A 71,941-nucleotide genomic window follows, 5' to 3' on the forward strand; every position below is an offset into this window, starting at 1 on the left:
GTAAGTGACATTTGGGCATACACACACAGACACACTGAATGCGTTGCAATATGCGACCTTGCCTCCTCCACTTGCCTCCTCAACTTGCTTCTCTCCTCGTACCAGGAAGTAATATGTCATGATGACATCACTGACAACAGCATTATATTTCAATATCTTGCAAAAGCTCAATTGTAGAGTATTTTTCTCATTTGCAATTGGGATGGTGAATGAAAAACAGTCCCTCAAAAATTGTTGTGGCTAGGCTGACAGCTGGGAAACTTCATCGTTTTCTCCACGGAGGAGGGGCCAGGAGGCGGGATGAGGAGACAAGCGCAAGTGGAGGAGGCAAGGTCGCATATTGCAACGCACTCACTCGTGCACACCAAACATGTGTACAGCCACATACAAAACACAGATAGATAAGTAGGGTAGGGTACAGTGAAACTGTTCCTTTATATTCAAACTTTATCAGATTGTTAAAGCAGCATGTTACACTTCAAGACTTACACTAAAAGAAGTAAAATACAATGGGCTGCTTTGACCAAGTCAGAGGCAGTTTAACTTTTTTTTCCCCTCTTGTACTTCTTGTACTGAAGAGACTGACCTCTCGTCTTGCTTGCCCACAGGGCCGGTGCTACTGGACGAGTTTGTGGAGTGGTACAAAGACAGGGACATGTCATAGTGGCAGCCCTCCTGCCTTGTCCTGCTCTTCAACCACTTACAGACCCCCACAGCAAAACAAACACGGAATGGCAAAAAAAAGACACCGGCGACAACGATCGACAACAACAGCTTGGATTTTTTTTTCACAACATCAAAAACAAACTCACTGACAAACCGAACTGAAGGGTTCAGGTGTGGGTGGTGATGGAAGCTCCCCCCCTCCCCAGCACAGAGCTGACGGGGGAGGGATGGGGGAGGGATGGGGTGGTGAGTGGGGTCCACTGGCACTCTCACTGCATGCTGCCCCCTCCTGGCAGAGTCAGGGATATATGGGGTGGGTAGAGGGAGGGGGAGGAGGAGGGGGAGGGAGGGGGGTTGATCTCACCCACTTGCTTCTTATGTACCGTTCCCCCCCACCTGCAGCTCTCACTGTGGGTAAGCACACAAGGCCTGCCACCTGCTCTAGCTGTAGCTGGTGGCGCCCCCTCACTGTGACACGTCGTATTGCTGTGAGTCTACCATGGGATGTGAACAAAAAGGCCTCGCTTGAGGGCAGAGGCTGCACAGCACCATTTTAGCCCTGGAAGAGGGCCTTTGTGCGTGTGTGTGTGTGTGTGTGTGTGTGTGTGTGTGTGTGTGTGTGTGTGTGTGTGTGTGTGTGTGTGTGTGTGTGTGTGTGTGTGTGTGTGTGTGTGTGTGTGTGAGAGAGAGAGAGAGAGAGAGGGTGTTTGTGCATGCATTGATGTGTGTGTGTGTGTATGTGTGTGTGGGTGTGTGTATGTTTATGTGTAAGGGTGAGAGTGAGAGTGAGTGCAATACTGTGAATGGGTGTGTGTGGATACACACACACTTTTCATCTTCATTCATGTGCATGACTGACAGAAGTAACAGAGAATGAATGTGTGATGTCATTGTCCTGTCTATCTGAGAGCAAATTCACCACAGCTGCTGGTTACGTTGGTAATCAACGGATGAAGCTGTGCGAATCAGTGTGTGTGTTTGAAGTCACACAGGCCCCTTCAGAACAGGTGTTGTTTGTTGCCCTGTGCCAGAGGGAGTTTCTTACTACCCCCCACCCCAGCACCACCCCACCCACAATCCCTTTCCTCCTTCCCTGGGAGAAATGCAAATACTGTCCACTCCCGCTGCGCTGTAAGTCTTTTAGATAAACAAAGACAAGGTCACTTTGACCCAGTAACATGGCCTGAAACGGGGGGAAAAAAGAAAAGAAATGTCTGGGATATTTGTGAATTGGATGTGCTTGGCTTTTTACCCTCTCAATCATGGTTTCCTTAAATTATATTTCTGAAAAGCTTCCCTGAATACAAGTGGAATTTTTGGGTGAAGGGTAAGGAAAATCTGTTCTGATAATTTTTTTTAAATCAGATAAATCTACAGTCTTCTTTCTGTATTTATGTGGAAATTTTAACTTGTAGGAGTGTAAATTCTGCAATTGTCTGAGGAGTGGCATTTTAGTTAATGTTTTAAGTGGACAAAAATGTGGCCATCGATGCGTAATCTCACTTAATCGTACAATTCGCACCTTTAACTCTCCACTTCTGTAGCATTTCATTACCATAGCAAACAAACTTAAAAAAAGAGAGAAAGTGTTTTCAGTTTTGTTGAGATGTTATAGATGCGTTTCTATAGCCATGCCCAAAATCACTGCACACCGCAAATAGACTCCAGACAGACCTCATCGTGCCATCAAGCCACCGGCATACACACAGCAATAATTCTGTTGGCTGCCAGCAACTGTCTATGTTGGTTAATGGGTAGCAGGGGAGGGTGTGTGTGTGTGTGTGTGTTTGTGAGTGCACGTGTGCGTGTGTTTGCTCGCGTGTGCGTGTGCTTGTTCGAGTGTGCGTGTGCGTGTGCTTGTTCGAGTGTGCGTGTACGTTGTCAAGATTGTTAGATGTTGGACAAGTTGACCACAAGGGTGCCTGAAGACGCGTTTCAAATATTTTGTTTTGTGTTGTGAGTGACGGCTACTGTGCACACCAAGAGCAGTTAAACCTGAGCATTACATGCACATGAGCGTTCATAGACCAGGCTAGGCCACTGATAATATGCACTTGCTTCCCCTTCATGAAAAGCTCTTGCCTCACAGGGCCACCCTCGTACTGCATCAGATACATACTTCTCCTGTCGAAGTTCTAGTGGCATAAAGCAAATGAAAGCTCTTTGTTCTTACACATGGATAGTTGTTTGACTCAAAGCAAATTACTGTTGACCACTGTGTTTTATTAGAGGTTTACAGGTTTTTGGGTGAAGCTACTAAAAAAGCCTGTCTAAAATAATATAGATTGATGAAGCATCCTACATCTGACATTCTACAGCTGTGCATGTGCTCATAGTTATCAGACATATGTTGACCTATTTAAAGTCCTCCATCAGATGCATAATGTTTTGTATGTGTTAAGGTTGTGCCACTAAAGTGACAAAGAGATGAATTGTGAGCAAGCCAAGCAAGGGAGACTCTCCCATTTCTAGACTGGTCATGGTTCTCCAAACAAAGTGGCACATCAGGTGTCCAAAGTAGTCCGGAGTCTGGAGTCTGTTCACATCCCCAACAGTATTGATTGCCTAGCAGATGCCTAATGTTGTAAAAAATTTGTACATGTTGAGTTTTTGTCTTTTGGCTGTGGCGTGTAGCACTCGTCACCTAAGTGAAAAACGTGCATGCTTGCTACAGCAGAGCTGTCTTATGAGTGGATGAAGTTTCATTATTTTTCTTTTTTTTGTTGTGTACATATACAGTATTTGTCGACATGTGTATTTTTATGTTGTTTTTGTTTTGTTTTGTTTTATTTTTGGTGGCCACACCGTCTTTAACACGTAATAACGGGACTGATGAAGTGGTGGTGGAACCTAGAGCTCAGACACACCAGTAACCTCATCTGCCGAAGAGGAGAGTTCGACCCTGCATTGCCGACGCCGACCCACACAAGACAAGAGCTGGACTGCTGCAGCACCGGTCCAGCTCCAGCATGAACCGCGTTTTGCCACATAACAGGGAACATTCTGGATCACCTGCACCGCCATTTGCCTCAGTGAAGTTGTCAAAGGATGTAGAAAACTATGTATTTTCACTGATAGCGAAGGATATCAAAACTCCACCTCTGCCATAAACAATGGACCGACTTTATCATCTCTTTCATTAGACAACATTGCATTAGCTTTCAGTTGACACAGTTTTATTTATCTTTTTTTCTATTTTGTTTTATTTTCTTTGGTGTTGGTAATGCAGGGTTTTGAACAATCTCACCTGACTGTATATATGTATGGATGTGTGTATATGTGTTTGTTATTATCATTGTAACCGACATTCACCATATAAAGGGGTTTATTAATGAATGCTGCTGTCGTGTCAGATTTCTGTGTCTTTAAAGTCTGTCAATATTACAAATGTGTGTACTTAACACATAGACCAATATGTTGCATCATCACATCTTTATTTTGAGTTTACATAGGATTGTTTGAATTTTATTCAATATGCATTTCACTGATGATCACATAACTGTAAATGGACAAATGTAGAAATTATGACAGAGTTGCATAATGTTAACAGTTGCAAAGTGGTACATAGTGTAAATGAAAGAATGAGAAGAAAATTGGCCCCACAAGGGCTCATAAATCAACAAATTGTACCTGCTAAAGTAAGATCAGCATAATTATTATGCATATTATACAAATGCATTGTTAAATTGGTCGAAGCAATTTTTTGATTCCATATGATAGATGTAGGCCTATGGGTTACTATAGTACAATTTTACATTGAAATATACTGGCAAATGAATATTTTTGTGACCAGTTTACAAAAAAAATGTAGGCCTAAACTATTAATTTTTCACAAAACCTTTGAAGAGTTTTATATGTCACCTTTCCTAATGCCAGGGAGACGTAGTGACAGGGCCAATGACAGCTTTGACTGGGCCCAGGACAAAAACATCTGAAAATGTTCCCTTCCCACGTAATGGGGTTCCCTATTCTGCCCCTCCAACTGACCCATTAGTCCCAACCACCCCCTTGTTGGCGTGTCTGCGTTTAGATCAGATGTCTAGTGTATCTCCTACTTCTGAGGTGTCTGAGGATTTGCGAGTAATGTTCGTAAAGGCAGTACTTCCTGCTGACACACTGCGGAAAGTATGGTCTGAGTGAAAGGGTATTGCCGAACCATAACTAGATAGGGAGGACCGACCCCCTGTATTGCCTCCTGAGGAGGTGCTAGATCTCTGGAAAGAGGTTGTGAACCCCTCCATTGCTCTTGGTTGATACACTGATGTGGGGTCCTCAGACCGGGCATGAAGATCTGTTTGCCTGGTTTTAGAGGGCAGGTATGTCTGTGTGGGTGGACCTACAGCATCAGGAATCATGGTGGAGAACTTCAGAGATCTTTTGGGTAGCGGCAGACTATCAAGGGTGTTGTTCCCTTCCTGAGTGTAAACACCAAGCTTGGAGTGGTCAGATCCAACAGATGAAATGCTTGAGACGGATTGGTTTCTGGCTATGACTGTGTCCACAGGTAGATCTCTTTTAGCAGTTGTTTCTGCCGAGTGAGAAAAGGCAAGCGACCGTTTTACTGCTGGTAGATGATCGAGGGAAAACTGATCACTGCTGTCTATGTCCTCAGTGCGTGTGGTAAATTTAGATGAGTAACTCCTTATCCCTGACAGTTTTTGATCTACCTCTGGTGTGTGTTCAGAATGGGGTTGGTACATTATGCTTTCCGAGGATGACCTTAGCCCTTGGTGATTCTCTAGTAACTGTCCTCTGTCTTGTACTGCTGTTTCTCTTGTGGTTGTGAACTGGAGGTATCTTTTGGATGTTGGTAATTTATCTAGATAGGGGTTATCCATATTCTCCGTGGAGTGATTTGCACTGAGGGAGGCTATAGAGGGAACCCTTAAGTTTGGTTCCGCTTCCACATTGTTTTCCCATCTTTCTTGAAGGCTTGCAGAGTCATTCGATGACCTGAATAACAGAGATGTTTTGGGCTTTGGCAAATTGTCAAGTGTTAGGCCCTTGTAATCATCAGCTGCAGGAGGGGAGTCACCAGAGACAGGTGGTCTATGGACTCTGTATGAGGCAGTTAAGTTAGGCATCTCACGTTGTACAGTTGTTGTATCTCTTAGAGACATGGGGTCATCTGTTGGAGAATTAAAGAGCAGTGATCTTTTTGGCTGTGGTAATCTGTCCATAGAGATCTTCATGTGGTTCTCGACATCATTCTCTTCTGAGCTCTGAGATGAAACTCTGTCTCTAGACAGACTGCTGTGGCTTGCATGATTCATGCGGACCGTTGTGGTGTTTTCGGCCCTCACAACAACTAAGGGTCTCTTTGTAAGTGGGTATTTGTTCAAATCCACCTCAGAACTGGATGGAGAATCAGAAAGGTCTGTCCCACTGTCTTTAACTCTGATGTCAAGAGCTCTTTTAGCTAGCGGTATTCTGTCCAAAGAAACTTCACTAATGATTCCTTCTGTCTGGTACTGTGAAGGAGGTGGGGGAGCTGGATGGCTTGGAGGAAAATAATCTGTTTCAGAAAATGAACTCACATGGGTCTTCCTTTCCTCTGGGACTTGTTTGTGATCCATACTGTCTTTAACTCTGATGTCAAGCGCTCTTCTAGCCAGTGGTATGCGGCCTAAAGAAACTCCTCCCATCATTCCCCCTATTTGGTCCTGAGAAGGTGGTGGTTCTGGGCGGCTAGGAGGTATACTAGTTGTCCCAGATAAGACTGGGGATAAGATGGACTGTTTAAGATCTGAGGTTGGTACATGCTGGTGGTCCACGCTGTCTTTAATTCTGATGTCAAGAGCTCTTTTAGCCAGTGGAATTCTGCCCAAGGAAACTCCTGCCATTATTCCTTCTGTTTGATACTGTGACGGGGGTGAGGGTGGTGGGTGGCTAGGAGCCACAGACAAGGAACCCAAATTGGATTGCTTCTGATTTGTGTCCAGCACTTGCTCTTGATATACACTATCTTTTATTCTAATGTCAAGAGCTTGTTTAGCTAGGGGTATTCTTTCCAAGGAAACTCCCGCCATCATTCCTTGTGTTTCATACTGTGAAGGGGGTGGGGGTGGGGGGTGACTAGGACCCTTTGATAAGCTTCCTGTTTTGCCAGTGCTACCGATGCGATCTGTGACAGTGGCATAATAGTCATCTTCATCTGAGCTTGCAGAGTGCGGTGATGAGACACCAAGTCCAGGTTGTCTAGATAGCTGCGAATCAGAAAGATCTGTAGCACTGTCTTGAACTCTGATGTCAAGAGATTTTCTCACTAATGGTATGCGGTCCAAGGACACTCCAGCCATTATTCCCTCTACTTGGTGCTGGGAGGGTGGTTGGGGTGCTGGACGTTTAGGAGGTAAATCCACTACTCCAGATAAGGAACTCAAATTAGACTGCCTCTGATTTATGTCCACCACTTCGTCTTTTACTCTGATATCAAGTGCTCTTTTAGCCAGTGGTATTCTGTCCAATGAAACCCCCGCCATCATTCCTTCTATTTGGTCTCCTGAGTGTGGTAGAGGAGCTGTACGTTTTGGAGACAAATTAACTACTCCAGATAAAGAACTCAGGTTTGATTGTTTCAGGTCTGAGGGTGATACTTGCTGTTCATCTACGCTGTCCTTAAGTCTAATGTCAAGAGCTCTTTTAGCCAGTGGTATTTGGTCCAAGGAAACTCCTGCCAGCATTCCTTCGATCTTGTCTGGTGAAGGTGGTTTGGGTGGTGGATGGCTTGGAGGTCTTACTACAGTACTTGTTTTGATAGTGCTATCATAATCATCATCTGAACTTGCAGAGTCCTGGAATGGCACACTAAGTCGAGGCGGACTGGTGACTTTGGCTTCAAAATGATCTGTCACACTGTCTTTAACTCGGATGTCAAGAGCCCTTTTAGCCAGTGGTATTCTGTCCACAGAAACACCTGCCATCATTCCCTCTATTTGGTTCTTGGAAGGGGGTAGTGGTGCTGGATATTTAGGAGACAAATCAACTGCACCATTTAAGGAACCCAAACTGGATTGCTTCTTATTTGTCCCCAACACTTGCTGGTGATCCTCACTGTCTTTTACTCTTATGTCAAGAGCTCTTTTAGCCAGTGGTATTTGGTCCAAGGAAACTCCCGCCAGCATTCCTTCTATTTTGTCTGCTGAAGGTGGCGGATGGCTAGGAGGTCTTACTACAGTACTTGTTTTGATAGTGCTATCATAATCATCATCTGAGCTTGCAGAGTCCTGGAATGACACACTGAGTCGTGGCGGACTGGTGACTTTGGACTCAAAATGATCTGTCACACTGTCCTTAACCCTAATGTCAAGAGCTCTTTTAGCCAGTGGTATTTGGTCCAAGGAAACTCCCGCCAGCATTCCTTCTATTTTGTCTGCTGAAGGTGGCGGATGGCTAGGAGGTCTTACTACAGTACTTGTTTTGATAGTGCTATCATAATCATCATCTGAGCTTGCAGAGTCCTGGAATGACACACCAAGTCGAGGCGGACTGGTGACCTTGGACTCACTGTCTTTATCTGTCACACTGTCCTTCACTCTAATGTCAAGAGCTCTTTTAGCCAGTGGTATTGTATCCAAGGAAACTCCTGCCAGCATTCCTTCGATCTTGTCTGGTGAAGGTGGTTTGGGTGGCGGATGGCTTGGAGGTGTTACTACAGTACTTGTTTTGATAGTGCTGTCATAATCATCATCTGAGCTTGCCGAGTCCTGGATTGGCACACTAAGTCGAGGCGGACTGGTGACTTTGGATTCAAAATTATCTGTCACACTGTCTTTAACTCGGATGTCAAGAGCCCTTTTAGCCAGTGGTATTCGGTCCACAGAAACACCTGCCATCATTCCCTCTATTTGGTTCCTGGAAGGGGGTAGTGGTGCTGGATATTTAGGAGACAAATCAACTGCACCATTTAAGGAACCCAAACTGGATTGCTTCTTATTTGTCCCCAACACTTGCTGGTGATCCTCACTGTCTTTTACTCTTATGTCAAGAGCTCTTTTAGCCAGTGGTATTTGGTCCAAGGAAACTCCCGCCAGCATTCCTTCTATTTTGTCTGCTGAAGGTGGTGGGTGGTTTGTAGGTCTTACTACAGTACTTGTTTTGATAGTGCTATCATAATCATCATCTGAGCTTGCAGAGTCCTGGAATGACACACTAAGTCGTGAGGGACTGGTGACCTTGGACTCAAAATGATCTGTCACACTGTCCTTAACCCTAATGTCAAGAGCTCTTTTAGCCAGTGGTATTTGGTCCAAGGAAACTCCCGCCAGCATTCCTTCTATTTTGTCTGGTGGTGGTGGTGGCGGATGGCTAGGAGGGCTTACTACAGTGCTTGTTTTGATAGTGCTATCATAATCATCATCTGAGCTTGCAGAGTCCTGGAATGACACACCGAGTCGAGGCGGACTGGTGACCTTGGACTCACTGTATTTATCTGTCACACTGTCCTTAAGTCTAATGTCAAGAGCTCTTTTAGCCAGTGGTATTTGGTCCAAGGAAACTCCCGCCAGCATTCCTTCTATTTTGTCTGGTGGTGGTGGTGGCGGATGGCTAGGAGGGTTTGGAGGTCTTACTACAGTACTTGTTTTGATAGTGCTGTCATAATCATCATCTGAGCTTGCAGAGTCCTGGAATGACACACCAAGTCGGGGTGGACTAGTGACCTTGTACTCACTGTCTTTATCTGTCACACTGTCCTTAACTCTAATGTCAAGAGCTCTTTTAGCCAGTGGTATTTGGTCCAAGGAAACTCCTGCCAGCATTCCTTCTATCTTGCCTGGTGAAGGTGGTGGAGGTGGTGGATGGCTTGGAGGTCTTACTACAGTACTTGTTTTGATAGTGCTGTCATAATCATCATCTGAGCTTGCCGAGTCCTGGAATGACACACTAAGTCGAGGTGGACTGGTGACCTTGGACTCAGAGAGATCTGTCACACTGTCCTTAACCCTAATGTCAAGAGCTCTTTTAGCCAGTGGTATTCTATCCAAGGAAACTCCCGCCATCATCCCTTCTATATGAAGCGGAGAAGGGGGTAGGTGATCTGTGCTGGTGGCATATTCATCATTCTCATCTGAGCTTGCAGCTGAGTCTTGGGATGAGGCACTTGGTCTTGGTTGGCTTGGGAGCTGATTTTGTTTACCAACCAAGCTGGATAGAGAACCCAAATTGGGTTGTCTCTGACCTGTTTCTCGTTTGTGGTCCAAGGTGTCTTTAACCTCAATTACTAGTGCTCTTTTAGGCCGTGGGACCTGGTCTAAGGAAAGACTCGCCACAGCATCCTCAATCTGAAATGTTGTCCCAAGGTCATCTGTACTGGTGGCAGAGTTCTCAAAGTCAATGTCAAGGACTCTGTTTGGAAGTTTGATGGATGGATCACCTGTGGGGCGGGGAGATGATGTGTTTATGATGATTGGTCGGCTCTCTAAGTCAGGCATCTTTACATCCTCTAGTGTGTTGGTGTGTGGGCGGAATTTAGCTATCTCTGCTTCATCAGCACTGGTGAGACTCATCCTTTCAGAATATGAGGATTCTGAGATTAGAACTGGTCTCCTCCTATAGACGGGGTGAACATTGTATTTCTTTGGCTCCTCTTCATCTTCGCTGCTGGAAAATCTGTCTGGTCGTGCTGGATAAGTTGGCAGCTGTGAGACCACTGACCTTGCTTGATCGTCTTCAGGGAACACTGAATCCTCATCGAATGGCCCCTGATCAGAACTGTCATTTATCATTGTGATAGTCATGTCACTTTGCTCTAGTATGATGGTGTCCACTCTAGGTCTATTACCTAAGGCGTTGTCTTCCCTTGGTGAGGCAACAGTTGTGTGGGACTGCAAAGGAATCTCATTTGGTGCGAGGACTTTTCCCAGGGTCTCTTCCTCCTCTTCATCTTTCTCCTCCTCCTCCTCCTCCTCTTCATCGTCTTCCTCTGGGTTCACTGTGTATTCTGTTGGCTCGTCCCCACTATCTTCACTAACAGTGGAGCTACTGCGCCTTGACATTTCATCATATCCCATGTCTCCATGCACCTCATCTGCATCCTCTTTTACCAAAGGTGACTTGAGCTGTGGTGGAGCCACATCACTGTCGCTGTCTGCAGGCAATGGCTCATCAGTGACCCCAGCTGGTTGGGAGTGTGGTTTCTCGCGTATGCTTGATCGCTCAGATCCATCTGTGAATGAAAAACTCTCCCCACTGTCGTTCCACAGCTCAGGATCCAGATCTTTTGTTGGGATCTTTTTGGACCAATCCTGGAAGGGCTCTGAATCAAACACAGGAACTGCCATGGGTCTGACCACTGCACTTTGTTGGTCTGTGTTCTGTTCAGGAGTGTCATCTGTTGCGGAATCGTCCGTCTCCATCTGTCGATTGTTGACTGGAATATTTTCATAGGTGTTATCCGCTGATACCTGATCTTGATCTCCAGTTGAATATGCCGATGATAAGCTACTAGTGTCCTTGGCTAGGTCCTCTGGATCAGGGATGGGTTCATACAGCGCCTCGGTGTCTCTCTCTGAAGCTTCACCTTCTTGCTGATCCGGAAGATCTGATTCCATTGGCTCTCTGGCAGCACTGCTGCTCTGCTGTTGTGTCTCGGCACTCTCTACCACCACCGAGCCATTGTGACGCAGGACTTCGCTCTCATCACTGCTTTCAGATGCGGCATCGTCATAGATCACCTCTGTGACATCTGAGATCCTGACTCGCTGACCCACACGGCCCTGTGCTGGCTCGTCAACCATTTGGAAAGCTTCGTTGTCATAAACTGGCGGTTGCTGGTAGGAGTTGTCATGTTCAGACTCAACATCATGTGAGCCGTTCTTTTTGGAGCGAATCTTCTTCCACAGCTTGTCAAAGCACGGCCTGACGAGGACCCCGATGATGAAGGCTATGATGAAGGTGATGATGACGGACAAGCTGACGGCCAGATCAAACTGCGCCTGTGTTTTTGCTCTGCCTGTGTTTCTGTTATTTCCGCCTTCTAAAACAGAGTATCTGTGTTCAACTGCGCGCCTTAGTCTACTGTGTGCTGACTCTTGAAGAACATTAAGGTCAAAGACAGACACTTGCTCTTGCTGTTGTCCAGTGACACACACATAAAGTCCTGCATCGCTTTCTGCTATGTCTGCTATCAAAAGGCCATGTTGTGTTCCAGTGACTTGACCATGGGGTGTCCACCAGAGAGCTTGGGAACAATCTACAAAAAAACATACATTGCAGCTTTCAATGGACAGGTATAAAATGATCACTCTAGCACCTCTTCTAGCATCTAGCACCTCAAAACATACATGGGACGCAACATAATATCAGATGCTGTGAACATTTTAAATCAGTGAATTTCTCACAGCTGTTGTGTTATAAGTATGCAAAATTACATTTAAATTCACAAAAAATAAGTATGCCATTCTGTAACATTACCTTCATCTTTAGGACCGCATGGTAGTAGAAGATCAGAACCCATCTCTGCTACTTCATCAAAGTGGTCAACGCTGCTAAATCCAAGAGATGGACACGTCAGGTCCTGATCACTCAGGTGCTGAAGATCTTTCCCAGCATGGCGGACAGGTGACGAGCAAACCAAGCTCCAGGACTGAGGGATTTGGTCTGGGTAATTTTGCAGGATCTTATTGTGCATAGCCTGCAGGTTGCAGTCACATCTCCACCTATTGCTGTGCAGGTGCACCTGGACCTCCAGGTTTAGCAGCGATAGGTACACTGGTGAAGGTATGGTGGTGAGCCAGTTGAAGCGCAGATCAAGAACCTAAAGAAAGCAAGCATGTAATCAACATATTTAGTAAGATACCTTCATGATGTAAAAAAAAATCGTCTTTCATGACTATAAGTCACTCAACACATCAGTATTAATTTATTCTCAACACTAAAAATAGTATACGGTTTTCTTCTGACCACTCGGCCTACTTATGATGCTCCAAGCTTTAGAGCTCTCAATTATCCCTTTTCACAATTAGCCTACATCAAACAAGTTCCGCTTTGAAGCGAAGCAAGCAGGATAGTACGACCACTGGTTTCCACAGAACATATTGGGGTATAAATGTATGACTATGCCACCAGATGTTACTTGTCCTGTTTGAATCCACTGTGTCTGGTGTCACATGATGAAAGAGGTCCAGTACCTGAAGCTGCTGCAGATCCCTGAAGGCCAAGGGGTGGAGGCTCCTGATGCGGTTGCTCTGCAAGTGGAGCTCTGTCAGGTTTCCACATCCCTGAAAGTCGGAGGGGCCGATAGCAGAGATCTTATTATGGGATAGCTGAAGAACTCGCAGGTGTGTGCTGCCACCTAGTCCTGAGGAGATGAACATAATATCATGAATAAAATAACAAAAATATGTCCTGTCTTGTTTTGCCAAGAGTGACTTTTTTTGCATACATCCCCTCTAGGTCATATGATGACACCCCTTTATGATGATTTCCTGTGCCAAGTGTGATATCTTGAAAGGAGAATTTAGGGGGGAAAACTATCTCTTAAAAAGAATCTTTAAGAAAGGTGACACTGCATACCTCGAGACACATTATTACCACAGTGAATAGATTAGATATTATAATAGGCTCATAGCACACTATCGGTCAGTCCTTAACAATGCCAATGTCTAGTCTGAGTAGAAGGCCTAATAATGTTTTCAGTTGAAAATATCTCTCATTTATACACTGCCATGTGTTGACTATGTAACCACAAGGTAAAGTGAGTACACAATATTTGTCCACAGTAATGAAATCAATTATTTATGTATTATTCATTTTACAACTTTAATTAATTAATTATTATTCCCAATTATCAGTAAGCTGTAATGTCAGGGTCCACCGTGTCTGTTTCAACCCGCCCTACACTGCCTTGCTTTCTCTTTGCTAGAAAACATACACAGAGGGTATCAGTGGCAAGATAACGCCTCAGACTAGAGATAATAACTATCTTGTGTCATACACGTTTCACTCAAACTCCTGGCAAAGCAAATATGCTGCAAATATGCTGTTGATTATGTACATATTTTTAAATATTACAAAGTATGAACAACTGAATTGGCAGAACAATTGATTAATGTCCATGTTCCAATCCCTGTGTGCATTATTATAAAATAACAACACTTTTACTTATACCCCTTAGTCCTGTATAAATATTGTCTTGAATGTGATAGAAATAAACGTAATTTCAATTTCTCTGTATGACCTGTGCATATGAAGAAACTGCCAATAAAGCCTCCTTGACTTGATAATAGAGGAAAATATTGCTGAGATGGTGTGCTAGAAGGACTTCTTGTCAACGCTAAGCGATCACAAAATCACGGCCTGCTTAGCATTTTAAAAGACAGTCCAGTTCTTGTGTCGGCTGGGCTGTGCTCCTTTGTAGCTGGTGAAGGGTGTGGAGTGTGAAGAGAGACATCGTGGATGCAAGACTAATGAGAGCGGGGCCTTGGCCGTGTGTGCACAGAATAACAAATGCAGAGGAGCCTGTGCCAGCTGATGTGATCACAGTGGAGCAGCCATCTTAAGACATTTGCATGAGTCTAATCAGCCTGATGTGTTCATGCCAATGCCAACAATTTGACTATTAACAAACATGGCAAATTGCAGAAACTCCTAACACATACAAATGGCTGTGTCGTTATTTATCTGATCTGACAAATAGCCATGCAACCCATTTATTTGATGAAATATGTTTCAGATTGTTGTTCAGAAAAAACCATGGGGTGTCCAGTGACTATCCACGTTCAAAAGAGTTGTTAAATTGTTATTAATAATGAAATATTATTTTAAAATTGACTGAGTTAAGCCATTAATCAGTCAACTTCATGTAACAACTGACAAAAACATTTGTCAAATTAGGCCTATTTGTTCAGCATTTTTGTATTTTTCATGACTAAATTACGAGAAGTGGTCTTTTTCAAAGTTGTATACTTTCCCTCCTTATCATAACACATTATGCAATGGATTGTTATGAGGTGTGGACGAGACTGTCAAGGATTGGCTGACTTGTTTCAGCCTCAGGACCAATAGCTGCTGCCGAGAGAGCTGACTGCACGCCGGGTGGCGATAGTGTTTAATGGTCCCTCCATAATTTCTGGGCAAAGTTCAAAATATGATGGATGGCAATCATTTATCCTTTGGAATGTGCATGTGTATATGCGCATGCGTGGGCTTCTGTTTATGTCATGCTGCGGCCTCAGCCACCTGTTAATGCGTTGAGTTTATGATTAAGCACAAACGACATCTAAAATGTCCTTTTCCCAACAGGAGGGTGGGTGAAGGGAGGGCCACCACCAGCTTTGGCCGGGTCCGGGACCAAGTCGTCTGAAAGGCTCCCCCACCTCACCCCACCCAATAAACCAATACATAAAATGTAATGAAGGCCCAATTCTGGGCTCTCCCCTCAGCCTGGGCCTGAGATAAGTAACCCCTTTGGCCCCCGATTTTGGTTTCCTGGGTGAAGGTCCTGCATCAGAGCTGAACAAAAGACGTCTGGCTTATGTTTACTAGTGCAAATATAAGGCCTGTAATTATGGAAACTGCCTCCTATGTCCTACCCATACCCTCACCCATAATAAAATAACAAAAAACGCCCTTAGTGACCTTCTATTGAGGGAACAAATATTTTTTTCAAATAAAAATATATCGCCACCCAGGTGAAAAACCCATATACTTTAAGTGTACTTTTGATGACGACTTAGTACAAAGTGTACTTTTTTTGGCGATTTAAAGTGCTATAACTGCGCTGGAGCACTACTACAGCAGTACTTCAGCACACTTGCAGCACACTGAGGATGCTAAATTGGCACCGCTTTTGGACAACTTTAAGTGCACTACAAGCATACTTTTGAAAGTATGCTCCAAACACGCTTGTCATGCATTCGTATGGCATTACTCAAAGTGCTTGAGTACACTTCTATAACATTTTATTGTTACTAGAAGTACAATAAAAGTATATTAACTTCATGCTTCTTTGGACTACATTGGAACATTTTAAGTATGTAAAAAGTATATCATATTAAGTATTGTAAATATATAACAGGTATGCTTGAAGTATATTTACAGTACACTCCCAAGTACAACGAATAATATAAATGTAATACTACAATCCATGCTGGCTCTCAGAGCTTGTACATTACACACAGCCACATGTCACAGTAGTGATACAGTAAGCATGCCCAGCACGACTGATATTTACAATCATTGCATTGTTACAGAGATTTCAGATACATATTTCACTTTATTTCATTCTTGTTCCACCTCCCTGTAGTTGATCATTTGAATTGATCATGAATGGTGACCCTTGATCCTTTGTTTGAACAACTAGTTCCAACTTACCTCTCACCATGATATCATGGGAAGTGTGAGTCTATATATACCAGAACATATACGTGACCATCATAATGACGGTGGGAACATGGCCATTTTTTGTGTACCACTTTAAAATGTTAAAACTCCTACAATAAATGCAGAATATAACAATGAGTAATATTTTCATGCAAACCAAAGATATTCCTTAGAGGTAAATGGATTTCTGTTTGAGAAATTTAGCTCCAAGAAGTGCATTGCATGATGGTACATGCATGATGATGCATGATGGGTAAATGCACTTTGTGTAAGCACACTTTGAATATATTTGGATGAAGCACAATCATGGTGCACTTAGAAAAAGTATACTTCCAATATGTTAAAGTGATTTACTTTAAAGCGCACTATAGAAAATCACACTTCGAAGTCACTTGGGTGAAGTATAATCAAAGTGCATTTAAAAAAAGTGCAATTGCAATATGTTATTAAAAAATACACTTTTAGTAAGTTCACTATTAGAACACTATTAGTATATTCCTCTAAATACACTTTAGCCAAACATCTTCTAAGTGTACTTTATGTATGGTTCGCAAAGTGTACTTTCTTTGAGAGCAACTTAATTACATCTAATTTTAAGTACACTTTAAATAAGCATATTGTAAACATACTTTTTCTTAGCACAAAAAGTGTGAGTGCGCTTTTAACATGCTAAGTACACTTCAGTCGTGCTTTTATTGTACTAAATTGAACCACTTTTTCACCTGGGCATGGATGAATTTCTTTTGTGCTCTGATGATTTTACAGCTTTGCTCAATGTTTACATGTCTAATTAGAACTAATAAACATAACGACTTAATCACTTAAGCACCTAGACAGAGTCATCAACTGTGTTCAGCTGTGTGTGTGTGTGTGTGTGTGTGTGTGTGTGTGTGTGTGTGTGTGTGTGTGTGTGTGTGTGTGTGTGTGTGTGTGTGTGTGTGTGTGTTTGTGTGTGTGTGTGTGTGTCTTTGTGTGTGGGTTGGTGGTATGTAGTAGCATGTCAGAGAAACAGAGTCAGAGAGTATTTTAGACTCACCCTTGGGGACCTGGTGCATTTGGTTCCCCTCTGCAGACAGCATTCGCAGAGCAGGGGCCCAGGACACACATCCCTCTCTGCCCGAGCTCTTCATCCCGACTTTAGCCCTCCTCACACACAGCGACAGCGACTCCATGTTGTTACGGTCCAGCCACAGGTGGCCCAGGTGCCCCAGCACCCCAGAGCCGGGCCACAGGGGCGGCAGGGAACGCAATGCATTATGGGATAGGTTTAGAGTCCTGACAGTCTCTGGGATCCGCGAGGGCACCCGCTGGAGGCCAAGAGAGGAGCAGTTTATGTGGGGAGCCTGGTCACATAGACAAGCCAGGGGGCAGGAGGATGAAGAGGATGATAATGAAGAGGAGAAGGACGAGGAGGAGGAGGAAGGAGTGATGAGTGCCACCCAGAGGAGGAGAAGAAGCATTGCAGCGTGGGGCACCGCGTTGGACAAGGACATCACTGCTGCCCACCCTAAACACACAAGATAAAAAATATCAGCCGCACAGCACACCGCAGATAAGATGCCCGTTCATAATCTGTCTGTTGACCATTTGCGACCCTCATGCCTGCCATTGTTTCAAACATCAGCTGACACACCAGCACCACACACGGGCATTATAGCCAAGGCCGGTTCACCAGGCATTGAGAGACAACAAAGCATTTTTACAAAATTTAAGTCACCTAATATGAGCTCGTTTGACCCATCAAGGGGTCATATCCAGCCATGCACACAGGTCATTTACTTCAAGAAAAATGTACCGTTCTGAGTAACGACATAGCATTCTGTACAGTGAGGCACAGTATATTATTTTCCAAAAGAAAATCTAAACTCAGTTACAGTGTGGCGCATCTCTATGTAACCACAGAGATTCATGAACATTTGTGTAGCATTAGAGAACTAACCAGTGTCAAAGGCAACGGGCTGTCTTCTGATTCTTCATGTAAAGTGCTGTCCAAAGATACGTGTACCTTCGTGAACATGAGAATACAGTGAGGATATTTCTATTACACTGATCCAATGTTATTCATTAATCATGACTAAATAATTGCTTTTAAGATGCAAAATAAAGTCTGTTTGAATAAAAAAAAATGACTTACCAGGTAGGGGAACAGACGTAGCGTTTGTCTTGTGACTTTCCTCACGAATTTTTTCTACACAGCAGTTTGTGACAGGGAGTATCTTTGGCTTCTCCCTACTACAGATCAAAGTCTGGAGGAAGCTGGATAGCTCCCGGTAGGTAGGCACATGCGTAGACACGAGAACACACACTCCCTAACCCACGCACCCTCACACCCACACACGCATGCACACACACACACACACACACACAGGAATTTCTATAACTATTTGCCTTTCGCAAGTTAATGTCTTACAGGACCACTTGCTTGGAAGTCTTATTATTATCTCGAAACTCCATATGCAGCCATATCTTGCAGCAAAGGGCCTATGTAAAGCCTGGCATTAGATTTCAGAATACAAAAAAAGAGAGAAAGAAGCAGACCTTACAGAAAATAACTTTTCTGTTCATATAATTCTGTTTTATTCAAATCAAATTGGTTGACAAATAAATATGACACACTGGACACAATGCAATCAAAACTCAGATAAATGCAATATTGCACAAAATATCACACGGCTCTTAGGTTCACTACACACACCTTTATCAAAAGATATTAAAAAATAAGCACAGTCCTTTCTTTCCAAAAATAACAGATTCTTTTTGTAGTGTAATATAGAGCAGGGCGCAGGGCATGCTCCTGACATTTGCAGTTTTAAGGCGAAATGACACGAGTGGTGGCTGATGAGTGAAAAGGATCATAGTATGGGCACTATGGTAAAAAATAATAAAATGTAACACAACAGATACATAGGAAAAATAACAACAACAAGAAAACAAGATCATCTAGGTGGCACGATGCTGTATCAAAGAGTTTACCATAACTTCTTATTTACTGAAAATTTCTTAAATATTGTCTTCCTCAAACTAACATGTACTTTTTGGCACATCTAGCATGGACATTACCATGGGCCAGCTAAATGGCACCGATGAAAAATAAACATTTCAACACTTGCAGGGGCACTGTGATGGTACACAGAATGACTCTTTGGGCAATGGTGCTGAGGAATGAACATATTTCTAAGACTACTACTACTACTCCTACGACTACTGCTGCTTGCTACTGCTAACTAGATGTGGTCTTAAATTTGATGAAACTTGATGAAAGCATATAACAGCGACTGACAATTAGGTGCCAATCAATTGTGTTGCTGTGCTGCCCAGCTACATTGCTGAAAAAAGTTGTCCATGTGTATCATCTCTACCTTAAGGATGATCTACAGAAAATATGCCACAAACCAAACACATACATAACGTAACAGATATGTGATTGCACTGCCCAATCATTGTGTAACAAATGGGTGCGGTTAGAAAATGCTCTAATTCCACCTTTAGCCTCCTCAAGACTCATCGTTGATTCCTAAAAATCCAAACCTGGGATATTGAGTCACAAAGCTGCCAGCAGTTGCGTACGCACATCATAAAAATGCCTCTGACACACGGTCGATAAGTGACATAGCTGGTAAGATACACTTTAGCGTCTTGGGTGTGTGACAACTGATAGTGGACTAATGAGAGTGAAGACGGAGGTCTCTCTAATACTGCATTGGCACATTACAAAAGTGTCTGCACACAAATCCCTTCATCTTATTTTCACCCAAACTTCAACCCAAACCAGGTTAAAATTATGGTAGTGTTTAAGTAAGAAAAAAAACAGTGGTACAACATCAAAACAGAAGCTGTTAGAAATACTCTTTAGCACAAGTTGATGTATTGTTTTTCTACACATCCAGTTCTTGTCTGTGTAATGTGTGTGTGTGTGTGTGTGTGTGTGTGTGTGTGTGTGTGTGTGTGCGTGTGCGTGTGTGTGTGCGTCAGCTAGAGAGCTGAAACAGAAGCTGCAGTCCGTCTCTTCTTTTTTCTCCTTTCTCTCTCTTTTTCACACTCTCCTCCTCTTCCTACTCCTCCTCTTCCTCCTCTTCACTCTCCTCCTCCTCCTCCTTCTCCTCCTCTTCTTAGTGGCCTACTCCGCAGGGGTTGTCAGATGTCTGGCAGCCCATGTTGGGGTATCTGACCTGCACCTGGAAGAGCGTGCCATCGCCGCACATGCACAGCTTGTACCTTATCATGTTCTCATCAAAGTATAGCTCCCCCTTATCCGAGGACTTTGGCATGAGAGTGGAGGCGAACATGACGGAGCCGTTCAGTATGATGTTGTCTTCCTGTGTGGGCAGAGGAAGGAGAAGGAAATCAGTTACATTACATTATACTTAGCTGATGCTTTTCTCCAAAGTGAGTTACATTTATTACAGGGTATTTGTTACAGTCCCTGGATCAATGTGGGGTTCAGCCATGGGCACTTCAGCCATGAATAGAGGTATAAGGAGATGTAGGGGTGGGATTTGAAGATGGTCTGTCTCTGATCTAAATACCAATGCCCTAACCATTAGACCACGGCTGCCCAGTACGAGAAACGATCTACAGCGGAAGTTATGTTATGTCAGCGATAGGTACAACTCTATGATACAGCCAGAGCCAGAGACCATATGAAAAATATACATTTAAACTTTACACTCTTAAAAGAAGGTCCCGGACCGGTTATAAATTTAACAGAATGGCAATGACCAAGTTGTAATGTATTACTTAACACATTTTACCTAACCTAAAGGGACAAATAGACCAAGTACGACATGAGCGATTCCAGCGACGGAAGGAATTGACTTTGCGTTGAATCGCAGGCGACAGAAGAGACAAAAGCGGCTCGGGGGCCCAGAGGCGATTCGAGAGACTTGGGCGACAGTTTGTAGTTGGACTTGAGCGAATATTATGCAAATTAGCTATGATGTGGTTCGACGACAGCCACCACAGCCAATGGGAATGTTGGAATACTTGCATTCTGCTTTTAACGGACATACTCGGACGCTTCTATCGTTCGCATCACACTTGCTGCACAGTCCAGCAATTCTACGTCGCTTGATCTTGTAGCCGCTGGTGTAGCCTATTTGCCTGGTAAGGCACCTGCAAAAAACGCCTGCTGAATGCTTAAGCCCTTATTGGGAAACTGTGCCCTCTGCCTATTAAAACCTACATATCTCAGCCTCTGACACACATAATAACATGAAATAAGGTACATTTAAAAGCTGGGACCTACATCTTCCATTAGAATGTGTTCATTCAGCTCTGACATACACACATTTTTCATGAAAAACACTAAAATCTCAAGAGCCTGAAAGCAGCGTATATGTCGATCCGGGCACTGAAGGTAAAACAGCTTAAATGCATCAGGCTAAAATGGTTTAAGACCCTGTGTAATGATGTAGTGGTGACTATTACACAGTACGGCTGGAAGAACGGGGCACATTGTGAGTCTACAATACTCTTCCCAGATATGGTGTCAGTGTTGCAACTGTACACTGCACCTTGAGGTCTTTGTTTACTTTTTGCTACTTTTTAATGCATGGTCCTCTTCTTTACTCCTTGTAGGACAATGCTATCAGTTTTGCAACTGTACACTGTGCCTTACCCTGTTCTTGTTTATATTGCTCCTTGTAAGTCGCTTTGAACAAAGGCGTCTGCTAAATACTAATGTAATGTAATGTAATATTACAATATAGTAGAATAACTCATTTACAACTGAATGTTCATCAATACCTTTATGTTATAGTAAAATTATTATGAATCATACACAGCACTTTGTAAATGCTTTGTAAAGATCATACATGTACACAAGATTTCCAAATACAGTGGTTCAAGAATTAATACCATTTAACGTCAATAACTAGGCATGAAAAGAGGGCTGAAATTTGGTAACGTGTGTCATAATTAGCCTGGCATGCCTGTGAATCACTGCAGCATGTAGATCTTGATTGTTAAAGGGCTCAAAGACTATATAACTTTATGGCACTGGGAGTGGAGTGGTGGAATGCAGAGACATCATAATGAAACTGCAACAAGGTAAACAGTGATAGTTAACAGGTGCGGTCTTGACTCTGCACATGAGAAATTTAAATGGTTTTAAAGAGGTAGTTTTTAAAGAGGTACTTAAAACCTAACTCTGGCAAGTGGTTACATATAAATATGTGAAATTCAACCCCATGGGATTAAGTGAGGGCTTTATAAAACTGTACAGTGTACAGTCTGCATGTTCTCCACAGAGAGACACTCACAGCCCTCAGCTCGACGTCTCCTCCCATGCGGAAGTCCACGGTCTTCCCCGTGATGTACACGCCCTCGTTGCCACGGATGATGGCCCTGCTGTCACCCTTGATGGTCAGGTCCGAGGACGCATTACTGGTCACCTGAGGAGAATCAAGGGACAGTTTAACAAGGAATTTATCTGAGGTGAATGCTTACAGTGACGAGTTTGCCACACAACTTTGACAGATTTCCTGATCAACTTAATGTGCTTCTAAAAAAAGAAAAGACCAAGACACAAAAGAAACAAGACACAAATTAGCATAGGCACAATTTACAAACGTACTTCCATATCAGGCATATAAAGAAGACAACTAATTAAAAATGTAAGGGTTAGAAAACAAATTATGAATTAATACGCATGTTATTTGTTAAAGAGTACTTCAAGCCAGTGGAGCTATAACCAGCAGGCAAATCCGGCAAGACAAGATGAATAGGGGAGTTATGATTCCTTTCTCACCCTTTCTGTGGAGGCTTTTTTGACGTTGAGCACTTTAACTCCTTTGGGCAGGTGGAACTCGTGGCTGTCGTAGTCGGTGCTGAAGTAGGTGTTCTGGGTGCGAGGGTCGGTGAAGGTCACTCCGAGGTCGCTGGTGATGGCCGTCTTGTCCTTCTCCACGCTGAGCTTGGTATTGCCCTGCTCGAACACAACCTGCAATACGCAAGACGGTCAGATATGCAAGTGTTATGCAACTCACAAATTCTTTTCAAGTTCACACTAAGATAAGGATTTAACATTGAGATAACCTGTTGATACACTTGCTTTGTTTATGCTGTGATTCTGATGCAATGAAAAGGTTTGACTGCATATGTTGAACAAAATAAAAAGAAGTCCCAAAAATAACATTAAGATAAGCGTGTGTGTTTTGTGTGTTTGTGTGTTGCTGTTGCTGTGTGTATGTGTGTGTGTGTGTGTGTGTGGGGGGGGATTTGGGGTGTTCAGGCCACTTTGATTATGCTCAGAGAGTTGTGCTATGTTGGGCGCTATTGTTTTGGGACTGCCGGGGGTTCAAGGTTTTTCAGTAAGTAAAGACAATGTGTTAACCTCACCTGCTGTGTGTCAGTGTGCTTCATTCATCACAAGCTTACAAACGTAACTTGTATGTCTGCTGCCTGTGTGTGCGTGTGTGTGTGTGTGTGTGTGTGTGTGTGTGTGTGTGTGTGTGTGTGTGTGTGTGTGTGTGTGTGTGTGTGTGTGTGTGTGTGTGTGCGTGTGCGTGCGCATCTGTATGTGCGTGTGTTTTCTATGCATGTGTGTAGAAACCTACAGGGTTGTTGTTTCCGGTGAGCACCAGGTCCTGGTCCTTCCTGCCCCCCACGGTGCTCTTCAGGAGGGGGTGCACCACCCCCATGTCCGCCTTCTGCTTGAAGCGCAATATACCCGTCTCATGGAACTCCATACTGTCACAGCCGTTGGGGCCTATGCGAATCACCGTCCAGATTACCAGTGTAATCTGAAGATGATTCACACAAAAACACAACAGGAAGTATTCATTAGCACATTGGTCATTTAGACGGTCAAAGTAATTGCTAAAACAAGAGGATACACATTAGTAATGGCATCAGAAGAGATAATAATAACCATTTTATAGTGCTACTCTGGCAAACATTTTCATCCCTACCATGGACCTTCATTTTTTCTTAAATGAGGTCAGACGGACTGACGCACAGACAGGCAGACAGACAGACAAGTCAGACAGACCGGCAGAAACATGCCCAGATGACAAGAAGACACACACAAACAGATGTCAGAGAGGCAAACACAAACACAAACAAACAGATACACAGGCAGACAGACAGACAAATAAACAAACAGATCAATAGAAACACACAGAAATGGAACGACAGACTCTGACTTTGCCACTGACCGGTTGATGAATGAACAGGAAGAGCAGGAGCAAAATATATTGTTACAGGATGGTAAAACTGCATATTTTCTGCAACTAATTTCTGTCGATATACAGAGAAATAGAGACAGACAGGACACACAGACAAACACACACACACACACAAACACACACACACACACACAGACAAACACACACACACACACAAACACACACACACACACACACACATATGGACAGATAGACTGATTGACAGAGAGACAGTCAGCTACCCTGACTGATCGACAGATAGACCGATAGACAGATAGACAGACAGACAGAGTGATGGCCACTGACTATGAGGTTGATGAGGGCGAGCAGAAAGAGCAGCACAATGATGCAGATGGCCATGTTGCCCTTGCGTCCGCGCAGGCCCGTCTTGTGGAGCCGCTCCTCCTCGATGGGCACGTAGCCCGCCTTGAAGTTGCTGTTGTGCTCCTTGTTGACTGTGCGCCTCTCGATGGCCTTCTCCCTCATCGACTTCTTCACCGGCCCATTGGAGCTCTCCTTTTAAATAGGGAGGGAGGGGGACAGGGTCAGCAAGGTGGTGGAGGAGGAGGGGATGATGCCAGAGAAGGGGCTCGTTCGTGATGGCGTAGGATGCGAAAATCTGCGCGGCATGCATGCACACTTCGAAATTCCAAATTGCGTTCTGGTTGGATATTTCTTTCTTTTTTTTTAGATATTTTTTGGGCTTCTTATGATTATTTTTCAGATACAACAGTGGGAGAGAGACAGGAAACGAGATGGGACAGAGAGACGGGGAAGGAGCGGGAAATGACCCGGGGCTGGAATCAAACCCTGGTCGCCGGCGTACCAGTCCAGTGCCCAGCCACTTGAGCCAAAGACAGCTGGGCCTGGTTAGAAATTTCTAACCAGAATGCATTGTGATTGTGTAGTGTGCATGCGCACTGCACATGTTTGCGCAGCATGCGCCATCTCAAACAGGGTCATTATCATCAAAGGTGCATGAAGTGGAAGTAGATGAAGTTATATACCTTCTGTAAATATGGTACCCCACTGTGTTGTATATTCCTTCAATGTCTGCACTGTAGTGGGTTGCTTTCAATTTCCTTAAGCATCATGTAAATTTGAACATGTGGATGTGGATAGTGATAGTAAAATGCATTCTCTTCTATTCTGTAAGTGCACTGTAAGTCTGTAAGTCTATTCTGATGACAACACTAGTATGACCATGACCTTACATAGCTTATACATCAGTTATTCCACTTGTACTTTTACTTTATACACCTCTGATTATCATGGCTTATCAATGTCAGGGTGCGATTTAATGGGGATAAATCGCACCCTGATTATGAACGGTGACTCTGTCTTATAATTTGGAAATTTGTAATTACATTTCATGTCAGGTGCTAATCCATAGTCTGTATGGAAACAACCTTGAAAATGACATTAGAGTCTAACAAATGAAGTGTTCTACAACCAAAATGATGTAACTTAATGAATAGCCAACAAATTGGAGAAAAGAACTTTGAGAAGGATTCTCTGTAATATTATATGGGCCATACATTCTCTCTGATCGAGGGCCAGATAGAAAAGATTTTAAACACAGACAAACACGGCTCATGCAAACAATACATTAGGGAACCTTACATCTACAGGTTCAACGCCAAGCTAGTGATGCCAAAAGAAGAAACAAACAATCAATCATCATCATCAGCAAACATTAATACATTTGTAGGCCTACCTATGCTATGCGCTACCGAACCGACATAACCTTGGTTAAATCCAGAATGCAATTCTTTTTCTACCTCAAAACGTGGGTCAATAACAAACTTCACTTTTTAAAATGTGTGCTGTTCAGAGTCAGACACTGCTTCCCGCAGGAATGCATAAATATCTGAAGCACTCGCCTCTGTCTGTAGGCATGCCTAAATATAAACATGACGAGGCGCATTGACCCATCTCATCTAGCGAAGCAGTTATAAATCAAGTGTTTACTCATATCTGCTGTATACATTCTCAATAATGCGCTATACACAGTTCTACAAAGAACAGTGTATTCGTCAGTGCAACAAATTATGCTACTCATTTTTTCCATAGGCGGCGCATAATATGTGTAGGCTGGATGGCGCCTAGCGCATTTTACAAACAATAAACCAAGTGTGGGCAACATTGTTAGTAAAAAACCGTTCCGCTATTAAGTCAATATAGATTGTGATCTACGTTCGTGCTAATAGACCTACGACAAGGCAAAATATATAAAGATAACGGTCTCGGCACCAAAACAGACCTGCTCAGACGCCATGTTGACCCTCCCTCTCTTCGCAGCGTTTGACAGCTCAGAATAGCTCTAGGAAGGAACCATTTCAACACAGCACAAGTTACATAGCCTATTTGGCCAAGTTCAACGTTGAAAATAAACGATACATCGATGAATACCGATTCAACTTTTATGGGAAACCAGGAGTGAAGCCATGCGTAAAACCTTTCGACACTAGGATAGCCTAAAGTGCTAAAGATGTAAACTTGCAACTGAGGGAATGGTCCGTCCCCTTCTAAAATGAGCCAACCGGGATATTACAATGAGACTCCTAAAAAGGAAATTCCAAATAAAGGATGCCCATTGATATAAACTGTATGCTGACCAGCGGGGTGCCAATGGGAATAGACCATTTGGTTAAAAGTGATAGTTCATATTATGTTTGGACGTGTTTCAATTTTCAACTCAAAATAATTATTTTCCACCCTAATTTACACTACATGAAGGAGTGGTTTCTTTATTTGTTGTATGACGTGTTGTTCCAAAGCTAGACACTAGAGTGCAATGGAATGGTCTTCATTTGGCGTTAATTATCTCATATCGCAGGGACGTTTCCATTTTGATACAGTAACATATAACAGATACAGGCAATTGGGATGCAATTCCATCACAGACATATTGACCCATTAGTGACATCCAACACACCCACGAGCGCGCGCTCGTGTGGCCTGGTATGGCATTTCAGTGGTCTCGTTTACATCACAGAGACACCGTCAGCACCCGAGCTGGCGCAGGTAAATTGTCACAATGGAGCAGCACCTGCGACGCATTCGGACGGACGGTAGATCCATCAGCATGAAGAAACGTGACTGTTCTCCTGCTCATGCCCATTAAACTTTGCCGTTGCCACAACGGATGGTGCCGAGCGTCCCTAGCATCAGGGAACGTCAAGGGCAGGGGAAGTTTTCTCTTTTCCTATTTTACGACGGGAAATCTATAAATACAGAGCGCGCGCCTGTCAAGGATTAACAAAAGTCCTGGTGCTGCAAGGGGGGACGGTCGGGAAACCTTTGGCTGGATTAGAAGTGAATAAACCGGACATGGCAGATAGTCTACGGAGGCTGGTGAACTCATCATCCTTCAGCCTTCTGCAGCAGAAATTAGAGTCGTGGTACAAAGACTATCATGCAAGTTGGCCAACAATGAATGAATTATTTACGTAGACTCTTGCTTAAATCAGTGACGGCTATCCGATAGTACTTGCTCTCTCACCTTTGTCAACTGAACTTGTATTTGGGATAGGGGGGCTGTGTATGACTCAAAAAAACAACCGTATTGCTTTAGATATTTTTATTTGCAGTTTTACGCACGCACAGTGCCCTGCCGTTTAGAAACCTAGGCCTATTTGTCGCTGTAACATAAAAGTAGAACCACACTGTAGTCTGTTTCTAGGTTACGGATTAATCAAGTGGAATTGTATCCAGGAAGATTTGGAATGCTGAACAAACAGTGCAGTGCACTCGATCTAGCTATAGCCTACTTGTTTTTATGACGTTGCTTTTACGGCAAAGTTTGGTTACTACGGACGCCGGTTGCCAGGGTGACAGTTCAGTCAGTCATTCAAGGCAATCCTGGGGATGGCTGCACTGCGCAAGCCCCCAAAACTCCAGACTAAGCAGCAGATTTTAAAAGCAGCCCGTCCCTGCTTTTAAAATCTACTGAGTAAACCATGAATAAAATCACTTAAAAGTGATACAAAATGGCTAATTACATTTGAACTATCACTTACATTGTATTATTGCATGTGACTGAGTTAATGGAGACACTGTATTTGACACTGAATATTACCATGCCGGTTTATAAACATAACGTGATTAAAGGGAGTTTTGACCAGTCTCTGTGCAGTTCTAAATCCCATCTCTTTGTAGACCACTTATCACTTAACTGTACACAGGAAAGAAGACAGAAGGGGAACAGAATTGGGCCCTTTCAGATGTTTTTGTCCTGGGCCCAACCAAAGCTGTCAGCAACCGTGATTGTACAAAACAGCAGATGAATCAGATTTATAAGTTTGCTCGGCATTCCAACTCTGAATCAAATGTAAAAGCTTAGGCATTCAGCATGGTGAGGTATTCAGGTTCTGTCTGATCTTCTGTAATGTGCTACATCCCTCAGGTGATCTCATGCGACCAGAACCTTAATCGCTGCTGTGAGCTGGTGGAGTTGACCTCCAAACTCCAAGGCCAGCTCTTCAACATACTCAGCCAGACAGCCAGAGAGGGTATGGAGACAAGACAGAAATATTAATGATGCCAGTTTGATTGTTATACCCAGTGCTGTGGGCAGGCTTGCTAGGCCGCAATCTAGTTCACTCTCTCTGTCTCTGTCTCTGTCTCTCTGTCTCTCTCTCTCTCTCTCTCTCTCTCTCTCTCTCTCTCTCTCTCTCTCTCTCTCACACACGCACACACACACACACACACACACACACACACACACACACACACACCCACCCACCCACCCACACACACACACACACACACACACACACACACACACACACACACACACACACACACACACACACACACACACACACACAAACCAGAGAGAGAGAGAGAGAGAGAGAGAGAGAGAGAGAGTGTGTGTGTGAGTGAGAGAGAGAGAGAGAGAGAGAGAGAGAGAGAGAGAGAGAGAGAGAGAGAGAGAGAGAGAGTCTTCATTACGGTTCTACTTGACTGTAGGCCTACTACAGAGGGGAAGATGAGCCGGTTCTTCCTTTGCATTCATTGTTGTCACACGCTCTGAGTGGCTCATGTGTGAGCTGCCCTGTAAGTCTACTTCATTAGTCTAATGGCACACTTGTACGGGGAAGGTTGTCTATTCTTCCCCAGGATCAGTAAGTCCTGTTGGCCATGTCCCTCTTACTGTAGTAGCCCTCCATTGTACAATGACCTTAAGAGACTTGCTGAGCCACAAATCATGCTGTCACCTGGTTACTGTCTCCTGTTGCAGTGCTGTTTGCTGAGGCCCCCTTCTGCAGTCAATGTTAAGTTGTAAAATTGCAAACACTCTGTAAACTGAGATTTATTTCACTGCTGTAAGACATTATTTGCAAGTTATGTAATGATTACTTACTACCATACAACTCTGCCTGTCTTCAAAGATATTCTAGTCTATGTCTGTGTTGGAGTGATGTCAGCTAAGATCCCCTCTGGAGTAAATGTATTACAAACGCCCACTTGTACTGCCGCGGTAAATTAAAAGTGTTTATTTACACAGTATATTAGTTATATTACTATTGTAGTTAGACCAATTAATTTTCACTGTATTCTAGATGAATATTACACTATGGAATCTCGATCCCTTGCTTTGTTGACTTTAACCCTTTTGTGCAGAGCCTCTGTTATAACCTTATTGCCACCAAAATGGTAATGACCATGTCTTAATCTATTACTGAGGACTCTCTGCAAATCCATAGCAATGTTGTTATGATGTAGTTTTCAGCAAATACTGAATCAAGGATTGATCCCATCTGCATGAAAGAGTTTGTCCTCCTATTGCCATTCTTTGTGAAGTCGTGTGTATGCACCTGCAAGACCTGGCTAATACAACAGTACAGGGGAAAGTACAGAATTAATCACTGAGAAGAATGAGCACTATTGAGCAATACATTTACAAACAAAACAAAGGCTGAACTATAACAAAGATTGACAGTGTGCCACAATGTGATTCTATTCTATTCTATTCTATTCTATTCTATTCTATTCTATTCTATTCTATTCTATTCTATTCTACCAGAGATATTTTCTAACCCTTAGCAACCATCTATGACTCTACTCTACTCTACTCTACTCTATGGTATTCTATTCTATTCTATTCTATTCTATTCTATTCTATTCTATTCTATTCTATTCTATTCTATTCTAATATGTTCCATATTCCTCAAGATAAGTACAGTATGTACTTCACACCGGCGTTGTCACAGATCAAGTTGCAAGAATCTTCTAGGAAGCAAACAAACACATTGCCTTTGGCACCCTGGTTGATGTGACTGATGTGTGTTCCCGCGTGCAGGTGGTCACTATGCGGGTGTGGAGACCCTGAAGTCTCGGCTGCTGCCTTGGCTGGGCACCTGCTTCTCCTTGGCCTCCTCCTCCGTCACCACCGATACCAGCCTTAATCTCATTCAGGTACTAGATACTACACACATACTATTCTTAATCTCATTCAGGTACTAGATACTACACACATATACTATTCTTAATCTCATTCAGGTACTAGATACTACACACATATACTATTCTTAATCTCATTCAGGTACTGCATACTAGATTTATATTACCCTTAAGGTAAGTCAGGTACATAGACATACACAATACTATATCATCATATCATACTGTATAGCTACTGTATACATGTACTGTATCATATGTCTATGCTTGTGGTAAAATGTATGGTAAATCAGCTGTTGTGTGCATTTGTGTGTGTGTGTGTGTGTGCGTGGTGTGAGTGTGTTTGTGCTTGTGTGTAGCCTACTGTATGTGTGTCTCACTCTCCACATCTTCTACTCTTCCCCACACGTTCCTGTCCAAGAGCCACAATGGAAACAAGTTTTCGCTATTTTCTGTTTGTGTGTTGCCATTGGTGCATGATACATGAGGTGATCTCTGATGTTTCTCTCTCTCTCTCTCTCTCTCTCTCTCTCTCTCTCTCTCTCTCTCTCTCACTCTCTCTCTCTCTCTCTCTATCTCGTTCTCTCTCTCTCTCCCCCCTCATCAGGACTCTGTGGAGAAGGACAGGAGGCTGCGTGAGCTGGCTGTGTCCCATGAGAGTGAGAAGCAGAGGATGGAGACGGAGCTGTGCTCCACTCGCCTGGAACTCAACTCTGTCAGACAGGAGTCAGTAGCACGCACACACACACACACACACACACACACACACACACACACACACACACACACACACACACACACACTGTTCACCCTCTCCTCTTCCTTCACCCTTTTCTTTTTGCATCCTCCTCTTCTTTAGCTTCTCTTCATCTCCTCCTTTAACCCCTTCTCCTCTTTTCTCCTATCTTACTTCTTCTTCCTCTTCTTCTTCCTCTTCTTCTTCTTCTTCTTCTTCTTCTTCTTCTTCTTCTTCTTCTTCTTCTTCTTCTTCTTCTTCTTCTTCTTCTTCTTCTCCTTAATCGTCTTTTCCTCCAGCACCCTCCTCTTCTCCTTATCACAAGACTACAAGATCAGCTACAGATCATGTGCTGTTACCAGTAATTAACTAAGATGGATGGATGGATGGATGGATGGATGGATGGATGGATGGATGGATGGATGGATGAATGGAGGGAGGAAGGGATAGATTTAGCGGATAATGAAGATAAAAGATAATGTGTAACTTTGAGGTAGAAGGCCAAGTATAGGGTATGCTACAATAAATCAAATGTACAAAAATGTGTAAAAAAAATAAAAATAAAATCAAATCAAGTGCTATGACTATTTGGAATGCTATAGTAGCCATCTTCATGCACTAGAGCTCAGCAGTCTAACCAGGTTCTCCTCTCCTCTGCATGTCCAGCCTGGCGGATGCCAAGATGGCCCTGGACGACACTAAGACCAAGTCGGCCACCACCATGCTGGCCACAGAGGACGAGATACTGCAGCTGAGAACAGAGTGAGTCAGACGCAGTGGCGCCCCACGTGTTATTGTGACTATAGAGTGCCTATGGAGTGTAGCATGTGTTTCTGTCATGTGTCTTTACGTGTTTGTTATTCCATGTACTGTATTATTACTCATTGTAGAGAAGGGGAGAGAAGTCCATGGTGTCTCGGGTGTGCCATGACTTACTCTAAACATGAACTTTGGCCGTGCCAGTGTCAGTGTACCAGCAACATAAGGGATGGTTACACCATCACATCTTAAACCCCTTTGTGCAGATCATATGTTATAACCTTACAGTCACCAAAATTGTAATGGCGGTACTGTTATAGCAATGCTGTTTTGATGTAGTTAAGTATTTTCTGCAAATAGTGAATAGGCCCGCCGGCGACCCCATCTGCAGTAAGAGGCTACAAGCCCCATTGCTGTGTAATATACTGTGTATTTGTGTTTACATGGTCTGCACATTTTATTTATTTTTTTGTGTGTGTGTGTGTGTGTGTGTGCGTGCGTGTGCGTGCAAGTGTGTGTGTGTGTGTGTGTGTGTGTGTGTGTGTGTGTGTGTGTGTGTGTGTGTGTGTGTGTGTGTGTGTGTGTGTGTGTGTGTGTCAGGCTGCGCTCGGCACAGGACCAGGTGGAGGTGTACAAGAGGAGGCTGGAGGCGCTGGATGACTATGAGAGGCAGATCCGCATCCTCAGAGACGAGGTGTCCATCCTGGCATCCGAGAAGACCATGCTGCAGGAGAGGTGAGTCACAACACACACACACACACACACACACACACACACACACACACACACACACACACACACACACACACACACACACACACAATTGGTGTCCTTTTCTTCATCTGTTTTTCTTTTTCCTTCTTCATTTCTTTCCTTTGTTTCTCATCATGTCTTTCTTTCTTTCTTTCTTTCTTTCTTTCTTTCTTTCTTTCTTTCTTTCTTTCTTTCTTTCTTTCTTTCTTTCTGTCTTAATTTCTTTCCTTCCAGAAATGTATGTCTTTATTATTGTAATTCGTCTCTTTATTTCACACTGAGCTGCATGTCTTGTATGAATTGTGCTATGCTAAAGTAATTTTTTGTTATTATTATTAAGTTACTAAGTTAGTTTAAGGTTAAGTCAAGTTATTATTATCTCATATCATGGTTAGCAGTCATGGGTGAGCGGTTAGGGCGTCAGACTTGCATCCCAGAGGTTGCCGGTTCGACTCCCGACCCGCCAGGTTGGTGGGGGGAGTAATCAACCAGTGCTCTCCCCCATCCTCCGCCATGACTGAGGTACCCTGAGCATGGTACCGTCCCACCGCACTGCTCCCCATGGGGCGCCACTGAGGGCTGCCCCCTTGCACGGGTGAGGCATAAATGCAATTTCGTTGTGTGCAATGTGCAGTGTTCACTTGTGTGCTGTGGAGTGCTGTGTCACAATGACAATGGGAGTTGGAGTTTCCCAATGGGCTTTCATGGTTTCCCATCTCCTCCCTCCAAGGCTGGTGAGGAGTCGCTCCCCGAGCCCCCTCCCCCTTCTTCGCCGCAGTCGTGCCAGCAGCCCGGTGCGTGGCGAGTCCCCGACGCGCGCCCAGCTCACCAACTCTGCCCGCCACGCCCGGCTGGTGTCGCGCTTCAGCGACCTGTACGCCACGGAGCGGCTGGAGGCCCAGAGCCTGCTGCGGCGCTACGTCGAGGACCTGGAGACCGTGCAGAGGATCATCTTCATCGCCACCACGGTACGCTACCAATGAGGAGGATGATGATGATGATGATGATGCTCTCTGCCGCTACTGAGCTAGTGGTTAATGGGTTAAGCCACCACGGTACACTAACAATGATGATGATGATGATAGTGGTGAATGTGGTTGTAAACCCATTTTAGCCTAAGGCACCTGCAAAAAACGCTGCTGAATGCCCAAGCCCTTTTTGGGAAAAGGTGCCCTCTGTCTATTAAAAGCTAAATATCTCAGTCTCCCAAGCACATAAATACATGGAATAAGGTGCATTTAAAAGCTAGGATCTTGCATTAGAATGTGTTCATTCAGCTCTAACATACCCATATTTTTAAATGTAAAAAACCTCTAATCTCTAGAGCCTGAATGCAGCGTATATGTCGCTCCAGGCGCCAAAGGTCGAACAGCTTGTATGCAGCATCAGACTAAAAATGGGTTAAGCCACCACGGAACAAATGGTGGTGCTCTCTCTGCTGCTGATGAGCTGCCAGTGAGCAGCAAGAGGTTAACCCCTTAAGACACAGCATTATAAATGACCTGTTACCAGAATGGCAATGACCAAGTCGTAATGTATTACTGAGGGTCCCGTGCACTGTCATTGTAGTGTAGTACTATAGTAGTTAACTTTCAATGTCTATTACAGCGTGCCTCAGAAGGTATGCCGTGCATTAAGGGGCTACGGAGTTTGATTTACAATCAAAATGTATTTGTAAAGCATAGGTAGGTACCAGGCACATGCACATGTATGCACATGTATGCGCATGACAGAAAATATCATGTTGACTGATTTGGGGGCAGGGGGGGAGATCTAATTTCAATTTCACCTGATATCACATTTCTGTTCTGTGCTGTCCCAAGGAGAAAGGTCTACAGTATGGAGTAGACAATGTCTAAGCTGTTTGCGACAATACTCCTCCCTATGGTTGTGCTGTGGCGCTACACTAGCCAGTGGCAGTTTCCTTATGAGTGTGTGAAAGGGGCCGCCGGTGAGACGAGCTCTGTGTTTTGGCGTGTGTAAATAAAACATTAGAGAGTAGCGTTTGGTTAACATGAGACCCACTGTCCTGGATTACTGTCCTGGACAATTTTTGGCCCATTGGCCGCCCCTGGCTTTGTCTCTCACTGATATGATGGACCACTGGTTTAAAACATATACCAGTGGCCATAAGGTGGGTGGTCTCCAAAACCTTTATCCATGGGCTGGGGTGCATTTCTCGAAGCCATTGTTGCTAACTATGTTTGCTACTATGTTGTTTGCAATGCGATTTCCCATTGACAACTACCTAAGTTGCTAACTGGCTAATAACTATGCTTTTGAGCAATGCACCTAACCCCACATTGCTCCAGGAAATGTAACCAACAATATTATAATACAATACGATACTATATGATGCGTTACGTTTTTATTTTTAACATCTCACAAAAACAGATATCAAAAGTTGCTTTCACATCAGGATATTGAAAAGAAAACACTGCAGAATCCGCTCCAACCTGTTTGACTCTGTCTGTATATTAACAACTGTGATTCACTTTGGATAAAACTAAAATTGTCTAAGTGTAATGTAGTGTATAATGTAATATAATGTAATGTACAGTTGATAGAATTGTAATGTAATGTAAACTCTGTGTTATCCTATACTGTAGGAGGCCTTCCAGGCTGCTAAGCTGGCCTTCAGGCAGTTCAAGCTGCGGGTGCGAAAGACCCTGGCTCCCTCACACCTGGATCCGGACGCTCTTGAGGACTCTGTGATTGATTACATCGTCCGCAACGTTGACCTTTATGACGTCCAGGGCAGCGTTGACGTAAGCACACTCCTTCCTATTGTGGAGGTTGTACAGTCAATCCGGAAAGTATTCACAGCGCTTCACTTTTTTCACATTTTATTATCTTACAGCAACAAATTTGCTTTAGATGGTGTTAAGCATGTGTGGTGGTAAACAAGTGAGTTTTACAAAAAAGTGCATCATCTGGCTAGTCAAGCATGGTAGTGGGACTGACATGGTTTGGGGATGTATGAATACCATCAACATTGGAAATCTGAATTACACCTAAAGAAGCATGCATGTCAACATGCACTGTGACTACAGAAGCAGATCATGATACTCTCCATAGGATTTCATTCAAAACTCACACCCATCTATTTTAGCCAGGTGCAGACTCAAAATGTAAAATTTCAATGTAAAGAAAGGTTGAAACACACACCGATGACCTCCCTTTTAATCCCTTTTCATTTTAAAATTTAAAAATGAATGTAGCTGCTGCCAAAGGTTCTATAAAGTATTAAGCAAAGGCTGTGAATACTTTTGTAAATATGATTTCTTTGTTTTTTATTTTTTATACATTTTCAAAACTGTCAAGACAACTTGTTTTTCACATGGTCATAATGGAATAATTTGTGTAGGATTTTGACAATAGACATTCATTTGTAGCATTTGGAATAAGGCGGTAAGATAATAAAATGTGAAAAAAGTGAAGCGCTGTGAATACTTTCTTGATTGACTGTATGTAGTACTGCCCTTGATGCGCCTATTAATGGGATAGGTAGACTGTATTCTTACTAAAAAAAAAACAAGAACCCACCACAAACTTGTACAGATAACCAGCACAGAGTTATCTGATCGTAAGACAAGTGCCTTGCCATCGTCGTAGGTTAGTGCCTATTCACTATTTTCTCCGTTGTGCAGACATGTTTTTCATGCACATTCAGTAGTACCTTTTTCATTGGGCGCTATGGGCATCCAATGGCTTCCCTCCACTACATCACTGTGTGTGTCTATGCAGGGTTTAACAGGATTGGCTGTGCACGCAGATGCGGACAGTGTGAAAGGCAGAGTAGAAAAGACTTCCCGAGACTCGGCGGAACAACCGCCGTCTTCTCGCTGGTGTCACGCCACGCTCTGTTGTGTAACTGGCCTTTAACTGTGCGTTTCTGCAGGTGGTCATCAACGCTATGAACGTGAACCCGCGCATTGCCTTCCCTGCGGAGGTGGACTTTGTGCTCATCAGCAGCTTCATCAGGGAGGTGTGCCGCATCGCCTTCTCCATGCAGACGCTGGACCCCCCGCTCGACCTGGCCTTCAGCACTGACGGGGAGCTCTACAACGACACCAAGTGAGAAGGACTGCCTATCCGTATACTACACATATGCCTATGTAACCCTTAAAAGTTTGTTACCCACCATAAGGCACCCAAGTTCAGACGAGGCGAGGGAAGACACAGGTTACCGAGTTTAATAATATTTATTCGGCTGACCAACAACTTTACATTCCAAAACATTCCCTGAGGTAAAACGGTTCCACCAGGTCCCCCCTTCAAAACGTCCCTCCTTCTTAACATTCCAAAAGGGAACCCTAATCAATTAAACTGCAATAACTCCCGTAGTACAACCGTAGCAGAACAATACTACCCATATTGTGGACATAAATAACAAAAATAAATGCACATAACATGGAAAATAGAACACACATAGAAATATGATAGGATGCAGAAATGTACTGTTACACCTGTATTGCCCATACACTATCCACACACACACACACACACAGATGTCTATGTATGCACACACAGAAGCGCATATATGCACACATTCATACAGTAAATACACACACACATGCGCACACACACACACACACACAATCCCTCATCCGTGTCGTTGACAGTGAGTGAAGTGGTCTGCGATAAGAGCAATTCCCAGAAATCAGAATAAATAAATCTCCACACACTGGTGGACTTAGATTTGTTGCTTTTTTAGAGTGGTGAGTGGTGACTCATCTATTCTGTTTTCTGGATCACCTCAGCATGTGGGCATTGGACCTTTACTACTTTAACCCCTTTGTTATAACCTTACTGTCAAAAAAACTGTAATGGGTATGTCTTAATCTGTTACTTAAAGTGGTACTGTCCCATTTTTGGAAATAAGCTCATATTACATATCCCCTTGAGTTAAATAATAGGGTTTTACCGTTCTCCTATACTTTCAACCGTTCTCTGGGTATGGCAGTGCAAATTGTACCTCCAAACTAGCAGTTAACATTGAGTCCTATGAGACCAGTTAGCCGCCAGCTGGTCTCATTGGACTCAATGTTAACTGCTAGCTTGGAGATAAAATTTGCACTGCCATACCTACAGAACGGTCGAAAGTACAAGAGAACGGTAAAACCCTATTATTTACCTCAAGGAAAGGTGTAAAATAAGCTTATTTCCAAAAATGGGACAGTATCACTTTAAGGCTCTCGGTAATGTCATAGCAATGTTGTTATGATGTAGTTGAATATTTTCAGCAATACAGAAGTAAATAGGCCCGCCGGCGACCCCATCTGCTCAAAGAGGCTATGAGTGATTCCCCTCTCTTCTTATTCTTCCTCCTGCTGCTGATGCTGGCTGCAGGTATCGCCGCAGCTATGACTCGGAGTTCACGGCGCCCCTGGTGGTGTACCACGTGTGGCCCGCCCTCGTGGAGGACGACACCGTCATCGTGAAGGGAGAGGCCGTCACCAGGAGGGGCGTTCTGGTAAGGTTTACTGTAATGACTGGTGGACAAATAGACACAGGTACATGTAATGAGGAGGGGCGTTCTGGTAAGGTTTGTAGTGTACTAGTGTGTACTGTAGTGGACTAGTGCATACTGTAAGTACAGTTATCGCTTTGGACAGGTTTGATGACACGAGCAGTTAGCTGTTGTGGGCAATATGCCCTTGTATAATGTAGACTAAACTTCTGGTTGAAAAAGATATTAAACTTTTATATCTAATCTATAACGTTACTGCTACTGTTTTCTTTGTACTATGTGGTTTTGCCAATCTTCTGTGTTCTGCGTTCTGAGTTCTACTCCTTGTTGTTTTGCCAATGTTTGCTTTTCATGAGTTTTGCTGTATATTGTTTCGCCAATGTTCTATGTTTGTCCGAGTTTCTACTGTGCCAATGTTGTCTGAGTTCTACTGTATTTTCTGTGTTCTGCCTTCTGTGATGCAGTGGAGGAGCAGGAGCCGGAGCACCAGCCCTGTACGCTCTCGTTCTGGAAGCCCCACCCGCACGCTCGTAAGTTTCTATGACGACTGAGAGCATATCCAAACACACTGCTGTCACTAGAACAATGTCAGCTGTTAATTTAGCATATGCACAAAGAAAGGCATCACATCTATATTATCAACATGATAAAGCCTTTTAAGTTGCCTTTTAAGCTGCCTTGTTATTTTGTGTGGTGCTACTCATTCATACAAGGTCAATGTCTTAAAAGAGATGCATTAAGTTTTAAAAGCCTTAATGAAGTGAATGTATGCATTAGCTAAGATGATCTTTTCTGTCTCATGGCTACCCCTATGCAATCCATGCCACTGGTGCAATGAGGGTGAGTACAGCACTTTGGCTTCTGTCATGGTGGCAAGTAGCTCTTCCATGTAGCAGTAATGGACTTACACTAGGCCCAGATTAGACTGCAGGATCGCTGGCAGGTTTCCATAGAACCCCTTCACCCCATTTTAACACTCTGCATTACTCCTTTACAAATTTGAAAATGTACACTTGTGCTAATTAACTATATATGTCCTCCTTTTGAGATCTTGCTTCCGCATTTTTGTTTTCTCTCATTGCCCCACTAACCCCCCCCCCTCCCCCCCTCTCTCTCCTAGATGACTAGTCTGAACCGCAGTGTCTCACCTCAGCGTCTGACAGTCAGCCGTCTGTGAACCTCTGACCGCCCTCCCAGCTCCAGGCCTACAGTCCCCTATAGCAGTATATACACAGAGACTCAAACTTATGAATGTATAAACTTAAACTATATCATTCCGATGAAGATGCTATAAAGAAACCCACTGATCAGCTTTAAATGACTTTGGTGTGTGCTTTATTTTGTAGGCTTTTTATTCTGAGAAATATGATCATCTTAGCAAACACTGTACTAATCATTTTTATTATTTAGTTGAAGTGACCTATATTGGACTTTATTGGGATTTAATCAGGACTTTGATCCTGTGATATGGTGCATTTTTGTAACAACCTTGTGCTATAAATGTGTTAGTGTGCATGCCAGTTTTGATGATTTAATATATATATACATCTTTCTTGAATTTAGTTTAGACACAAAATGGTGCTACAAATAATGTTTTTCATTCAATGTTACAGTTTTGTTTTTGTTATTATTACGTAAACCCTGCACAGTAGCACTTTTCTGAAATCAGTTGTAGGATAGGTGTTAGTGAATCAAATTTCTGTTTATATACGTTGAGATAGATCTGTCTTTTATCAGCTGTGGATGGCCTCTTTTCTGGTTTTGGTTATGTCAAATCAGATGGCTGAAGGTAGGCCATCCACCCTGACTTCCCTGGTGCTACTTCACATAACCTGTCATTTGGTTAGGTCACCATATTTCTTAACACCTTAATTTCTTAACAAGAAACCAGACTTACTGTTAGAGCAATGCATAGTTGTTTTTATCTTTAGGATTAGATTATGCAATGTATCTGTGTGTTTCAACAGTATGAGTTATGGAGCTGTGAGGGTGTTTCTTACTCTGGTCTGAGATGAACATTAGCTCTATTTTTCTACATAAATTGATTTTGTTATATAGTATACATTATCAGTCTATGATACAAAGATAAAGTCTGTTTACAGTTTTTTTAGTACAATAACAGTGATGATGATGATTGTGAACATTGTTAATTTTTTGGTAATTATTGTGCCTTTATTTTAATAAATGAAAGGGACAACATATACAAGATTGCAGTGTTGATGTTGATGTTGATGTCATTTATTTATTGATTGATCGATTGATCGATTGATTGCCATAGTTCAGACATTCATAGTAGGCCTATTATATAGGCAGTGAATTTCTTAACTGCCCATCTTCCCCTCTGTCCTCTAGAGGTCACTGTGGCACCACATAATTCCAAAACCTAAAAGTGAAATCTAGCGAATATAATGTAGAGACCTACAGATAAAGTGTTTAATTCCACAAAATTAGCTTAAAATTGTGCGGATAAATGGTAGCAGAAGGTACATTCACAATAGAGGGGGAAAACCAAGGGTAAATTAGATGACAGATGGTACTATACTGCACAGATGGAACTAACAACCCAGAGATATTACTCTACAGAAGCAATAATTATGTATTATATGAAGAACTATACATACATAACACAATAGAAATGGTGTAACCAGATGAACCAGATGCTATAGAGAATATTTGGATACAACCAGCTGTACAGCTATGCAACACTGTAATCGGATTCGATTCTGACCAGGGTCCTTTGCCAACCCTTCCTCGTCTCTTAATCCCCAACTCTTCACTGCACTGTTGAAATAAAGGCCAAAAATGCCCCAAATATATACAGTATACAGGTACGTACGTATATATTCAAAATAAGCATGCACATTGCCATTCGATAGGGATGTTAAGACTGTAGCTGGAATCCCAGGGTAACCAGGAAGCCCTCTGAAATAAAGTGTCATCCATACAAAAAAATCTTCAGACAAACTGACATGTAGGAGGAAGAGAAACGTGAGAGAAACGTGAGGGTGAAACCCCTTAGTTGTTGTGAAGCAGGAAGAGAGGCATTGAAACGAAAGCAAAAGGACCAGAATACAAAGACTTGTTTCATAGGGTGCTGTCATACCACTGCATCAGATGCCATCTGTGACAACAAGCCCTGCATTCTGGAACGATGACAGACGCACCTAAACTGCATGACTAAATACTGCATTAATAAATATGACACTGTCAGCATTGAAGGCATAGGTGTATTTTTTTCCCCTTTCTTTAGAAGGAAACGTAAAACAACATGACTGTTATCTTAGTTTTCGGAGTGAGCCAGTTTTGCACACACACCTATACTGATATAATTACATTTCCTTGTTCCTTGTACCAAATTTTTTTTTAAAAAAATCTTCAAATTTACATCAGGTGCATGTACAGAAAACAGGATTTTCTAATGTCTACACCGCATTCCACATTATTACGCAAATTACATTTTTTGCGGTTTCCCCAAATAATCAATATAAATGACAGTCATCATAATTTTCAAGTCATCAGTCATTAGAGTACAATTAAAACGTTTTTGAATGAACCTTCCAATGATATCTGTATTTTTTTTAAATAATAAAAAACTTAAAATGCTCTGTTCCACATTATTAGGCAAAATAGTTTTGTAGTGTTGTAATCCAAATTTCCAATTTACATCAAAACAATAGGAATTTGGTACCTTCTAAATTACATTTCAATGTTCAATACTTGGTGATAAGCTCTTTGTCTTAGTAACTGGAATGCTGCGTTTAACATTGAAGTCAATAAGCGCATACGACTTTATTGCGAGCGTCGACGTTGCGCAACGGACATCAGCGAGAACTTGTTGTCACGATGTGGGTGTTATTAAATACAGCGCATTTAAAGTCGGCCACAAATATGAACGAGACGATGAGCTCGCACCGGTTTGCTCTACTAACACACCACGTGTGATGAGTGGGGGGACAGGCAGTGAGGAGGAGCTGAAGTGGGGACCTGCGCAAACGTGAGACAAGACCCATATAGGCCTACACACGTGAGTGAGTTGTTGACCAACCAGTTCATGGACGCGTGACCTCGGAGGCAGTCCGCCGACGAGCGCCGACGAGCGTTGAAGGGGATAAGCAACTGCAGAGGTTGCAAGATCTGACTGCAGCCGCATTCATCCCGCGATAGTTTTACACCATGTGACATGTCACCTCGTCAACGCAACGTCGACGAAATTTCGAAGTTTGACAGGAAATCTAACCGTCATGCAGCATTTTCCATCCAGGGTGCATTGCTGTGTAAATGCGCATGCATGCGTTAACACAGCTCGATCGCACCTAATGGCAGGGCATTGCATGGGAGTTATGGAAGCCCAGATATCCTTGATGCTTTGCTCTCAACTGTTTTTGCTTGTTTGGTCTGGTGACCCACACTTCACTCTTCAATATACCCGTAGATTTCTATGCCACCTGTAGGTGCTTTGGTGGTATCGACATTCTAACTCACCAGACATAAAACCCCATTGAAAACGAATGGGATGTTATGTCTGGTGAGTTAGAACGTCATCACCTTCAAAGCACCTAAACGTGGCAGGGAAATCTACGGGTATTTTGAAGAGTGAAGTGTGGGTCATCAGACCAAACAAACAAAAACAGCTGAGAGCAAAGCATCAAGGATATCTGGGCTTCCATAATTCCCATGCAATGCCCTGCCATTGACTTCAATGTTAAATGCAACATTCCAGTTACAGCTTATAACCAAGTTTTGAACATTGAAATGTAATTTAGATGGTACCAAATGCCCACTGTTTTGATGTAAATGGGAAAAAAAGAAAGTAATTTGGATAACAACACTACAAAGCTGGGGTGCGATTCTGGAACGTTAGCTTTGAACTACAGACGTACTTTGTAGTTATCTACTTACTTCAAGGCGAAATCCGTGCATTTCTCGAAACCTTACTATTCCCACAGTAAGCCAAAAGTAGTGCGGCTGCTTTCCTGAGTCCACACCGCTACCACAGTGGGTTTACATACAGTGTTGAATCTCGCCCTCAAACCCGTGCCTGCAGTTCACCTAGGGAGCGCTGTCGAGACAGCAGAGCTCATAAGGCTGGCGCTAATAACTGACAATTGTGCTCGCTGTCTGCTGAAACTTGACAATATTACTGTAAGTTCTGAGAAACCAATGTGGATTTCAATGAAATGTACAATAACCTGGGAAGTATGTCCTTCTGATTTCCTACAGCGTTGGCATTTATGAGTCAGGCTCCGCTAGCATCTTGCTAACAAAATTGCTTTACGGTCGTCGTGATCACAGCAATGCAGCCGGCCGACCAATCTAAACGCAGTGTGTGAAGCCACTCGTGACGTCATATTGACAATAAAGACGTATTTTACAAAGATCCAGCAAGTTTAAACATTCAAACTAACTGCTGTTTGAAAGGATAATCTATCCTGCCTTTTGGAAAAATAAAATGAAACGATGATACCAATTCTCTCCCAAAGCAATGGCAGCATCGTGGTTGAGCTCCATGCGACCCCATTCATTTCAACAGCCTCTGCGCTCCTTGGCGCTCCTCTGCGCTGTCTGGATGGCGCCACTTAGTGGACAGTACCACCCGGAAAAAGTAGCGAGATTCCTCTCTCGTATTACCCATAAACTCTCTCTGCCGCTACTTACTTTCTTGGCATTGCAGTGCGTGACCAAAGAAGCAACAAGAGATATGCATGATTGCTGAGTCATGATTCAGCTGTTTCCTCCTAAATTCAGTGCGTGAAGTAGAAAGCAATAATGTACAACCACCACCAGCACATTTGATTGGATGTCACGACACCGTGACTCCGCTGTTTCCTCCACAACACACCTTGTAATTTCTTTGTGAAAAAACACGGCCGTGGCATTACAATCTGACACCAATAATGCACCAATAATGCAGTATTATCTGCATGCCGATTGGATTTTGTTTCATTCCGAGGTGTAATTTGTAAAATATTTGGACAATAAAGTTGTGGTTACCCCCAGAAAATCGTCTGTTAAAGTGTCATATCCCTGAGAAATTTTCGCGCAGATTTCATTCCATAGCCTAGTGGTATTCACGCTTGCATCCCAATGGGAAAACAGAAGCCACACCAGTTCGAATCCACATGGTTACAGTGCCACAATTTTGGAAATATCTGGCAGAAATAGATAATTTATGTTATGCATTACCAACACACACGTGCAGCCAAGGGAAAATGTGTTACACTGTAGGGTCCAAAACACGATTTCACGAGTTGTTGTCAACATGCTGCACACTGGTTTCGAACCCGCGTGGCTCGCGTCTTCCCATTGATAGGCAAGCGTAAATACCCCTAGGCTATGAAATGAAATTCGCGCCAAAAATATTTCAGTAGTTGACACGTAATCCAGCGCATTTCCGGGAGAAGCCAATACTTTCTTATCTAAATATTTCACAAATTACACATCGAAATGACACGCAATTCAATCGGCATACAGCTAAAAGTATATTATTAGTGTGGGATTCATCAGATTCCAAGGATATGACGTTTTTTTTCACGAACAAATGACATGACGTGAATTTGTGTTCTGAACACTCTCACAGCTGTATCATCACTTTGTGTGCATGTCGATTGATTTTCATCGCTTTTGCACCACAGGATTAAAAGATATTGACACATTTGTGGTCAAATATGTACTACAAGTTTAGCTAATGGGTGGAGTCACGCTCTGAAGTAGACTAGCGCTGTGTGTTACTTGGGGTGGCTGAGGTGATGTCTGGACTCAATGGATCTACTCCAGCTGTACTTCAACTTCATTGTCGAGATACAGATAGGAGGCGCCTCACTTTCAAAGTCACCACTACTTCAGAGTGCACATTACTCCAAGCAGTAGTTACTTTGTGTGCTAACGTTCGAGACACAGGAGTTAGCAACTTTTATAGTATCTACTCTGCAAAGTTGCTAACCGACTAGCTACTTCGCCCTTTGAGAGATGCACCCCTGTTTTGCGTAATAATTTGGAACAGAGCATTTTGGGCATTTTAAGTTTTTTAATATTTTAAAAAATACCGTTATCATTGGGAGGTTCATTCAAAAACGCTTTAATTGTACTCTAATGGCTGATGACTTGAAAATTATGACGACTGTCATTTATATTGATTATTTGGAGAAACAGCGAAAAATGTCAATTGCGTAATAATGTGGAATGCGGTCTATAGTCTATTCGGTATACATTACTAAATCAACTCTTTACTTCTTCAGACCATCATATCATTGTAAATTATGCTATCTCATGAAATGGTTCCTCAAAGAACCTTGAATACTTGTTGGTTTTTTGTGTTCCTTTTATTTTTTTGTGGACACAGTCTAATGTCATGACATCTGAAATCGTATGGCTATGTTCCTGTATGGCCTGAAAAAATCCATGCATATATCTCTGAGTGATTTGTGCGAGCCTAGAATAAAATACTGTAAGTCAAATTCCGGTGACAGATTGGCAATTATCGTATCTAATCATAGCTCATTAGAAGAAAAGGGTGGCGGTAAAATAAACAATCATTCTCTAAGGCAGTGACCTGAGTTTTTTTTTCTGAACCTGCTGTCAAAGACTACACAGTAGATGTCCATTTATGACAGGGGTGGGGAACCTATGTCTCGAGGGCCATGTGCGGCCCTTGAAGCTGTTTCATCCGGCCCCCGACATAATTTTAATATTATGCATCTGAAATATGGCATATTTTGTAAAGGGATCTTAGAAATTCCATTTGCAATACAATTAAGCTATATTCAGGGGACCTATAGAAGGTGGGTCGGTTGAAAAGGTGGCTGCCTTTACAGTATTTCTCAATTGGTTTTGTACATTTCTTGAATCACTCTTGCAATTTGCAAAACACAATATTCATTCTCAAAACAGCTTTAACAAATGGCAAAACACTGTGGATAACCTGCAAAACCGAGTCTCTTGCTCAAAACCCTTAATTTGTCTTTCAAAACCAAGTTTTTGTGTCAATGAACGTATCAGTGGCAGCAGAATGGTTAGTCATTGTGTCATAGTGTATGGACAAGCTAGTCAAATCAGTTTCTCATGTTGTCAATTGAATAGTACACTCTTGAGGATCTTTTCTGAAGCGAAATGTTGTTTAGATTGGATGGGAAATGTTGTAAATTCTGCTTTATATTACATTGATCAGATAAGATTGAGATAGTTTCATGCATTCAGTGACAAAGCTTTTTGAGTGATATGACAAAAGCAATTGATAATGTACGAAATCACTGAGAATTGTACATAGCCATGGCATGGTGGACGAGAGCATTTGCTATATGCCGAAAACAATGAGAAACTGATTTGACCATGTGCACAGGTAACACCAGGAAGTCACAATTGAACAAAGACTTTTGAGAATCATTATTCTGTTGTGAGAACTGTACAAAACCAATTGAGAAAAACTGTAATATAGGCCTGAAGTTCAGGGGGAAATCCTGGTTTGTGTTCATAGTATACGGCCTTCTGAGGACTTTTACATCCTTTGGGGCAATTTGAAGTGGCCCTCTGAATGAAAAAGGTTCCCCACCCCTGATTTATGACGTCATTTTAGCAGTCACTTCTTTGTCTTTTTGTGAGTCTTTGCCATGTGTAAGTCTGCAGATGCATGAATCGCATTGGGCAGTCATGGGTAAATGGTTAGGGCATCAGATTTGTAGCTAAAAGAGTTGCCGGTTCGATTCCCAACCTGTCAGGTTGGTGGGGCGAGTAATTAACCAATGCCCTCCCCCATCCATCCTCCATCCTCCTCCACTTGGGGCACCGTTTGAGGCTGCCTCCTTGCATAGGTGAGGCATAAACTCAATTTTGTTGTGTGCAGGGTGCACTGTGTGCTGTGGAGTGCTATATCACAATGTGGGCTTTCACCCCTTAAATGGCGCTGTCCAGTATTTTCACACTTTATCATTGCTAATGTATTTTTCGTTGGAAAGCCTTCTTCCTACATTCGTTGCTTTTGTTCAGACAGTGAACTAATCATATCTAATCATACTAATCATGAGCCTGAGAAAAAAACATTCATACACGCAATTCAATAATTACATTACACTTACTATAAGATGTTTACAGTACACAATTACATGCACAGACTCTCTCTCTCTCTCTCTCTCTCTCTCTCTCTCTCTCTCTCTCTCTCTCTCTCTCTCTCTCTCTCTCTCTCTCACACACACACACACACACACACACACACACACACACACACACACACACACACACACACACACACACACACTGTATCAATTACTGTACCATGTCACATTCACACACACAGCCTTTGTGAAGTATGCAGTCCAGCAGTGTCTTTTTGTTTACAATGAAATCAGTCTGACAGTGATCCTCATACTTTGCATTATGATGCTGTCAGCATTGAAGGCGTATAGGTGTACTGTGTAGTTGTTCTACTTTATTCTTTTTTTAGGATGAGATGTACTGTAAAGCAATATGATTGTTATCTTAGTCCTTCAGACAGTGACCCAGTTGTACGGTTTTGCAACTGCTTACACACGAAACTTCAAAACTACTCACTCTGCATCGACGGACAGTATGTCACTCCCTCTCCTTTAGTCAGAATCCTTGGAATCTACATGGACCCCACACTCTCCTTCCAATCACGTAAGCAACAACATCCTTCTTTCACCTACAAAACATTTCACACCTGCGGCACATTGCTTCCACCCCAGCTACAGAGACATTCATTCTTTTTTTTATTTAAAAAAAAAAGATATTTTATGGGCTTTTTGGGACTTCATTTTGGATAGGACATAGGTGTGACAGGAAGTGAGTGTGGAGAGAGAGACGGGGTAGGGTTGGGAGATGACCCAGGCCGACTCGAACCTGGGTCCCCATGGGCATGCAAACCCAAGTGTGGGGGGCTTAGTGCGCTGCGCAGAGACATTAATTCATGTCTTTATCACCTCCAGACTCAACAGCATCCTGTCTGTCCTGCAGGGGATGGCACTGAACAGGCTCCTCTGATTGGCAAAAACTAGGTGCAGGGGGTGGCTGTCATTGTCCAGTGTAGAGTCCGGTGTGCTCAGGGTCCTCATCTCAGCTGTAGTAATGAGAGTCTCCCGTTCAGTCCTCACCACATACCCAGCTCTCCTCACCAGTCTGTCTATAGACGATCAATCAGCATCTCTCTCCCTAATGCTACTGCCTCAGCAGGCCACAGCATAGGAGAGCACACTGGCCATGACCCATGACAGACGGGTAAAGAATCTGTTGCAGACATTGAGGATCTCAATCTCCTCAGGAAGTAGCATGCTTAGATGAAGAGAGCATGTGAAATCGCAGCTCAGTCAAGTTTATTGTCCAGATACACCCCTGGGTACTTGTATTGTAGGTGCAGACTGTCTCTACTGTCTCCCCCTCAGTAGAGACAGGCACCAGTGGTGGGTTGGAGCGCCTGAAGTCAACCACCATCTCTGGTTTTGGTTGCGTTCAGCTGCAGCTGGTTGGTCCGGCACTATCTGACGGAGTTCTCCACCAGTCCCCTGTACTCCCCCTCCTGCCCATCCTTGATACACCCCACAATCGCAGTGTTGTCAGAGAACTTTTGCATGTGGCAGGTGTCGAAGTCAGTCGTATAGATGGTGAACAGCACTGGGGAGAGCACCATTCCTTGTGGACCTTACTTTGCTTTTTGGACTACAGTATGCTACACCTTTCATATTCATATTCAATCACTGCTGCTAGTCTGTGTGTGTGTGTGTGTGTGTGTGTGTGTGTGTGTGTGTGTGTGTGTGTGTGTGTGTGTGTGTGTGTGTGTGTGTGTGTGTGTGTGTGTGTGTGTGTGTGTGTGTGTGTGTGTGTGTGTGTGTGTGTGTGTGTGTGTGTGTGCAAGTGTGAACAGCTGGACGGCTGATTCTCATTAATGTGCAATAATGTGTATAGGTTTTTGTGTTTGCATTAATGTAAGCTGACAGACAGTAAAAGCACTCGACTCTACTCTACTATTTCATGTCCTGTAAATGACTTCTGATACAAGCATGTGCTACGTTTGATACAATTAGGTCAATAAATACGTTTTTCCATTAATATGTGTTATGCTTCCTCATTGAGACCGGCATATCTTGTCTTGCAAGAAAAACACTATCCATTTCACCTGTCACCTGTCTGACTTGTGAGGAATTTTGTGTGGGGCAGGAATAAGGTGTGCTTTGTCTCCGGTGTGTATAAAAGGAGTGCCTGGTGACTGGAGAGGCAGCATCTCATCAAGGAAGCCACCTCCTGCACCAGCTGAGAAGAGCATCTCCACCTCCTCCTGTATCAGCTGAGAAGAGCATCTCCACCTCCTCCTGCACCAGCTGAGAAGAGCATCTCCAGGCAGCACCTGACCTGCATCGCCATGGCCTCCTTCATCTTCTACTTGAGCATGCTGCTCATGGCAATGGCAGGTAATCACTCTGAAAAAACAACTTCTATAACTTGTATCAGCATGCACTTCTTAGCCACAGTCAGACTAATGTGAGTCAGTTAGCGTTAAAGCACTGTGTTTGGCCAGTGTGTATGTGTTTTGCTCATTAGATATTTTGAGTTTAAGGTTTCGTTTTTGGTGTATGTAGCCTACATGTAGGCGTTTAATGTGTGTCCACTGTACCCAAATACGTATACATGCTAATGTACATGTGCATACTTTGTTAGACTAATTTATTATTTAATGTAACTGGGAACGGGCCTTAAATAAAGTGTAACCTTGCATTGAATCGCATAACCATATATTGAATTATTTTGAGAAGTTATTATAAGGTTTAAGAAGACATATGTCCGTGTGCAAATGGACCGGAGCAGGAATATTTAGAGTGTGTGTGTCCTTTCATCACAGCCACTTCCTCAGCAAAACCATTGGACCCATCCTCCATCCCTTCAGGGGGCAGAGTGGGTACGGACAATTTGACTCAGATTGTCCAACAACTGGCCAGCAGACCAATATACGGTTAGACACTATGTTTTTATTCATTAAAGCTGTGATGTTTATGCACCATGATAACTTAATCTTACAATCTCAAATATATTAAGTCTACCAAATGTGTATGTGTTCTTGTACTGTACGCTGAAACCTACATGACATGAATGGTTTCATTTGCGTTTCCTGATCAGAGGGCCCATATGAAGTGGTGTTTGATGGACCAGCCTCCGATAACGACACAGGTAGGCTACAGTCCCACAATCACTAACACTCTCCAAATCAAGGTCCCTATTATGTTATCAGAATGGCAATGGCTATGACCAAGTCATAATGTAGCTCTGAAGACTCTGTGTAACATCATAGTGTGAGCAGTGGTAGAACAGTTTACAAAGTTGTCCTTTTTCAGGAATATTTACCACCATGTTCAATTGTAAGCATTCTTATTAGTTTCTTCTACATCTGTATGTGCATTTCATAAAGGGGCTATGCGTCCTTCATATCCTTGCACCATCAATAGGCCTACAGTACATGGGTCCCAATGTCAAGCATTTTTCTTGGTCTGACATGGTATGGTATGATACACACTGGACATTTAAGGGTATTGAATGAACAAACGGGCCCACAAGTGGCCCCACCTGCATATAGAGGCTATGGGTATTGAATGCTTAGTATCTATTTTGGAGAAAGATACAAAGTAAAGCGATGCTATTGAAGGAAAAACTGCACTCTCATTTCAGACACATCCGACTCTGAGGGCAAGAGAAGCAAGAGATATGTCAATAGCTTTGACTCTGCATTCCTGTTCATCTGCCCCTATGGACAAACCATCTCAAGGATTTCAAGGTAACTTGTGTATGCTATAGATTTGTTCTATTTAATTTAATTGACGTGCTTGAATACAGGCTAATACATTAAATTGTAAGATCGGACTTACTGACTAGAATTTATCACGCAACACACAACAATGGCTTGGCATTGACAAATTTGTAAGCAATCTCTATAATGTCTCTGTAATGTCAAATGTTCTAATGTTGCCGCAAAGTGGAATGTGGAAACAGTTCCACTGGTGCATTTTTGGTAAGCATGTATATTGTGTATGTTTTTATTGATTACAGCTACCATAACGACAATTATGAAGACAGACGTTTCAGCATTGATTGTGCAACTCCACGCTCCTCCATTGGAAGCTGTTCTTTGTCCGGATATGTGAACAGCTTTGATCGGCCATTCGAATACATCTGTCCCAGCAACCGTGTCATATCGGGAATGGGTGGTTACCATAGCAACAGCTATGAGGATCGCCGGTAATAACAGAAATTTAACAATAGGCCTCTATATAGGCCTACCATATAGGCCTACATGTAGAATAAAACAATATAGCCTATTTTCAGTTGTTCCACTCTACATGGTTGCTTTTCTGCTGATGAGAGGTGAAAATGGTGAAAATGTAGTGTACAATGTGTAGTGTAAGTTTTGATGTAGTTTGTTGAAGATAATTGCCCTGTACGTTATGCCACACTGGTATATTGTCATACTAGTAATCTAAAATACACTGTCATTATTTCATATTACAGTATATACTGTACATTGTTGCTTATTGTATCAGGTCTATTTAGGCCTAGCCTACTACATGACAGCCAATATGGCGGGTGTGCAGGGACCTAATCTCCACCACAGCCATATTCCTCGTCCATGTTTGTAAAATAAAACTGATGTGACTGTTATTAGTATTACATTATATTACACTCAGAGGATCCCTTCATCCAACGTGACTTACAATTATTTACAGGCTCTTAGTTACAGTCCAGAAGTAGTGTGGGGTTAGCTCAAGGGCAAAGCTCACCTCCTTAACTTGAAGGCCACAACTGCCCTTTACGTAGTAAATCCATGTGATCTGTGTGTGTGTGTGTGTGTGTGTGTGTGTGTGTGTGTGTGTCTCTGTAGCTGGCAGTACTGGTGCTGTGGTGGATCCCTGCGCGTTGGCAGCTGCTACTGGACCAGCTACGTCAACTACTTTGACGAGTACTTCAACTTCTACGTCCCCTATGGCAGCTACATCACCGGAGTCTCCTCCTACCATGACAACGGCTATGAGTGAGTCCCCTGAAAGTTTTGGTCTGAATTTACGCTTTGATATAACAGCTGTTATTACATTACATTGCATTGCATTTCACAGACACTTTACAACCAAAGCGACTAACAAATGAGGACATACTCATAGCCAACATCACTAGCAGATACAAAGTGCACAGGAAATGTACAGAACAACATGTGCAGATGCAAAGAAGGGTTACAAACACATGCATGCATATCATAAGTACTCTACTTAAATGTAATGTAGGCTAAGGTAATTCAATGTAATGTAAAATGAGTCTATTGTGTCTGTAGTTGAGGCCTAAATATCCTGTGAATTGATTTGTGGATGTCGGAAAAAGGGGAAATCCCAATTTTAGGCCTCACCTACACAGTTGTGGGATTGGTGGTGTTCTTTATTCTTCATATTAAGTTAATGGAAAGTGAGAGAAATGAATGAGTTATATTTTGTTTCCCTCTTAGGGATCGCCGCTTCCGATTCCGTATCTGCTATTAGCAGTGAAGAGGAAGGACAGGAATGAAGACTACCACAGGAGTAAAAAAGCAAAAGTAGAATTAATATTCTTACTGATGTAATTGCAACACCAGTTCCTGTTTAGCTTATTCCACTGAACCTAATTCAGTAGACGCACTGTTCATTAAGAGTACTTCTACTTCATACTCATCTGAAGATTATATACTATGGTGGTGAGAAAAACTCTATTTTCCCTTTAAGAGTTGTGTGTGTTTGAGTGACATTTGAAATTGCTAATGCGCCAATTCTATTACATGGTTTTCTTGTTTTCTGTGATGATTTTTTTTTCTTCGAATATTTGCTATCATGGGATGTTGCACATATCAAATCAACGCCACATGATGCCTTAGTCGAGCAAGCAAAACCTGTTAGGTTAAATAATCACATTTGTGCCTGGGCGTTGGCATGAACCAAGAAGATAAAATGTTTATGTACCGTGTTTCAATGCTATCCTTTTCTTCAATAAAACATTGGTTTTGCTATGCAAAGTACACACTGTCTTGTTCTCCTTTTTTTATTATTATATGCTGACTGCACAGCAAATATTCAGAGTATTTCAGAGTAAAGTTATATAAATCCTGATAGAGTATTAACATTACTGTGGAGAGTCAATTTACTCTAACAGTAGGGACAAAAGAAGACACCGGAGAAAAGTGTACCGTAAAATGTCAAAAGATGGGGCCTGTCTTATATGAGTCTGTGTGTGTGTGTGTGTGTGTGTGTGTGTGTGTGTGTGTGTGTGTGTGTGTGTGTGTGTGTGTGTGTGTGTGTGTGTATGTGTGTATGTGTGTATGTGTGTGTGTGTGTGTGTGTGTGCGTGGGTGCGTGCGTGCATGCGTGCGTGCGTGTGTGTGTTAGACCATAACTTAGAGAGCACAGGCCTGGTCTGTGCCCTCACTTTGCCTATTTCACATTTGTAATGATGAATGGAACAACCCATGAGTCCAAACATAATAACGTGCTTTCAGGTTAATATGCTAGATATGGCTGTCTGGACTTATTTTGAGATTGAACAGACACAGAGGCCTGCATATAGTTTTCCCACACAAAGAAAGGAGCATGACTTGTGACATACATTATAGGTGATCCAGCAGCCAGGGAAGCCAACAGCAGGGGGACAAAGGGTTCAGTTGTCCTGGGCCCAGGGAGAGGCCCCCCCCCAGTTTGATCCTCGTCACATTATACGTTAGACCTATGCATTGTGCAGTGGGAGGGCCCTTTCAGATGACTTTGTCCCGTGCCCAGCCAAAGCTGTCCGCGGCCCTGCTCCAGCTCATAATCCTGCCAGGCAGCCATCATCTGACACAAACTTGGGTTTGGCTCCACTCTGTTGTGCTGTAGGACTGTGGCCAGATCTGCCAGAGGTCTTTTCTTCACAGCCCTTCACTCCATACTGTTAGCTCTCTCTGCAGTCAGTGCACAAACATTCATGTACTTATGGACGGTCGTTTGTGCTGGATTTGTTGTTTACAGAGAAGCTCGTGTCACATATTGAATGAGAGGAAATCATAAACAGCACGGCTTTGCACGGCAGCATACGGAGAGCCATCAAGGGCCAGGGCAACTGACAGCTTTGGCTGGAATCTGAAAAGGACCCCCACCCAATACATACAATGTAATGAAACCCCCCCCCCCCCCTTTGCTTTCCTGTCCAGGGTAGCCAGGCCCAGTGAGGTGCTGCAGTTATGTACAGCTGACCTCCAGGCACAGCCAGGTGGGAAAGTTACACCGAGCTGGAGGCCGTTACACACACACACACACACAGGCACATCATGTCTCAGGCACATCATGAAAGTCTTTTCATTTTCCCTCTGCAGAGAGAAAAGGGAGGCTGTAGCCTGTAGCACCCTGTAGCATATGAAGAGGAAGTAGAACTCTCACTGATGTACTAATAACTCTAGTATATGATCTTAAATCGTTTATACACCAGTCATTCCTCTGAACCTAATGAAAAAGATACACTTTAACTACTACTTAGAGTACTACTTCTACTTTTACTTAGTAAGACTACACATCCACTCTCATAAGGCCCTAAAAGAAATTGGGACCCCAGGAAGACTAGCAAACAAGCTAATGGGGATCCTTTAATGAAATAAAAATGAATAAAGACATGACACGGCATAGCCCATTATGATCTGACACATTATGATCATTTCAAATGTGATGAATCTTACTTAATGCGAAACAACGTACTTTTCACTTTTAGCTACCCTTAGTTGTAAGAGTGTCATCTTTACCTTACTTCACTTCAAAGTCAGGATACGGTTTGTGTTTTTCTGTCTTTCTGTCTTTCTGTCTTTCTTTCTTTCTTTCTTTCTTTCTTTCTTTCTTTCTTTCTTTCTTGCTTTCTTGCTTTCTTGCTTTCTGCCTTCCTTCTTTGCTTCCTTCCTTCCTTCCTTTCTGTCTTTCTTGTTCTTTCCTTTTTATTTTTTTTCTGTGCTGAAGCCTACATGCATGAAACACTGGCATGAGATGATCTGGCATGAGATCGCATCCTTGTATGTCCCCATTCGCCCTCATGCTCAGTTTCCCATCCAGTGAATTGACAGCAGCATGCACAGACATTTTTTCCCTTTTCCTAAGAAAAACTGACATAAAAATTACACAACGAGCTGAGGGTTGTTTTTTAAGGATGTTTTGCGTTTCAGACACAGTACACAGTCTTCAACACCCCCCACTCCAAGTGTGCTCGCACAAATTACAGATAATTACTCGCCTGAAGAAACTTGCAGTCAGCATCTGCGGGTCATTAGTTTGTTCTTCTGGCACTGAGTGAACACACATCAATGTGCATTTGATAGAGTTGATGAAAGGCATCATTTGGTGATGAGTGTTATCATGTGATAATATGCAGGCTCGCGTTGCGGGAGGGGGACAAAGAGGTCAGTTGTCCCTACAGCCCAGGAGAGAGGGGAGCCAGATTTGAGTTCTCTTTACACTGCATGTATTGGGTGTGGGGGCCATTCAGAAGACTTTGTCCCGGCGGGCCTAGTCAAAGTTGTCAGTGACCCTGTTAATATATGACAAGTAATGTATTTTAGATGTGTGGTAAGTAACGTACAATGGTATGCCATTGGCTTGGCTCCGTTTCAGGGCTAATGGGACGACTCAGCACTAGGTGGCAGTGTTGCCTCATGTATAATTTACACATCATGTTTTTCCCCCCTCTCTTAAAATAAGCCTGTGGAAAGGGAAACAAGGGTTTGAACTGTGTGTGTGTGTTTGTGCGTGTGTGCGTGTGCATGCGTGTGTGTGTGTGTGTGTGTGTGTGTGTGTGTGTGTGTGTGTGTGTGTGTGTGTGTGTGTGTGTGTGTGTGCGTGTGTGTGTGCGTGTGTGTGTGCGTGTGCGTGTGCGTGTGTGTACACTTTGTACCCTGTGAGATCCAAACTGGATGGTTGTTTTATTGTTTACAAGAGTTGCTTGAGGTACATGTAACAGGGTGTGTGTGGGAAAAGAGAAACCCTGGCCATTTCTCAAGTGGTGCACTTGTGCACTTCAGGCACTATGTTTCAATGTGTATGAAGTGTTAATTACGCACTGAAACGTAGTGTCCGAAGTGAACAAGTGCACTGTTTGAGACACAGAACTTGAATCAGTTGAGGAAAAGAGTACACACAGACTATGAAGGGCATGTAGACTGTTACCCATATACTGCATGAGTGCATACAGACCTGCTGACTAGGGGAGGACAAATGGGCAAGTTGTCCCGGGCCAAAGGAGAAGGGGTCAGAATTGGGCCCTGACAACATTACGTACGTATACTGTACAAGTGTTGAGAGGGTTGCCGCTTCAGACAATTTTTTGTTCGCTGCCTGGCAAAAACTGTCAGCTGCCCTGAGTACATGCACTGCATGCATGACTAAGTGCCCATGTGCCAACCCCAATTAAATTAAAAACATATCACAATGACGAACAACACGGAGATGGGTTCATCTGTATCTGCCTGAGTGCTGGCTCATGCAAGCGTGTCTTTGAGACTAGAGAGGGGTCTGAGTGCTGGTTCCTGCATGTGTACGTGTGAACTCAGGGAGGGTGTGGGGGGGTCACGTGGCGCATCGCTGGGTTCATTAGTTCATCTCGTTAGTTCATCTCCAGTGGCACTGCCTGTTTACAGTGTGAAAGGGCCCACTGAGAAACACTGCTAGCCACCCAGTAATTAACACACTCTAATTAACACAGTCTAATTAACACTCTCGTTAACATGTGCTACGTACAGTAATTAATTAATGCTATGTAATTAGCACTCCGAGCCCACACCTTCGGCTCTGCTGATAGCAATCTCTTCAATTTTTTGTGTGTGTGTCTTGCTTTTCAATTTGATGAATGCTGCCCTACCTAAACGTTGCGCAAAAGTTTTGAGTTTTTTATTTTTTTATTTTTTTTATTTTTTATTCTTTTATTTATTTATGCATATATTTATTTCATTTTCTGTACCTTCTTACTGAAGTTTATTGGCTTCCATTATTAAGTGGTTGATCTCTTCTTATCCACTATATTATACGTTTTGGAATGCTAGAAATGGAGAAGACCTCAAAACGCCATGCAACACTGTGACATATAAGGCATGGCTGCTGTTTTACATAAACCAACACTATGACACTTTCCCCCTTTGATCTTTCAAGGTTGGATGCAGAACTGTCTTTCTTAGACCCTGTTTACACGTATATGGATATTTTTGTAAACACATCCGTTTGGGCGTTATGGATAGATATTTTTAAAAATAGTCACAATGGTGATTTTTTTAAAATCCACACACTGTATATATGGGATCAAAATATGTAAGCGGATAAAAAAAATGTCCCTTAAAATATCCGCACACATGGAATCAAGGCCTTACTGTATGCTGTGCCCCATTTAAAGATTGGCGTACCACTTCTGCAAGCTTGCATAGTGTGGCTATATAGCCCATTGATGGCCACAAAGGAAAACTGTAATGAACCACTGAAACTATTTTAGATTATTTTAAGGTTGAAGCTTGGTGTTGCTTTAAGAGCCGTCTAGAGAGCGCCACGTGGCGTGCAACAACTCTGCCTCTGTGCATGAGGTTATGGTAAGCGTCCACTCCAAACGGATTTACACGGTCCAGGCTTCCTCGGATCCCCATGGTTGAGTGACTCAGCACAGTCTTTGCTCTCCTACCGCTCAGTTTGTCTTCTAAATGACTCCTATGCGGCACAGACATATTCCCCACGTTGCCACACAGATGCATGCATGGACACACGCATGGACGCACGCATGCACGCATGCACGCACACGCACCACACGCACACGCACACGCACACGCACACGCACACGCACACGCACACGCACACGCACACGCACACGCACTAATCCAGCTCATAACAGGAAGTGTACAGCCGCAAACACGCATGCACGAGCACACACCAGGAGGTGCAAGCTTGACTGCTGGAATTCCAGTCCACATTCCCATAGCACCGTGCGGTGAAGTCCGAGACCCCTACAAAGACAAGCAAAAGCTCCAGGGGAGGGGAGTGCCTGCCTCATGGTGGGGGCTCAAATAAGACTTGACTGTTTGGTGGGTCTCAGCTTAGACTTGGCAGTGCTCTGAGAGTACTGTGATTGAGAAACTCTGAGAGTAAAGGCTCCTCTCCTCTCCTCCCCTCTCTTCTAGCTGAGTAGAGCTGGAGTGTTTACCCAGGTGTGTGTGTGTGTGTGTGTGTGTGTGTGTGTGTGTGTGTGTGTGTGTGTGTGTGTGTGTGTGTGTGTGTGTGTGTGTGTGTGTGTGTGTGTGTATGTGTGTGTGGTGGTCAGGGTCGGGAAGTGAAGCGAAGGGAACAACCCTGAAAAGCAAGAGCACCTCCTCCTGGGTCCTCTGGGCGGAGCGGATGGGAAAGGAGACCTCCTGCGAGAGCCATTACTCATGAACTGGACATCCTTGGGGAAGACACACTCCATCAGCATGCAGAGGGGGCGGTGTGTGGGGAGAGAGAGAGAGAGAGAGAGAGAGAGAGAGAGAGAGAGAGAGAGAGAGAGAGAGAGAGAGAGAGAGAGAGAGAGAGAGAAGGGGAGAGAGAGAGAGAGAGAGAGAGAGAGAGAGAGAGAGAGAGTGCGTGTGAGAGAGAGAGGTAGGGAGGTTTCTGTTCTCCTGCCTCCTCCAGTCCCTCCTTTTCCCCTCTTTTCCGTCTCTTCTTTCTTCTTCTTCTCCTCTTCCTCTCATTTTCCTGCCTATTCAGTTTTTAAAGGTCCGCAACACTTCTGTGCTCCCAAATTGGCCACAGGAAGGCAGACGGAAGCCGTAACGTTGTCTCATTACAGTAAAATATCATTTCGGCAACTCGGGAGTGTGCGGCACTTCTCTCTTCTTTCAAGTGTTTTACCGGTTGCCAGCACCTCCTTTTCTAGAGTGCGTTTTGCACCTCCACTCACCCAAATTGGGATAGAACAGTGTTGCGGACCTTCATCATTTACTTTCAGTTATCTTTTGTTTGATCCAGCTCCTGTGCTACTGATGTGCACACATTCTCTAACTTTTTAGAGAACTGCCTGGCTGTCAATCAGTCCTCACCTATCCTAACCTTCTTTTTGCAATCCCACAATGCCTTAGTTCTGTGGCCTTAAGTGGATCTGGAGCGTGTTTACCAGAAGGCTCAAAGTGCCCCCCCTTTAAAAAAAAAGTTCTAGGCTATTTGTGGGAAGACCTCCGGGTGTAGCTGCACTTAAATGTTCCATTTCTGCCTCCACCACTATTGCCACTACCGAGTTTTACCAAGATGCCAAGGCCTGTGCCAACATTAAAAAAAAACATTGTGATTTTTCTCTGGCACCACAAAAAAAAACTTGGTGACCTAAATCCAAGGAAAATTGACTTTGAGTGTATTTGTAGAGCTGGGGATACTGGAACTACTATGCATACACGCCCTGCTTTCTTATTAGCATAAACTGTATGATACGTCATGCCGTGAATACACGTACCATAGGAGAATGAATAGGCCAAACAACAAAGACAATGAAAGGCGAGGAAATTGAGTTTGGTGATGGACAGCTACGATGGAAAACATGATGAGGCTGATTTCTGGACAGTGTGACTCACTCCCTCGGTGGTCACAGCTCAAGTGTGGTCAGCAATGCTTTGGTCTCTCTGTCTCGCAAGCCTCCCATCTGAAACTGGTGCACATTATGAAACCCTAACATTGCTCTTGTCTGTCCATTCTGTTCTGGCAAACCTGATATGATTATGACAGAATAATACATTGAACTGAAAACATGTGTCTAACAACTGTTGGACATCACATTTTTTTCATATTTAATGTGAAACTTTGAGACCCAGACTTTAAGATGATGTGGTCTGCGGAATATAATAGATCGAGTAACCTCCTTTGAGTAGTCTAAAGAACTAAAATATTACTGTTGAAGTTAAATTAAGTCCAAATTGTCTGAAAATTAAACTATTGCATTTTGCAGTCAGGGGGCCACAAAGCCAAAATAAAAGACGAATAACAATGAGTGGATCAAACATCGCAAGCTGATACATACTTTAAACACGCTGCCCCCATTGAAAGTGTCCTGAGTGCGTATGGCTGAGACAGACCATGTGGTGCCTTGACTGTAGCCAGGTCTGCTGACAGCTTTGGCCAGGCCCGGGACATGTGAAGGTCATGTGAAGGGCCCCCTCACCCAACACATGCAATACAACGAGGACCCGATTCTGGGCCCCCACTCTCCCTGGGCCCAGGACAGGTAACCCCTTTGTCTCCCTCTGTAAGCATCTCTGACTGTAGGTCCAGTAGTACTCTGCCTGAACCCATTCTCAGTCTCTCTTATTGCACCACGCTGACCTTCCTAGGGGCCCACTGAGTTCAGTCTTGGGTTCACAGACTTGCAGGGGTCAGTTGAGATTGACCCTGCCTCCTCCTCCTACATGACAGCACAAACAGATACTGTTATATGACGACCATCTTGTTGGAGGGGGACAGGGCGTTTGCGGTGTACCACAAAAATGTGATGTCTCAGCACCCTATCTATCATTTTTAAATGTCAGCTTGTAGTTCGAGAGCATGTTACATAAATATTGGGGGAAAAAACATCCACACCCAGACACGTTGTGCCTTGGGCTTGTACTGTATTAGGCTCTCTCGATCATGTTTAGTCCAATGAATGAAGCACAGTGGAGGAGGGAGGGTTGAATAGGTGTGTGTGTGTGTGTGTGTGTGTGAGAGAGAGAGAGAGAGAGAGAGAGAGAGAGAGAGAGAGAGAGAGAGAGAGAGAGAGAGAGAGAGAGAGAGAGAGAGAGAGAGAGAGAGAGAGAGAGAGAGAGAATGAGCTGTGTGGTGTGGTGTGGTGTGGTGAAGATACATCATTATAATAACACCGTCCAGTCAATTGCTATCACCTCAGTCAGAGTGTAGGACCCCTGGAGAGAGAGAGTGAGAGAGAGAGAGAGAGAGAGAGAGAGAGAGAGAGAGAGAGAGAGAGAGAGAGAGAGAGAGAGAGAGAGAGAGAGAGAGAGAGAGAGAGAGTGAGAGAGAGAATCAAAATGACTTCATCTGTCCTGTCAAAGTCTTTACTACTCAGCAGTGATGAAGGGACTGGAAGAGAATTGGGTTTGGAGCTCATCCTAAGCTGAACGGGTGTGGGTGTCCACATGAGTGTGTTTTATGATGCGTGTGTTGTATGCATGTGTAAATATAGTGTGTGTGTGTGTGTGTGTGTGTGTGTGTGTGTGTGTGTGTGTGTGTGTGTGTGTGTGTGTGTGTGTGTGTGTGTGTGACACGTGTGTGTACACGCCATCGTGTAAGTGTGGCTGGGTGGCTGTTGACCCTGGCCGCCTCCTGTGTGAGTCTCATGGTCCTTTGCGATGGCCCTGTCTCTAACAAACGGAGCATGCGATGACTCCCCTGCCCCCAAGGCCCGCCCAGGCCTCCTACCAGGCGAGCCGCCCGCATGTCATTTCCCCTCCAGGCCTGCGGGCTGGCGCTCTCGCACTCGTATATCACCCCGCACGATGACATGATTACGGCCGAGTGCACGGTATCACGTAAATCACAGTGAAATATGACAGTTGCAGGACAGGAATGAAGCACAGAAACACAGATAGGGTCTGGAAGGGGAAACGCGCGCTGAGGAAAAGAGGACAGGGGAGAGCACAAAAACAGAAAATACATGGAAGTTCAAGTTTGGACATTTATGGGCAATGAATGTCAGATGTGTGCAATGTGCAGTGTTTTCTGTTTTACACTGTCACAATGTTTCACAATTGCAACAGTATCTTACTGTAAAACGGGCATTAATATATTGTTTCATAGTGTTAGGTTACTGTATATAGCATGTAGTTAGAATGCTGGGTAAAAGGTGGTGGATTTCCATGCTAACAAGGACAAGTGTTTTTGACTAGTCAAACTGTTCTCATACTGTACAGAGTATCACAGAAGTGCATGATTGTGAGGTGCATGATTTTCTATTACCAAATTTCTGACATCTTTTGAATTAGCAAAAGCCCTAGGTTTGTCTGTTTGCCCTGCTTGTTTGCAGTCAATTAATCAACACAACATACTACCGGTGATTCAGATCCATCATCTGCACAATTTCTGTCAATATCAGTGTGTTTGGAAAACAACCATATTAGGCAGAAATTCAAGACAAAAACAATGTAAGTCGCAAATGGAAATACACAGTATTGCAAAGTGTTAAGTATGTGTCATGTCTAGTGTGTCATATAGAAAGTGCTGGTTATTAACTTCCCCCCACCCCATGTGAACTGCCCCCCATGTGAAATGGCCACCCCGGACTGCTTACATTTGCTTATCTTGTTCAGTGAAGAGAAGTGGCATGAAAACTTGAATGGTAAAAAACCCTTCAGACCTCACTAGGGTGACACCAAGAGAGAGACCATGCATGTTTTTCAATGTCAATTCTATAGCTAGCTTGATAGAGTTTTCTTGAAATGATGAAGTGACAATATTCCATGAATTTCTGTTCTCTTGCTCATCGTCAGCTGCAGACGATATACCTATTGTGCTTTCACTGAATTTGGAATCCTCTGCCATTGTACAATCAGTAGTAACCCTAAAACTAGACTGCCATGTGTCTGTGTACAGCACAGCCACTAACTGATATTTGAAGAGTTAGCATCTAGGCCTACCTCTAACCACATCCCGTGACCTAGAATGCTTGTGTGTCATTTCACAATCAACACATAACCTAGATCTACTCCTAACAGACAGGAAATTAAATTCTTTTTCACATGAGAAAAATTCTACTGAATTTTTAAAATAAAACTGTTTGTCCATCTTGTCTTTCTTGTGACAGGACAGCGGAAGACGCGAACAGGAAATGATGATGAGGAGAGAGAGAGAGATGCAGTCGGACCAGAAAACGACCCAGGCGAGACTCAAACCACAGTACAGGTGCCTAAGAGCCGTTTGCCACAGCACCCCATTGTACTTAGATTTCAATTGAAACACACCTTTGCTAACCATCGCTGATGCTAGTGCAATTTCAAACAGTAGGCCCTACTGTACACTCGCCTCCAAAAGAGTTGTCGCCTACCCATCTGCTTGGAATAACAGCTAACAACCTGACTTTCAATTAATCACTTGGCTTCAGAAGTCACTCATATGAAAGTTACAACCCTCTCGAATGAAAATGTATGTACAAAAATAAATTTCATGCACCAAAGAAAGATTGTCCCTTTAAGGAACACAGACAGAGCAGATTTTGACAAGACAAAAGTTTTGTCGCCTATCGAACATAATGTGAAAATGAGCAGATAAGTCACTTCAAAACACTTCAAATACGCAGATCGGGTGTCATACTTAATCACTGATTCACTCACACCTCTCCAGAAAATCAACTTTGGCCTTAGGTGTATGTTTAGGGTCATTGTAATCATGGAAAGCAACACAATGCAAATCAATGGAGTTCAATGAGAGATGGTGACATATTTGCTATTCGTAGAGCAATACATTTTTAACTTCATGATGTAATCAATGATAAAAGCCCTCACACACTTTGTCCAGAAGATGGCGCTTTAAGGCCACAAATGAAGATGCATGGACAAGATTTACAACATACACTTTCTAGCAGTTTCGTTGCACTACCTCCTCTGGCCACCATCCTACAGTGCACCCTGTAAAAGAATAAAAAAAATAAAAATAAGAAAAGTTCAAAAAGTTAAATAAAGTTTTAAAATATAAATAAATAAATAAATATGGCAATGTCAGCCTTATTGCTCTCATTTGCAGGCCTTAGCCTAGGCTATAAACCAGCCCCATCAGCAACATTTGAATGCAAAGCTGTTCGAAAATAGTAATTATGAAAGGGATCATCTAAGTCAAATTGATAGTTTTTGTACTTAATGGTTTTTGTTGTAGGCCTAGGCCTATTTTTTGTGTATTTTATACGTTGAAAATTGGCCTACAAAATAGGCCTACTGTGTTTCAATGTTTGATACTGTTAGTTATGTATTTTGTTTCTTATATTTGTAACATTTTAGAGCGGGGTATTTTGTATTGTAGGCTATTTGAAAATACCTTTAACTGTAGGCCTATATTCTCCCTATAGGCTTAGGCCTACTAGGCTAGCCTAGTTGGCTTTAGTCTCACTGGGAAAATTCACGGGAGAAAATAGGCAAAAGAATGGGTGGTGATGAGAACCGCGAACTGATTAGTAGAAGCGAATTGAAGGCATGTCGGTTAGTCACCGTCAGCTGTGTCGTGTCAGCTGATTTCAATTTGGTTTGCGCGGCAAACTGGAGTGCAGGTGTAGGCTATAATTAGACTTTCTAGACTAGTTTGGCCGTTTGGGAGACTACTGGAAGCTTGACAGAATGTATTGTGCTTACCTGTGAACTAAACCAAGACGACTTATTGTACAAACGTGATTTCTGAAACGCGGCAGCCGGTAAGCCATTGTTTTATTAATTTCGGAATGTTTAGCGCGATGGATAGGCTATGGCCACAGATTGTAGCCTCAGGAGATAGGCCTACTAGCTCTGTATGGCTCTGACTTGCGTTCTGCTCCGTTGATGATTAGTCGCGATGGTGTCTGCTTCTATCTCGTAAATCACGACAGCGTGTGGATATTCAATCTGGTTTGTAACATTGAAAAGTTTATTTTTGAATTAATGTAAACATGGTTGCACATTTCTTGCATGTTTGCACATGAGCATTTTTGCACATCTCTGTATAACTAATTTCTTTTCTTTGTCTGTCTGCATGTTTCCCTCCAGGTTTTTCACCTAAGGAAAAGACGGAACCACAACTCCACCAAATCAAAAAGGAAATCCTTTTCAGTGGAATAGTGCCTTAAACTTCCACCTTAAGTCTCCATCCTTTAAAACATGTTTTTAATCTATAATAATTGATAATAATAAAATAAAAACTATTATTCAGGACACCCACACCACTGAAATCAATGAAAATGACAAGACGAATGGATTCCTGCGTCTGTGCATAGTCTTTCAAGTGTGGAAAATCCAGTGCTGATATACACTTGACAGTGGAACACCAATGCAACATTGGAAACCAAGGACTGCCAGTGCATACCTGCTGCACCAGTGAGCCATTCTGCCAGCGGACCACCGCTGACCAGTGGACAACCTTCTGCTGCCAGTGGCCAAGATGCAAAGACTCCACTCACACCAAAACACAACAAAGAGAGAAAACACTTCTCATAGGGGCCTGGAGGATAAAGCTTGAAGAAGAAGAAAAAACAGGAAAAAAGGTTCTGCCACCCACTTTGCTTCATCTCCCCTGTTGACATTCAGGAGCCTAGCCACTCTTCATGTCCATGCAACTGTCCTGACCAGCTGTCTCAGACTGCTGAAGCACCTTTTGTCCATTAGCTCTTGGACTGCTGCTGTTGTGGGTGGGGGAGTTCTGAACTTGGACTGTGTGTTGTCCTGGACTGCAGTTTGATGTTGTGCCTTCAGCTGACTTCGGGTGAGTACTGCAGTGAATGTTTTCTTTGGCATTTCTAGTGACATTGTATCTTGCTTGTGCAGTAATGTCTTTTACTGACTGTGCTGGCTACTGAAGGAATTGCGCACCACATTGCCACTTGAAAGTTTCAGTTAGGTCTTCAGGACTGGCCTGATATCTGCTATGTTCACAGCACTTGGAATGCATCACCAATCTCAGTCAATGCTGCTCTGCATTTTGCCAGCTCTGTGTCCTTTAAGGGTTTGGCATCCATAACTTCCATGCTGTATGGCTCACAAGATGGTCTGGCTGTCAACTAGGTGATGCCACTTCTTGACCTAGATTCGGCAGTGCTTTTGGAAGTACTTCTTCATCCGTGCTGCAAAGACTGCTGTGCACCACCTCAACTTGACTTGTGGTCAAGAGGGTTCAGCTTGGCCTTGGCCTCAACTAGCTTCACGAAGACACCATGCCTACAGCTCCACCTCAGGTACAGCACAGTACCAGTAGGGTAGAGTAGAATAGAGTAGGAAGGTAGATGCTTGGCTTAACAGCTCTCTTCTGGTGAGTGGTTCTCTCACTGTCTGGTTCTGGCCGAAGCGCATTTCTTTTTTCTTCTTGGAGAAGTTGATCTCCGCTGATGTTTGAGATGAGGTGAATTCTGGGTATTGTGGTCATAGTCCCCGGGGGGCTGGTCCTGATGGCCTAGCTGGGGGTTCAGAGTGGCGGTCTGGTCTGCGGTTCCTTCGGCTACCTTGGGGTGGGTGGCCAGCAGGGTCAGTGGAATACCTTACTGTGCAGACAGGAGGTGGTGTTGCTGGAGTGTAGAGGAGGGCATTCACTGCAGTGCTCGTCTGAGCTCAGCCGGGGCCACGGCACCCAGTTGCTGTCCGGAACGGCGTGTGGTCCAGGTCTGGGGTTGCTCCGCCAGCGGTGGCAGCAGTCCAGGAGCTGTAGGATGAAGGGCACTTTGGCGATCTGGGTCAGTTGGTCAGGGCAGTTGCATGGACATGGGGAGCGGCTGTCGGATTCTTGACTGTTGGGAAGGGAAATGGGGGGAATGTGTGCAGGGGCCTCTGAAGAGGACAGTGGAAATTTCAAAACAGTCGACATAAATATCTACCCCTCAAAAGACTGCAAGAAATGCAAACACAAGTACACAAGTCAGCCTGTTCTGAAGTCCTGGAGCCAACTTACAGGCCCGAACCTGTTCATCCACAGCAAGTGGCACACTACAAGAAGAGATGTTGCTGTTGGAGATGTAGTGTGGCTCTGCGGCCAAAATGCGGTGCGGGGGCAATGCAAGCTCGCAAGAGTGCAAAGTCCAAAGGCATGGTCCAGGATGTCCATGTGAAATTCCCTCCAAGTGGATGTGCTCAAGTGAAAATTCCAAAGCAAACCAAAAAGTCCTGGACCCGCAAGGTACCACACTGCATCGGGATGTGCGACCGCTCTTCCAAGTTAGCAGAAACCAGCTTGCCTGATGGGTGCAATCTTCCTGTGTCACAGTCACGCCATGCCAAGATCGAGTGGGAAATGTCGCAGCAGGTGGTGTCTGGACACAGACTCTCTGATTGACAACCTCCACAGGTCCTCGCTGCACTGGATGTGTGGGGTGAGTAAAAAGTCAATGTAACATTTGTTTTTTAAACTAAGAGAATGCCCTTAAATTGTGTACTTTCAGTTAGGGCTGCACGATTATGGAAAAAAACAGGATCACGATTATTTTGGTCAAAATCATAATCACGATTATTAATCACGATTATTGATTTTTGCTGATTTTTTTGAAAATTGTAACAAGATAAAATATAAACAAGAATGAATTACATATGGAATGAGCAAATTAAAAATTAATTGTAATAATTATGTAAAGGCAATAGCATGAAACTTAACTGGACAGATTTCTGGCCAGAAACACCAGCCTGTCAGTATGTTCTGGTTTCAAGGACGCTCTCAAAAGTAGGTCACTATTGCCACGATTAAATCACGATTAAAATCATGAGTTCGATTTCACTATTTTATCACGATTTTGATTATTTTTCGATTAATTGTGCAGCCCTACGTTCAGTGTCACATTGGTGTCGGATGAAGACTAAAGATCTCTCTTCTCTCTCTCTCTCTCTCTCTCTCTCTCTCTCTCTCTCTCTCTCTCTCTCTCTCTCTCTCTCTCTCGTGTGCTCGTGTATTGCTCCAGCTTGGCATTGGCATATACATATTCTCCGTGATGGATGAGAGGAGGAACAGACGCATCGGCTTCTGTCACCATGGCACACCTCGTGGAAGTGAGTATCATACAGTTACACACATACCCACATTGCTCCCTCTTTGTCGTAGTTTATAAACAAGTGCGTCAAAATAGGGGGAGAATGTTGGACTGAGTCAGCAGGGCCCTGATTTTGTTGCTTTGTTATGGACTCTTCTATGGACCAGAAACAAAACCCAAATGAAACCATAAAATGATTCAAAGACCTGGAAGATCTGTGACCTTAAAATTATTTTGGTCTATTTAGGCTCAAAGTGATGCAGATGTTGGCATCTGACCCTGTCAATAGATGTATGGTGAATATTTTTGAATAAGTATGTGTAATGTCCTTGTGTCTGTATTTATGTATGTATGTATGCAACTTGACGCCTTCATTTCCCTCGGGATCAAGAAATCATACTCTACTCTACTACGTCATGCTAAAGTGCTCTGGGCATTCAAAGACAGAGCGTTGAAATGTAGCTGCTGCTGGCAGTTTGCGCTGTCTGCTCTACGAAATCAACTGTAGAAAATGCTCCAATGTTGTTGAACTGGATAGATAAAATATTTATAACGGGAAGGGGCAAGTCTTTGTGCAATGTCATGAGGGTCAAGTCTATTGATCAAGTCTAAGTCAAGTCACAAATCATTTGACATTTTTTCAAGTCATCATAGTAATCACTCGAGTAGGACTCGTCCAAATCACATGACTCAAGTCCACAACTCTGGAACAGAGTAGAGCAGACGTTTCAGGGTTTTGCCTTCATTGGTGCTGTGTTCCTGGCCATATGGGACTCAGTGGCAATGAGAGAGCGTTGCTAAGCAGGCCTTGAGTGAGGACATTTCTGAATGTCCAATTCCTACCTCTGACATCAAACCTTTGCTTTGCTCTACACCAGTGACAAATGGCAAGCTGAATGGAATGGCTGTGTGGACAATAAGTTGCATGAAATATGTAAGCTTACCACTGTTAAACAATTATCCAGTCCTTTTTAGGCGTGTAGGCGTGACCAAGTTGTTTATACAAGATGTGGAATTGGTCATTGTAGGTTGACACTCAGTTTTGGCCGCTCTTTGTAATTTTTGTTGTAGCCCTCTTTCTATTAAGCATATTTTAACTTGCTCTACACTGAGAATGAAAAGGCAGCAGTTTTCAAGAATATTGTATTGATATTTTTAATAAGGTCTCACCTTTTTAAAGGTTTTGAATTTTTTAGAATGTATCGATGTTATTTATATCAATGCTATTTATTGATGTATTTAATCTCTTAATTTATGCAGTTGTATTTCTTTTTTAAATGTGATGTACTGTTTTTTTTCTGTCTGTATTGGCCATGATATAAGCTTAGCCATAGCTGCTGAAATGGCAATAAATGTAAACAATCAATCAATCATTGGTGCTGTGTGCTCTCACTTGTGCACTGATGAAGTCTGAACCCTGAAACGTCTGCTCTGCTTTCAGGGGAAAAACTCCTTTTCGCACTCTAAAAAAGACAGTAATGTCAAGCACAAGAAGTTCAAGGGAGAGAGCAGGTTTGCATTCAAATGCATCATTCATTCTAATATTCAGCTCTGAACACGATTTGCTTCTTTCAGATGTTCCACACTGGAGCTGAAATGAACCCTGCCAGATCCCTGTTGTGTTCAAGAGGAACTTCATGAACCACTGGGTTACACTTGGTAAAAATACCTACAATTTATGCATTAAAGTTATGCAGTGTTGGGGGCTGTTGGTGTGTCAAGAAGTATTCAATTAAATCAGTCATTACATTTTGTATTGGTGTTTTGCAGAAGGTGCCATGCACTGTATGTCTTAAGATTGTTCTGTCTTGCTCCAATGTCTCTGCAGCTTACATGTAACTAATATGGTTTTCTGTTCTTCCCTCCTTGTGCAGGTGTACTAGGCAGGTTTCATGATCTGTGGCGCTATGGGCGCCATCATGTACGACTTCTTGCTCTTCGCCCGTACGTGTGGCCTGGCCGAGAGGCTAGCCATCCTGAAAGGCAGCCGGCCCCTGGAGGTGAACCAGCAGGACACCTGCGGGCAGCCCATCGAACTCAACACCCAGGCCCTATTTAAGCCTGCTGCCCAGCCAAGAGAAGCAAGAGCCAGCCAGCCTCCATCGTTCCTCGCTGCGTGGTGTGAGTAAAAAGTCAATGTAACTTTTATGTTAACATTAATGTTTTTAACCTAAGACTACTTTCAATGTGACATTGTCAGATAAATCTCTCTCTCGCTCTGTCTATATAGCTCCAGCTTGGCATGGCCACCACGGTGGAGGTCTCCCTGACCATGCAGCTGGTCATCTGTTGTGGCCATCTGATCTGGTCATCAAATTGAGGTAGAAATTGTAACATTTAAACACCCACTCTAACAATCAAGTAATGTCTAACAATCAAGTAATAAAAAAATAAAGTGTCTTGGTACTTTAAAAAAAACCTGAATGACATAAAATGATAAATATTGCGTATCGGCCAAAACCACATGCATATCGGTCGATACAGATACACTTAAAACATTAAAATATCGACCCGATATCGGACCGATATATACATATCGGTCTATCCTTAATACATACATTTTGAATATTTATAAACCTTTGAGTGTGCGCGCACAGCCAGGGATTCCAAAATGTTAGGCGGCTAGGTGTTTATCATTGGAAGTGTCATTTGAGCCCTGCACAGTGTATGACAAGAACCTGTTTTCTTCTCGGCTGGCGGTTTTATCCACTTACTCACACGTTGTAATGTCGGTGATACTATCATGTCGATGGTACCTGTAATGCTTTGGCATGCTCCTTAAATAAAGCTATATTGTGATGCAAAGTGTTAGCCACGGCTGACAAGGCGGGGTTTCGCGATCAGAGGCAGCCTCTGATTGTTTGGAAGCTGCCGTCACGTCCTCCTCACGTGTGATTGGTGTGATACAATAAAACTTCATTTATAAAGCATTGGAATCGATTTTGATGTACTCACGTCAAGATATGTTATCCCAGAATGGAGTCCGCAGGAGCCCAGAAACCACAGAAACCGCTACTACATCCAGCCGTCTAGAAAACGGGTTCTAACCACACACCACAGTGGTCCAATGCAACTTCCAATGTTAAACACCTAGCTACTTAGCATTTTTGAATCCCTGGCTGCGTGCACATTCAGGTCGCTTCATAACAGACCAACCCATGTGTAACATTAGACTAGAGGTCACTGGCAATTTGCGACAGCACTGGAAAACGGCAAGTGCAGCCTCCATCTTGTGTACTGTAGGTAGTGTAGTTACCTTTAGTCAATGCAAATCATTGGAGAACACTCCGACCACTGTCCAAAACTGGACTAAAACTGTGTGAATATGAAGACACATTAATCAAGGAGCCGATTTGAAATGTCAGGCTAAATTTCTTCTTAAAATCATGAGTCGATAACACCTACCAGGATTGTCATGAAAAAGGGGGTGGGGTCACCTCTAGTCTAATGTTCTATCTCTGTGGGAAGCACATCAAGGTCACGAAGTGGTCTAGACGGTCTCCAGACATGTACCCTACAGCAGGGGTTTTCAATTTCTCTGATGGTGAGCCTCCCCTTGGAGTAGACAAAGACAATCAAGCCCCCCCCCCCCCAAAAAAAACAAAAAACAAAACAAAAAAAAAACTAAAACAAAATACAACCCACCCACATTGAGACAATTATTACCCTCAAATAGGCGTTTCAGAGTGTATGTGATGTATATCTGCACATGGATCTGTGTCCCTCATCTTGAATATACCTGTAACTGTGATAGTGTGTGTGGGTTACTGAGTTCTGTTTGTCTGATGCTCCACATGCATGGGGCTACTAATGTGCAATAGTCTCATGATATTAGGCCCACGTGTAAGATATGTCTTGTCCTTACTTAAACCAGTCTTGTTCAGGGATGCACAATTAATTTCTGTTTCAATAACAATTGATAGCCCAATACATGTTTCTTTTTCATTTATCATGTATTTCTTTTCATTTCAATTCTTTTTAATTCATTTC

At 43.2% G+C, this 71,941-nt stretch overlaps 5 protein-coding genes across 6 annotated transcripts in view; 3 read left to right on the forward strand and 2 right to left on the reverse strand.

Moving 5' to 3' along the window:
- Positions 1–963, forward strand: part of dcun1d4 (DCN1, defective in cullin neddylation 1, domain containing 4 (S. cerevisiae)) — a 15,852-nt gene extending 14,889 nt beyond the window's left edge. For both annotated transcript variants that reach the window (XM_063200191.1, XM_063200190.1), the window contains exon 11: positions 609–963. In XM_063200191.1, the coding sequence (XP_063056261.1) occupies positions 609–664 (56 nt within the window). In that variant the 3' untranslated portion in view covers positions 665–963. The remainder of the gene's footprint in view (positions 1–608) is intronic.
- Positions 964–9,270: 8,307 nt separating this feature from the next.
- On the reverse strand, positions 9,271–17,378 carry LOC134451548 (uncharacterized; the record flags this gene model as incomplete). Its single annotated transcript, XM_063202053.1, has 5 exons — positions 9,271–9,290; positions 9,845–11,857; positions 12,079–12,421; positions 12,795–12,964; positions 17,024–17,378. Coding segments are annotated over 5 exons (2,901 nt in total), but the record flags the coding sequence as incomplete, so codon positions are not given.
- A 2,403-nt stretch (positions 17,379–19,781) lies between these two features.
- sgcb (sarcoglycan, beta (dystrophin-associated glycoprotein)) lies at positions 19,782–26,574 on the reverse strand. Its single transcript, XM_063200193.1, has 6 exons — positions 26,416–26,574; positions 24,459–24,668; positions 23,544–23,729; positions 22,736–22,927; positions 22,248–22,379; positions 19,782–20,303 (listed from the first exon to the last, which is right to left on the reverse strand). The coding sequence occupies exons 1-6, from the start codon at positions 26,428–26,430 to the stop codon at positions 20,097–20,099; spliced, it is 942 nt and encodes a 313-aa protein (XP_063056263.1). The 5' UTR covers positions 26,431–26,574; the 3' UTR covers positions 19,782–20,096.
- A 640-nt stretch (positions 26,575–27,214) lies between these two features.
- spata18 (spermatogenesis associated 18) lies at positions 27,215–39,596 on the forward strand. Its single transcript, XM_063200194.1, has 12 exons — positions 27,215–27,572; positions 28,561–28,666; positions 30,460–30,575; positions 31,165–31,283; positions 31,960–32,055; positions 32,653–32,787; positions 33,536–33,773; positions 35,415–35,573; positions 36,707–36,882; positions 38,158–38,281; positions 38,743–38,808; positions 39,399–39,596. The coding sequence occupies exons 1-12, from the start codon at positions 27,486–27,488 to the stop codon at positions 39,453–39,455; spliced, it is 1,479 nt and encodes a 492-aa protein (XP_063056264.1). The 5' UTR covers positions 27,215–27,485; the 3' UTR covers positions 39,456–39,596.
- An 11,025-nt stretch (positions 39,597–50,621) lies between these two features.
- LOC134451549 (millepora cytotoxin-1-like) lies at positions 50,622–53,067 on the forward strand. The gene is made up of 5 exons (XM_063202055.1): positions 50,622–50,631; positions 50,939–51,044; positions 51,317–51,505; positions 52,146–52,295; positions 52,758–53,067. Exons 1-5 carry the CDS (start codon positions 50,622–50,624, stop codon positions 52,789–52,791), a joined length of 489 nt encoding a protein of 162 aa, XP_063058125.1. The 3' UTR covers positions 52,792–53,067.
- The last annotated feature ends 18,874 nt before the right edge of the window (positions 53,068–71,941 follow it).

This window comes from Engraulis encrasicolus, chromosome 6, assembly GCF_034702125.1.
Source record: "Engraulis encrasicolus isolate BLACKSEA-1 chromosome 6, IST_EnEncr_1.0, whole genome shotgun sequence".
Classification (NCBI taxonomy): Eukaryota; Metazoa; Chordata; class Actinopteri; order Clupeiformes; family Engraulidae; genus Engraulis; species Engraulis encrasicolus.

Excerpts from the sequence above, each read along its gene's own strand:
- sgcb (XM_063200193.1), bottom strand. Across the intron at positions 22,928-23,543 it reads TCACCGGAAACAACAACCCT|GTTGTGTTCGAGCAGGGCAA; the intron begins GTAGGTTTCTAC and ends TGCGTATTGCAG. Across the intron at positions 22,380-22,735 it reads AAAAAGCCTCCACAGAAAGG|GTGACCAGTAATGCGTCCTC; the intron begins GTGAGAAAGGAA and ends GATTCTCCTCAG.
- LOC134451549 (XM_063202055.1), top strand. Across the intron at positions 51,045-51,316 it reads ACCATCTCAAGGATTTCAAG|CTACCATAACGACAATTATG; the intron begins GTAACTTGTGTA and ends TATTGATTACAG. Across the intron at positions 51,506-52,145 it reads AACAGCTATGAGGATCGCCG|CTGGCAGTACTGGTGCTGTG; the intron begins GTAATAACAGAA and ends GTGTCTCTGTAG.
- spata18 (XM_063200194.1), top strand. The coding sequence starts at position 27,486 with ATGGCAGATAGTCTACGGAGGCTGGTGAACTCATCATCCTTCAGCCTT. Across the intron at positions 31,284-31,959 it reads CTCAACTCTGTCAGACAGGA|CCTGGCGGATGCCAAGATGG; the intron begins GTCAGTAGCACG and ends CTGCATGTCCAG. Across the intron at positions 33,774-35,414 it reads TCATCTTCATCGCCACCACG|GAGGCCTTCCAGGCTGCTAA; the intron begins GTACGCTACCAA and ends CCTATACTGTAG.